General features: G+C 35.3%; 3 protein-coding genes across 3 annotated transcripts; all 3 read left to right on the top strand.

Moving 5' to 3' along the window:
- Positions 1 to 56: 56 nt before the first annotated feature.
- On the top strand, positions 57 to 1,007 carry kctd12b (potassium channel tetramerisation domain containing 12b). Its single transcript, XM_056472216.1, has one exon. The coding sequence runs from the start codon at positions 57 to 59 to the stop codon at positions 894 to 896; it is 840 nt and encodes a 279-aa protein (XP_056328191.1). The 3' UTR covers positions 897 to 1,007.
- Positions 1,008 to 27,624: 26,617 nt separating this feature from the next.
- On the top strand, positions 27,625 to 48,952 carry hspa9 (heat shock protein 9). Its single transcript, XM_056472482.1, has 17 exons — positions 27,625 to 27,877; positions 28,564 to 28,622; positions 28,709 to 28,796; positions 31,714 to 31,895; positions 33,275 to 33,399; positions 33,484 to 33,557; positions 35,811 to 35,917; positions 37,218 to 37,380; positions 39,111 to 39,203; positions 40,687 to 40,896; positions 40,983 to 41,210; positions 43,536 to 43,640; positions 43,748 to 43,865; positions 44,274 to 44,368; positions 44,527 to 44,619; positions 44,712 to 44,852; positions 47,801 to 48,952. Exons 1-17 carry the CDS (start codon positions 27,788 to 27,790, stop codon positions 47,876 to 47,878), a joined length of 2,049 nt encoding a protein of 682 aa, XP_056328457.1. The 5' UTR covers positions 27,625 to 27,787; the 3' UTR covers positions 47,879 to 48,952.
- A 4,807-nt stretch (positions 48,953 to 53,759) lies between these two features.
- On the top strand, positions 53,760 to 56,354 carry rhogd (ras homolog gene family, member Gd). Its single transcript, XM_056472029.1, has 2 exons — positions 53,760 to 53,812; positions 55,670 to 56,354. Exon 2 carries the CDS (start codon positions 55,695 to 55,697, stop codon positions 56,268 to 56,270), a length of 576 nt encoding a protein of 191 aa, XP_056328004.1. The 5' UTR covers positions 53,760 to 53,812; positions 55,670 to 55,694; the 3' UTR covers positions 56,271 to 56,354.
- The last annotated feature ends 1,827 nt before the right edge of the window (positions 56,355 to 58,181 follow it).

Genomic DNA, 58,181 nt, shown 5'->3' on the forward strand with positions numbered 1-58,181 from the left:
CATACATAGCTGTCAGTTCAGGACTGACCATTTTAAATCCCCACATATTTTCAACTATGGATTTTCCTGAAAATGCCAGCGGCATTCCTGTAGAGGAACTAGCCTTTCCAGAAATTATTGAACTAAACGTAGGGGGTCAGGTGTATATAACCCGCTACTCAACTTTAACAAGTGTGCCAGACTCACTACTGTGGAAGATGTTCAGCCAAAAGAGCAGCAAGAACTTGGCTCGTGACACCAAAGGTCGTTTTTTCATTGACAGAGATGGCTTCCTTTTTCGTTATATTCTGGACTACATGCGAGACCGGCAGCTCGTACTTCCAGAACATTTCCCAGAGCAAGGGCGGCTGCAGCGAGAGGCAGAATTCTTCAACCTCCCTGAACTTGTTCAATTGTTGGCACCAAAGATCAGTAAGCAGAACACTCTGGGTGATGATGGCTGTCAGACAGACCAAGATGAGTCCTCGCCTTGCGCTAACATTGCCTGCAATCTGTCCTCTTTGGGTGCTTATTCCAGCCTGGCAGCAGCTGATGGCCAGTGCTCCGGATTCATCACGATTGGCTGCAGGGGCTCCTATACTCTTGGCCGTGATTGTCAAACAGATGCTAAGTTTCGAAGAGTGGCACGCATTATGGTGTGTGGGAAGACTTCCCTTGCCAAAGAGGTGTTTGGGGAAACGTTGAATGAGAGTCATGACCCTGATCGCCAACCAGATCGCTACACATCACGCTATTACCTAAAGTTTACTTCCTTGGAGCAGGCATTTGACAGGCTAGCTGATGCCGGATTCCACATGGTAGCCTGCAACTCCACAGGGACTTGTGCTTTTGCCCATGTACAGACAGATGACAAAATCTGGACCAGCTACACTGAATATGTGTTCTACCGTGAGTGATCATAAACCTGTGTTCCTGAATCTTCTCCCTGCCTCCCAGACCAATGATAACCTATGAATATAGAAGTTTCTAGATCACATCTTCACCCCTTGACTAGACTTTCCCACAAAAGAGCCTGCTCAAGTGACCTTTCTTTCCTTCCAAATTAGAGACTACCTTTTCCTTTCAGGTTTTTGAATTTAGTAGCTAAGGCTGTGCAGGATGGTATAATGCCACATGACAGTGCTGTGGACCTACAGTTAAAGTCAGAATTATCAGCCCCCCTTAATATATTAGCCCCCTGTTTATTTTGTTCCCCATTTCTTTTATCTTTGCCATGATGACAGTAAATAATATTTGACTAGATATTTTTCAAGACACTTCTATACAGCTTAAAGTGACATTTAAAGGCTTAACTAGGTTAATTAGGTTAATTAGGCAAGTTATTGTATAACAATGGTTTGTTCTGTAGACAGTATTAATTAGCTTAAATTAGCTAATAATTTTGACCTTTAAATGGTTCATAAAAAAATTAAAACTGCTTTTATTCTTGCCAAAATAAAACACATAAGACTTTCTCCAGAAGAAAAAATATTATCAGACATACTGTGAAAATGTCCTTGCTTTGTTATAATTTGGGAAATATTTAAAAAAGAAAAAGTGCTTATAATTCTGACTTCAACTGTATATGTAAAAGGGTATATGATCTGAGCGGTTACATCATGCTCAAACTGTTTTTAGGCCTACCTGAGTGTCCAGTGCAGTTATGCATCTTGTTAAGATCTTGCCAAGTTCATTTCAGCTGCTTATCATTTGTGTAAATAAGTTTCTACATTGTCCTATACATTATTTGTTTAGCTCTATATTTAAATGGATTATTAAGATGCATTGTGTTATATTTAAAACTTTTTTTGATTTTGGAGGATAATAAGATATCATTTGTCTTTAAATGTTATTTAAACATTTTAATATGTTTTTACACAGTGAATAATTCCTACAGTATATTCACATTCATTGCAACCTCAGGACAGAATTGCCACAAACTGTTACAAAGCCACAAAATGTCCCAGTGGATGAGATGTCATTTGATATTACAAAAATCAATCAGTAATTTATTTTAGGATTAAATTTTAAACGTAATCCTTCATATTCATTTCCTGATAGTCTTTTAAAGGTTATGCTTTGGCTGTGCTTTAAGTGAAATGCTAGCATCAGGTGTCTTTATTAAAACATTAATCAATTGTAATAACAATAATTGTAAAACAAACATATGTATTATATAGCTGTGTGTGCGAGAGAGATCGCACATTAGCTAAACAGGCAAACATATACAAACACCTTTTTCACATCTTGTTTTATTTTCATTCAGATTCATAAACATTGTACATCTAAATTTATTAGATTTGCCTTGCTCAGAGTTAAAAAATAATAGAAACATTGCATCTGATTATTATGAAATATTCGCCACATCATTCAGTTATCAATCTTCTCCCCTGCATTGCTTTCATGTTGCTGTTTAATTCTGTCTGTGGAGATTTCAAAGCACAAACAGGCAAGGCCAGAAAGAAAACCAGGACAAACCTATAACCAGCTTAGTCAAAGCAGATTACTCAACCAGCCTTTGTGTTCCTATGACCAATTTATCTAATTAAGATAAATGTGTGCTGGCACGCTGAGCAGCTTACATTTTACTCAAGGAGGTAGGCAATAGATTATTAAAATACCTTTGGAAATCAATAAATATATACATTTCAAAAATGTAAATAACCTGATATCATCGACAGAGCCAAAATGTCAAATTTCCACACTCTATACCCTCATACGGTTGGGGTAAGGATTCAACACCTCATGTTTTTTTTCCTGGGAATAATATTTCCAAAGCAGCTGTTGGCATGAAATTGAAACTCAAACAATACAAACATTAAAATATAACAAAAAAAATGTTTTGTTTACAGTTTTTCTCATTTGGTTTGGCTCATTCTTGAAACAGATATTACATTCTCAACACTATAAGATTGTTTTGTAAAACAGTCTTACAGTTCAGCGCAACACTAGCTCACTTGCAAAAGCTCATATATTTCCCAAAACTGTTCACTCGTGTGTCAAAACTAAATTTCCTTCTCATTTAAATAGTCAGTGCCCCCAAAATCCTTTGTCCTTTTGGCATTGCGTAAGCACGGCAAGTCAAAATGTTTAGTTGTTTTGTCACTATCGCAAAGGACCATTGAAATATCCCTCATGTCCACCTTTCAGTCTTAGCCTTACTATTTTTTGTCTTTTGACAGAATGCAATTGTGTAAATAAAATAAATTTATAAGATTTATTTTAGTTTAAGAGTAGCCTCCAAAGTTTGACATCACACATTGCATTCATACTGACAAGGAAATTGTAATCATTGTCAATCACACACATAAAGTAATTTCCATGCATCAGAATAAAACAAAATATACTGTAATATAAACACACAAACAAAAAACAGTGAAAATTATATGCAGCCTACAGTGCTTGATTGGTCATCTGAGATGTGTGAAATTCCTCCTTTGTAAGTCAAGTTCTAGTTACACCTGATTGTCAATTGCTGTAATAAATGTATCAAATGTTCCACAAATTCATCTATGGTATTCATGGTATTATGTTCTTGACTAATTTTGACAATTGAACAGATTATTGTGCATGTGATGACTTATACAATGAAATGACGCTGACATATCTTGGAACGAACACCTATTGAACTGAGAATCAACAATCAGTTTAGATCAACTAGATCTATTCACTTGGAAATTGCTAAATGTCGGCTACATGCACTTAATCATTTGCAAAGATAATAATATCAATAATATACTCAAGTCTGTTGTGAACAGTTGCCAAGTGGTTTGGAGGTATGTCCATGTTGTTTTGAGAATGTAATCCCTGTTTCAAGAAATGAGCCAAACCAATAGAGAAAAACTGTAATAACAGTGTAAAAATCTTGATGGTTCTGTGGGTTTCGTCTATCCAAGCATTTTTATTTTGTATGCTCTATTGGATTTTAGTCAGGTAATTGGATGGGCCATTCTACAGCTTGAATATCTTTTTCTGAAAGCATTAGAGATTTTCATTGGCTGTGGTCTGGATCATTGTCTTGCTAAAATTTCCACTCTGGTTTCATCATCATCCTCTTGATCATGTAGATGTTGGACTGAAGCATCTAATATTCATTTACAATGACGAAGGGCAGAAGGTTGCTGAATAACTTTTGAGAGATTTCAGCTGCTGTCTGGGCTTTCACTGCCCTTTTAAATCTCCCTTTCTTCATGTGTTTAATACTTTTTCTGTGTTATTTTATTTTATTACACATAATTTGTAAACAAATTAGATTTGTTTTGTTTGCATATGGATTTCTTTGGTTGTTCCCAACATCTGGTAAAAAAAATCAAAATTCCAAGGGCAATAGAGCCTTTAGAAATATGTTTTCTGAGAAAAATGGTGATGTGTTGAATACTTATTTCCCCCACTGTATATTGGCCAATATTTTTGAATAAACACTGCTCCAAAAGTTTATAGATAAAGTAATGAACTCGATTCAGTTTCATTCATTCATTCTTTTTCATTTCGGCTTAGTCCCTTTATTAATCCGGGGTCACCACAGCGGAATGAACCACCAATTTATCCAGCATATGTTTTACGCAGCGGATGCCCTTCCAGCTGCAACCCATCTCTGGGAAACATCCATACACACTCATTAACACACATACACTACGGACAATTTAGCCTACCCAATTCACCTGTACTGCATGTCTTTGGACTGTGGGGGAAACCGGATCACCTGGAGGAAACCCACGCAGGGAAAACATACAAACTCCACACAGAAACACCAACTAACCCAGCCGAGACTCGAACCAGCAACCTTCTTGCTGTGAGGCGACAGCACTACCTACTGTGTCACTGCATTGCCCTCGATTCAATTTGTAACTTTTACATTTATTAGCTAATTTGCATTATTTTGTCATTTTAATTTGTTCATTTATACTCATTTGTACATTTTAGTAGGATCTGCAATTTTTTTCATGAGAAGAAGGTTTAGGGTATGGGTTTGGTGACATGTCCATTTTTTTTTTAATAAACAAAATAAGTATGTATTCATACAAATTATCCACTTTTCTAGAGAAAACAGTGAAAAGCAAAACATTTAATGTGGCCAATGCATTAAGTCAGACAGTTTATTAATGAAGACTGATTAAGGCAAACATGTAAAGCCAGAATAAATTCAGTGTGCAAGAAGTATATGTTAAGCATTTTCTCAATGGCTTGGATTACTGTGGTGAATATTTTTTGTAAATTTGCAAATTGCTTTTAATCTTTTATTTATCGAATAATCTTATATCATTTGTCAAACTGAAAGAATCAGATCGATTGTAAATGGCATGACAAACAGCGGAGAGCACAGAATACATAATCTGCATAATCTTATTTTACATGCCTAATCTCATACCTAAAACCCAAACTACTACCTCAATGACTATTATATGCAGAAAATGTTAGGATATGCAGGAGTTTATGCAGCAATTGTACTTTAAAATAAAGTGTGACCTAACAATCTGCAATTGCTTAAGAAATTGCTTAATTTTTCACTTTAATTACACTAATTGCACACTACCACTGGTCAAAGTTTATGTCATAAATCAAATATGACATTACAAAACAAATCATTTAAATAGTTCATTCATTTATTTTCCTTCAGCTTAGTCCCTTATTTATCAGGGGTCGCCACAGCGAAATAAACCACCAACTATGTTTTATGCAGCGGATGCCCTTTAAGCCACAACCCAGTACTGGAAAACATCCACACACTCTCGCATCACACACACTCATACACTACGGCCAATTTTTTTTTACCCAATTCACTTACACTTTATGTCTTTGGACTGTGAGGGAAACCGGACCATCTGGAGGAAACATGCAAACTCCACACAGAAACGTCTCCTGGCCTAGCCAGAATTCGAACAAGCAACCTTCTTACATTGAGGTGACAGTGCTAACCACTGGGCCAACATGCTTATTTAAATAGTTATGAAAATAAAACAGGCAACGCAGTGGCGCAGTAGCTAGTGCTGTTGCCTCACAGCAAGAAGGTTGCTGGTTCGAGCCTCAGCTGGGTCAGTTGGCATTTCTGTGTGGAATTTGCATGTTCTCCCTGCGTTCGCATAGGTTTTCGTCCGGGTGCTCTGGTTTCCCCCACAGTCCAAAGACATGTGGTACAGGTGAACTGGGTAGACTAAATTGTCTGTAGTGTATGTGTGTGAATGAGTGTGTATGGATGTTTCCCAGAGATGGGTTGCAGCTGGAAGGGCATCCGTTGCGTAAAACATGTGCTAGATAAGTTGGTGGTTCATTCCACTGTGGCGACAACAGATTAATAAAGGGACTAAGCCAAAAAGAAAATGAATGAATGAATGTAATAGATGTTATTCAAAATTACATTATTATTATTATTATAGAGAGAGCTTACATAAGGACTGTAATATGGGTACAAGAATGATAACCAATACAGTTTTAGATAAACATATAACTGCATGCTATATAGGTGGGGGTATTGTAAAACAAGTAGAGAACTCTTGGGCAGATTAGTTGTTTTAAAATGAATGAATTTCCATTTTCATTTGAGGAAGTAAGGGTGCTGATGGGTGTTCCCAATCATCAACATTTACATTGATGACGGGTGTGTTTGCTGTCCTGCTGAACATTTGTTCAGGGTGTACACACACTAGGCACAGTTGTCTTGAAATGTACCTGCGCAATATTGTGCCCCCTTCCCTCTCCCCTCTCTCCCTCAGCCTGCACTCACACTGTATTTTACCTTTCGAGCCTGAGCACACTTATGTCATCAATGATGCGACTGTTCAGTTAGGAAGAGAAGTGCTCTTGCTCAGTGCAAGGTTTCTTTAGTTATAATGTTTTGTATGATTTTAAGTGATTTGGCATACAGTGACACACACTCAAAATCTTTTGCTGAACAAATCCACCACTTTTGATGCTCGTAAGTGTTCATAAAAGTCATTGTGCTGCATGTATTAGGAGGTTTGCTGAAGGTGCAGCTGACTAGCAGCGAGAGGTTTGGAACTTTAATAAACTGTGACAACTGGCATTTATTGAAAAGTAAGATAATTAATAAGATCATATGAAACAATCCCTTAAAATTGACCTTGTATCTTCAGTTTCGCGCTTAGGCATGCTCTGCTTTTACAATACAAGTGTACCGCATCAAAGCCAAAGACTGTAAAAGATATGGACGTAGTATCCATGACGTCATCCATAGGTTGCTGAAGAACCCAAAAGAAGCTACCAGTAGGCGTGGCCAACCATCGCCATTTTGTTCACGCGTCATCGCACCAACCCCGGGATACCAAAGAAGGGCAAAGAGGCGGAGCGTGAGCTGAACTAAAGACGCCTGCTAGCATTTTTCTTAATACTTTATTACCTGCCGTTCTGACCACATGTGCTTGGTTGTATACTATATATATAAGATATAGTATAAGATATACAACTATATATGTGTTTAGACTTTTAAAAACACTGTTGTAGTACACTAAGCCACTAAAAATTGTTCTTATGATGTTTTTCTACTGGAGGAAATGCTAATTACTTCCAAATACTTCAAATATAGTCTGTGTTAGTAAATGCAATACTATTGATGAAATCCAGGCATAACACTGTATGACAACGTTTCAGATGACTGTTCTAGAGCCTACAGCTAATCAATCTGTCAGATTCTGGAGTGCATTACAGTTCTAAAAAATATATGAACAATAAATTATCTTAAATAAAATAAATACATTTATAGAGATTGTATAAGTATATAATTACACTCACCTGGGAAGCGGAGGCCACATGAATAGTTTGTGAGCACAATCAAGTGCACACAGCATGCTATATTATCTGATAATTGTAAGAAATAATTCCAAAAATCAACTGACTGTGTAAAGCCACATAAAACAAAATGAAAATATGATGTATATGCCGAGTTCAGTGGCTAATCAGCCGGAAGGTGAAGTGACAGCGACCAGCAAGACCTAGCTGTCACTCAAGTGGCCACGTCTTTAATTATGCAGACTTAATATAACCTAATATAAAGGAAACGGATAAGTTATAAAAAAAATTCACCCCTTTCACAGTTGTCATGAAGGGTAATATTAGCTATATGAAGCAAAATCATTCTTTGTACCAGGCTGTAAACACCTTTTTTCTGTTGTAAGGTTCCAACCACAGCCAGGTGCAATTCAGAGCACTCACACTTGTCAAACAAAATGGAAAATGGGGGTCAAACGTGCCCAGGCAGGGTTCAGATGGCTTAGTGTGAGTACACCCTTGGATAGGACTTTTTATTCTGACATAGTTTGTCAGAGTGCACAGCTCTTCTCTGTATGTTTACTGTTGTCGGTGTGCAGGGTTGTTTGACAATGACATTGGAGCTGGTGCTACATTGGAGCTATGTGGCTTGAGGCTGAACAAGGAACCCAGAGGAGCACAATGATTTGCTGTTAAGGGTCAGTGGGAAGGAGATAACAAATCCGATTGCCTGCAGGGGATCTACAGTAGTTGCTCTTTTTAGATCCAGAGCCCAGAGTCTCACCTCAAGCTTAAATGCACTATAAATTTGGTATCTGAGCTGTAGTCCACAAACAACATTGTCACATATGTTCTTTTTCTCCAGCTGGAACAGATAATTGCATCATTGTTGGAGAAGTTGTTGTGATGAGCAAACTCCAGTGGGTTGAATGATGCGGGTAGTACAGTGCAAATGTTTTCTCTGATGAGCTTCTCAAAACACTTGCTAATGATGGGGGTTACCAATCGATTTAATCATTCACCAAACATTCTAGCAGATTACTTTAGGTGTTTGCATGGGGTCAATAGGTTAAAATGTTTGGGAAAACTTCTGCTGATTGGTCTGCTGATTGCATGTTTTGAGGACAGGACCAGAGATGTCTTTGGGTTTTTTGTTTATATATATATCAGAGAGTTTGGATTACATAAACCAGGGAGACAGATTCATCCACAATCATCCATGGGTGCTGTCTCCATGGGGGAGGGGCTACTGGATTTGAGCATAAAAGTATTAGTCCTGCAGAGAGGCAGTGTTAATAGCAGAGTGATGTTTATCCTTAAAGTCCGCGATGTTATTAAATCCCTGCCACATGTCTCCAGCATTAGAGGTAGTAAACTGAACTTCTATTTTAACTCCACATTTGATGTTTATCTATGTAGGTTGCTTTACATGAGGTATAGCAGCTGGTCTGTTAATATTTCGATCCATCGCAATGGAGTTATTTATAGTTTCTGTATTTAATTTTCAAATCGTTTTAGTCAGCACAGAATCTTCAAATGCTTCTGATTAAACAACTGACAGTGAATTCTTCTCCCAAATGGTGTGATCATATTATATAGAGTCTGACTGGTTCAGTCTTAAGGGGAGATTTTTATTTTTTATTTTTTGTAAATCTTCTTATTGTTCAAATGTTACCTGGTAAAAGTTGAAACATTTTTTTTTGGTGTTATTGTGTGTGTGTGTGTGTGTGTGTGTGTGTGTGTGTGTTAACAGACTATGTTTCATCTGCTGTAATACATAAGCAGATATTGAGGCATACAGTAAGCGCTCTCAACTTTTAGCAATAGTTTGTAGTGAGATAATCATTCATTTATCATTCATTAATTTTCTTTTCGGTTAAGTCCTTTTATTAATTTGGGTTCTCCACTGCGGAATGAACCGTTAACTTATCCAGGATATGTTTTACGCAGTGGATGTCCTTCCAGCTACAACCCATCACTGGGAAACACCCATACACTTAGATTCACACAGTTTACCCAATTCACTTATACCACATGTCTTTAGGCATGTCTGTGAGCAAATCGGAGCACCCAGAGGAAACCCACGCCAACACGGTGGGAACATCCACACAGAAATGCCAACTAACCCAGCTGAGGCTCGAACCAGCGACCTTCTTGCTGTGAGGCAAAAGTGCTAACCACTGCGCCACCGTACTACCCCGTGAGATAATCATTTAAAATTAAACGTTTGGGGAGGAGACCCTCAGTCCCAAACAGTTTGCTCAAGTTTTGGCTAGTATTTAAATTTTACCTATTGTTCATTCCTTTATTCATTAATTTTCCTTCAGGTTAGTCCCTGATTATTAGCAGAATGAACCACCAACTATTCTGGGATACAGTATGTTTTACACAGTGGATGCCCTTCCAGCTGCAAAGCAGTAGTGGGAAACACCCATACACTCTCACATTCACACACACTCATACGTTACGGCCAGTTTAGCGCATTTAATTCATTTATAGCTCATGTCTTTGGAATGTAAGTGAAACTGGAACACCCAGAGAAACCCATATGAACACAGGGAGAACATGCAAACTCCACACAGAAATGCTAACTGGTCTAGCCGGGACTCGAACGAGAGAGCTAATTGCTGTGATGTGACAGTGCTAACCACTGAACCATTGTGCTGCCCTTATTGTTCCTTACTTAACAACATAAATAAAAAATAAAAAATCTTTAAAAAGTCAGGCAAAAAGTCATCCCCCAAAACATTTAATATATATCAAAATTCTAAGTATCAAAAATTGTTATAAATTTGATCTCAAACAGGCCTGAACAACTAAACAGCATTGCTTAATGTACATACTGTACACATACACTATGATTACAGAGCCTGCTGAACATGTAGGTCAAGCTGTGTGGGTGTGTGCGTGTATGTGTGTCTATGAGAGAGAGAGCTAAGTGGAAGCTTCTGGTTTTAAAGCATTTTGAGAGTTTTTGTCTGCATCAGTAATATTCAGTACAACCTAAACGCTTCCTATATTTGATCATAGGCAAGAGATTTTGTCCAGGAATCAAAAATTTTAAAAGCTAAAAAAAGAAGGGATTACTTGCCACGTTCACTGGATCATCTTCCCCACTGTGTGTGTGTGTGTGTGTGTGTGTGTGTGTGTGTGTGTGTGTGTGTGTGTGTGTGTGCACATATACATGTTGCCTAGTGATGAACATGCAGTGGGATAACATGAATTGCCAAGAATTAACAATTTCTAATATGTGTTTGTGTGGTAGGTGGCCTTTTACAGATTTAAATATTTCCATCATTCACTAATCAAAGGCAGACTTGAGTGTGTCTCACAAACCAAAGACAAGGACAGGAGTCAGAGTGATTCCAGTTTTATCTCCATTTTTGTTACATTAGCACAACTACTTTTAGACTTATTTGTTGGCCAAGACTTGTTATTTTAGACTTTAGACTAATTATTTGCCACCATTAATGACTCACCCTGCAACTTTGAATTATCTTTACCGTCGTTGAAAACATTCAAATATATATAATTACATCTCTATTCATATGTATCTACTTGTGTTGACCACATGTTTCCACTGTGTGATGGTCCATCCCAAATGCCTCAGAGCCCAGAGAAGTCGACTGCGCTTCTGGACACTGTTAACATAGGGCTTCTATTTGGCACAGTACAGTTGTAACTGCCATTTGTGGATGTATCTATGTATTGTGGTACTTGACAAAAGATTGCCAAAGTAGTCCTAAGCCTTTGTGGTCCGTCAACTATGCTTACATAGAAAATCAATGGAAATAGAAGATTCTCAGGCTTACACAAGTCCTTTTTCTAAACGTGCACAAGATTATTGTTGTCCAGCACACCCGCTGTTATGAATGGATCTCCGGTCAGTGCTAGCATTTTAATTAGTAATTACAGATTTGAATCTTACTGAACTGAATGTGTGGCAGCACGGTGGCACAGTGTGTAGCACAATTGCTTCACAGCAAGAAGATCGCTGGTTCGAGCCCCAGCTGGGTCAGTTGGCGTTTCTGTGCAGAGTTAGAATGTTCTCACCGTGTTTGGGTGCTCCGGTTTCCTCCACAGACTATAGACATATAGGTGAATTGGGTGAGCTAAAATTGTCTGTAGTGTATGTGTGTGAATGAGTGTGTATGGGTGTTAGTGATGGGCTGCCGCTGTGTGAAACATATGCTGGATAAATTGGCTGTGCATTCTGCTGTGGCAACCCTAGATTAATAAAGGGACTAAGCCGAAAAGAAAATAAATGAATGAACTGAAGTCTATAATTATACAGTTTTATTTTTGAATCCCAAGTAGCATTTTAGTTCTGTAGCTGATAATGACAAAAGCCTGTTCAAACTAAAGATAAAAAGCTAGCACTGGGGATTTGTTATTATTTCTGTTGTATTGTACACATATCAAACTGTGACCCCAAACCCAAGGTACAGTGTGTACTGAACCATGACCTCTGTGTACCATTACACCCCTAGTAGGCTGCCAGTTTCTGTCAGCTAAAAGTTTGTGACTTTTCAGCACCATCTTGTGACGGAATAATGTGCAAGTTAGTGTAGTAACTGTACTCGTTTTTGCGATTGTTTAAGAACTTCCGATTCAGTTGTCAGAGAAATGACTAGGAATAATAAACCACAGAAAACTCAAGAAGTGTTTGCATCACTAGACAAACAAAGTAGAATAATATAATAAGAAAATGTCCTATTTTTAACCTCTAAAAGTGAATGGAGGTTTATGAGACCGATTATCTCGAGCCAAAAAGATTGAAATGGCTGCGCCCGCTTGTACGTGGAGAAAAAGGTGAATACTCCATCAGGTGTTTTCATTTGTGTCAGATTTGTGCTTAATTTATAAACTATTATCAGTACAATGTTTTTTTGCTTATTGTTATATTTTGTGACAAGACTAACCATGTGATAAGCAGAAAAGGGTACATCTAGGGTGTTTGTCTTCGCAAAATGTCTGCGAAAGGCCTGTCAGGCTTTATAAACTGCATGTATATATATATATATATATATATATATATATATATATATATATATATATATATATATATATATATATATATATATACGTATATATATAGTTGAAGTCAGAATTAATAGCCCCCCTTTGATTTTTTTAACATTTTTTAAACATTTCCCAAATGATGTTTAACAGAGCAAGGAAATTGGAAATTTTCACAATATGTTTGATAATTTTTTTTTCTTCTGGAGAAAGTCTCATTTGTTTTTATTTAGATACATATTTAGATACATATTTATTTATTTAGACTAGATTAAAAGCAGTTTAAAAAATTTTTAAAAACATTTTAAGGTCAAAATGATTAGCCCCTTTAAGCTATATATATTTTTCGAAAGTCTGCAGAACAAACCATCATTATACAATAAGAGATTAGCGATTAGATTAGATAAAGAGATTTGCTTTTTGACATACGACCATTCTACACAATGTAATGTAAAGACTATTGAATTGAAATGACTACTGTGAATATAAACTTAATATCTTTAATATTGACAGAGTTAGGGAATGTCAAAGATTTGCTTCATTTCAGACTTTGAAAATCCTCTTTTTGAGAAAATCCGATTTAAAGAAAAGCTAATATTTAAAACACATCTGAACCATAATTATTCTGACTATGTGCTGTAAGCCACATTAAAGCATTCCTGACCTAGAAAAGATTTTTTGTGATATAAAAAATGTATGGGAAAATTCTAACAGTTTTGTAAAACAGGTCTGATTATTATGATGTGATGGTCCAAAAACTATTGGACGTGTAACAGCAGCTTTTTTGATTTGTAAAGAAAATCAAATAAAAAAAACATCTAATCATCTTGTTTAATACCGCTCCTTTTCACAGCACCATACGATGAATTTGGCATGCCCAAACTAGTGTGACCGTTGCATAACTTCTATCTCCTTGCTCCTCCATTTCAACAATATGACATTTACAACCCAGATGTATGAATTTAAACAACAGTTTGACTTATCAATTCAAGTTAAAATAAAATAAATTTGTTTCCAGCCTTTTGGTTTAAAATTTATTGTAAACATAAGTGAAAATATAGACAAGTGGTGGTGTTACAGGGTTTGAGTTAGAGACGGCAAATTTGACTGAAGCTCAAACTCTTTTATCAGTGTTTCAAATGTTATTCGTTAGATTAAAGCTGTGGAAAGCAAAAGCACATTTTAAGATTTGCGTTAACCATTACTTTTTAAATTGAAATGAATGTAATAATAATTCAATTTCTGTATGTTTGCTTCTCTGTTTACATGTAATAACTTATTTATTTCTTTTTTTGTGACAACAGGAGGCAAAGAATCCATGTTGCGCTGCTTCACTGATCCAGATGTTGATGACGAAGTAGAGGAGACCATGTATAACCCACATATGTACAATGCCTCTAGCCAGGATGACACAAACATTGCCCTAGACCTGCACAATGAATCTCCTTCAGACTCTCTTCCCCCACCCCCTCCATCCTTGGATACTCCTGATCCATGTCTTTCCCGGGAACCAAGCCCCCCTCTACTGGCCACTGTCAGTCCAGCACGACCCACAACTTTGCCTCTGAAAACACTTCCACGACCTTCAATAAGCAAAACCATTGCTTCCACCACCACCTCCATTACAAAGGATAATGGCAGAATGCTGAGCAAAGAACCTGAAGAAGAGGAAAGGAAGGTGATGGAGGAAGAGCTAAAAAAATGCATTGACGATTTTAGGAAAATTCGTATCCCAAAACTATTCCCAGACCGCAAGAGGAACTGGCAGAGTGATCTGCTCAGAAAATATAATGCATAAAATGGATAAACCACCCTGCTGAAAACATCAGCAAAGATTTGGGTTCTACACTGTCAAAAATATTACTAAATTAGCTATTTTGTTTACTATTTTTCCTCATTTATTTATGCTTTTGAATTACATTATGCCATGTAAAAAATCTTATGTGCTTTTTCCTTTTTAAAAAAATAGTGGTAACACTGTTGCACGTAATATTTTGAAGTAGTTTACAACACTTGATTTTTTTTAGCAAAAACTACTTAAATGAAATGTAAAAATTACTACATTTTTTGAGTGTTAGATGAGGATTTTAATATTATTAGTGGAATGTGCTTTTATAATTTAAGCAAATCCACTACAATTTACTGACATTTTTTTTTTTTTGTTGCAAAAACTACTTGAATGAATCGTGTGAAAATTACTAGTTTTTTTGAGTGGTAGAGGATGATTTCAATACTATTAGTGGAATGTGCTTTTATAATTTAAGCAAATAAACCACCATTTACCCATATTTATTAATGAAAATTACTTATTCATAATATATATATTGAAATACATACCCAATGCATTTTTGCCAAATATCGTTTTATATGTTCCACTGATACAAAAATGGTACATAATTTGTTAAACAAGTCTATTTAAAATTTACAGCAATGTTAAGCTCTGAAAAAAGTTCTTTATTCATGTAATGGAAAAAAATGTTCTGTTCTGTTCTGTCTTTCTTTTGTAGGAATAATCACATTTTAGCAAAATATGACAGAATTTGTGTATTGCATAACATATAAAACCAGTAAAATGCTGCATCTCAAAATATTAGCTACACAATCAATCAGCCAATCAATGCAGTGAAATTTCCCCAAAAGGTTGTAACAGTGAATTTGTGTCGGAAACATAATATAAGTTTGTTTGTGGGTGTTTTAATTTGGGGAAAACTTATATAAATCCAGTTCAGCAATTCTAGATTTTCCAAGCCAGCCATGACTCACTCATCCTCCAAGACAGTGCAGAAGTCATCTCTCTGGCATAGAGCAATTCTCTGTGCATTCCCACACTGTAAAATAATCATTAAGTTTATTATTATGAAATGCAATTGTAAATTTTAAATGTTTAAGGTTTACTAAACCACATTAAGGAAATACATAGGAAATAACCAATTTTTTTGTATCTCTGTGAACAGTAATTCAAAAATATAAAATGCAGTTTTCTGAAAGCTATAAATATCTGAAACTGTTTAAGAAACTTACATTGCACTACTGAATGAGCTCTTCCGCTTTTTCATATGAATAGAGCAGCAACAGAGGATGACTTCTCGTCTCATCCCTGATTTAATATGAGGTCTAATGCCTAATAATAATGATATTAATAATAAAAAAATACCTGCTGTTTGGCACCCATTCTCTTGATCAAAATCTGCCTGAGTAAACTGCTCCTCTTTTGTGGGAAAAATTAAGCAAACAAATATTAGTATTTTTATACAGTATTATATATAAACACAGTTTATTACATCATCAATGCTGTAAAAGGAACCTTATGAAATGGAAAAGCACTAGCTGTGCATAAACCCCATTGAAGAGCTATAGCTAACTTAGCTTAGCTTAGGCTTACGACTTTACAAGATCACTGTTCGTCCACCCCACTTAAAAGTTGCCTTATCACTGCTCTTAAATATTACAATGCAAATAATTTTTTTCAATTTCAAAATATGATCAGAGTAAACAGAAGCAAATCAATTTCAAGTATGGTTGGGTGGTTACAAATACCCGTATGCATCCATATATACATCATATGGCAAAAACAAAGCTCCTGAACCAGCTTGAACAGCATGTGTCTTCCCTGAAAGAGCTTATTTAAGACAATAGAAATGATAAACTGTTAATGCTTCTTAACAGGCTCACTATTGATCTGCTCTCTCAAAATGTCATCTAATCACTGCCGTTGTTGAGATTCAAATGCAAACATCTCAATCAAATCCACATAATTGAGTGAATTTATTTTCAAATAAACGTGAAGCCATCTTTCCTCAGTTTTATTAGCTTAATTGGTTTCTCAAATTAAGCCTAATAATTGCACTGGTTTGCTTAGAAAATTAAGTGAAATTTCTCTCTTGATTTTATTAGCAAAATGTTATCAATATTTTATAATAAATCCTGAATATCATTTTTTTTGAGAAAATATGCACATTATTTTTTAATGACCACATCAATTTTTTTAATGAAAATTACAAGCCTCAAGATTCATTTTTTACAGTGTGGGACCTTGATCTTTCACCCTTGAAAAGGTAAAAAAGTGACTTTTCTGAACATTTTTAATAGTTTAACCTTTGTGCACTGTTCAAATTTACTACACTTTTGTTATGTTAAGGATGAAAACATCCACTAAAAATGCATAAGATAAATATTTATTTTCAAAAAAAATTGTCACTTTGGTGCATTTCTCACAACACTATTTACATTTGCACAACAGTAAATGCATTTCTCAAAACAATTATTCATTTGTGCACATCATAGTAGCAGATTCTCATTCCTTCCAACAAATTGCAAATGCTTTTGGACATGCATCAATTTCTTTCATACAACTCTCTGCTGTTTTATAGCATTATCATTTGCTTACGCCATGTCAGTCAATATTAACTAAACTTGTGAATGCTGAACAGTCATTCCATATAAAACTGATAGTCCTCATTTCATTACTTGAGTCATTACATACAAAAATGTTCAACTAGTCAAAATCTGTCAAGCTTATTTTATTTTTAAAAAATTATCTTTTTTTTTTTGAAAATGTCTACTAAATTCAACAATTTCATAAATGATTTACAGACCTATATATGTTGTAGGTTCAGTTCCAATATGTACTTCAATATTGTTTACAGTTGTGCACAGCTCTACCCAAAGGAAGTTTATGTTTGTTGTAAATAAGGGTGTATTTATTCTTTTGCACAATGCTGTGAATAAATTAGAATTGCAAAGAGCATGTGCAGTAAAAATGTGAAACATACATATTCAGTGTGTTATACTCAGATACCTCACTAAATGCAATGATGTCTAACTTTACTGTAGTTTTCAAATGGTTGTGCAAATATTATATAGTGCTGTCTTGAGCATTTCAGGAAGTGTCAACAAAATCTGACTTTTTTTGCAATGGAAAAAAATGTACAGAGTAAACTCTTAATGAAAACATGACAAAGCCATATGACTATACTGTTCATAAACAATGGTGTCAGGACTTTTCATTTTGATGACACTGACTCTTTCATTGACATGAATACTTGCTTTTGAGGAATGAGCTATCCATTTTGAGCAAGTGACACGCTTTTGCAGGTTATCAGCTAGGTTTTGCTGTTTGTACTAATTGTTTTGAGAAATGCATTAACTGTTATGCAAATGTAAAAAGTGTTGTGAGAAATGAACCAATGCCACTGAGAAAAACTGTAATCAACCTCAGTTCTGATCAAAACTACTAAATGTCTTTAAAAATTAAAGGATTTAAAGGATTTTAAAAAGTTCACAAATGATGTCAAAAAACAACACAAAAAGTATGTATTTTAAATATAAAAAGTAATGGACTGGATTTTTTTCTTATATCACAGTCTTGGACATGTGAACGATTAGTAACAACAATGGCTTTGATGCATTGTTGATCTTTCGTTTTTTCTCGCTAATTTACTGTTGGTGCAGTGACTTCCATTATAAGCACATTTGATAAAAGGTAAAAAAAAAATAAATCTGGTCCACAATTACTTGTTATATTGAAAATACATCATTTTGTGTGTGTTTTTCACCAAATCAGTGACACCATTTGTGAATTTGGCAATCTTGTAATTCTGTAAATCCTGTAATTTTCTCAACAAGTTAGTAGTTTTGATCAGGACTGAAGTTGATTAACAGATTTATGCAAAAAAAAAAAAAATAATAATAATAATAATAATAATATATATATATATATATATATATATATATATATATATATATATATATATATATATATATATATATTAATCTGATGTTTTTTTTACAGCAGTTTAATATAGTGGATGTTTTCATTCCTAACTAGTAAATTTGCCCAAAGTGTATCATTGAGGGGTTTTTTTAAAATTCAAAGCATTTTCTCAAATTAAGTGTCAAAATAATATTTGGCACCAAAAATCATTCTGCTAGCTCATGGGTCGGTCTCAAACTCAATTCGAGTCTCGAACAACTTGATTAGTTGCATCAGCTGTGTTTACTTAGGGAGCAAAACCTTGCAGAGCTGCGGCCCTCCAGGAATTGAGTTTGAGACCTGAAACACCGAAAAAGTTATGGACAAATTAAGACAAAATCACCACAGAGTGGATGAAAACATCAACAACAGTACAAAAGGATTAAAATGATATATTGTCTGGGTTGCTGTTGTATACTATGATACAAAAGTCTTGTAATAATCTGCCAGTACATTTTCAGTTATTTTACACACTTATTTTCTATGTGTATTATTATATTATATGTGTATACATTATATTATTTCAAGGCTCAGCGGTTAGCACTGTCGCCTCACAGCAAGAAGGTTGCTGGTTTGAGCCCCGGCTGAGTCAGTTGGCATTTCTGAGTTTGCATGTTCTCTTTGTGTTCGCGTGGGATTTCTCCAGGTGCCCCGGTTTCCCCTATAGTCCAAAGACATGTGCTATAGGTGAATTGAATATGATAAATTGGCTGTAGTGTCATTCATTCATTCATTTTCTTTTCAGCTTAGTCCCTTTATTAATCTGGGGTCACCACTGCGGATTGAACCGTAAATTGGCTATAGTGTATTTGTTTGAATGCAAGAGTGTGTGGGTGTTTCCCAGTACTGGGTTATGATTGGAAGGGCATCCGTTTTGTAAAACATACTGGATAAGTTGGCAGTTCATTTTACTGTGGCGACACCTAATAAAGGGACTAAGCCGAAGGAAAATGAATAAATGAATATTATTTCAAACTACTAAAATGTTAACAAATGTCACTTTTTTAAACTGTACAGTTGAATTTTCAACATCAAAAGTTGAAAGAGTCAATATCAAGGTCCCATAATGCAATTCACAATCGTAAATAAATGGAAAACAAAACAAAACAAAATATGGAAACATAATTAACAGATAGTTTTTACAGTGTAGGTTAGGCATTCTCTACGTTACTTTGCCTGATTATGGCATAAAGATGCAAAATAGTTTTCACATTATGCGAATAAATTAAATTATCTTCAGAAAAAGCCTAAACTAAACATTACATCTCTCTGTAGTTTACTATGTTTTGTGCATGCTAAAAAACATCACATTATCAAATGAAAGTCAATAATTTTTAAATATTTATTAATTGCTTCTTAAAAATAAATGCTTAAAAGTATGTTTTAGTATACTTCAGTATTGTATTTTAGATTTCTAGATCATTTATATGGAACTGATATGGAAGACATGAAGGTAAATTATCTTTTTTTTTCCTTTAAGCACATTCCTTTAAGCACATCTAATTAAAGGCTGCAATACCCTACAATGGGATGGCCGTATCTCCAGTATACTTCATTAGCATGACTACTAAGGTTCTGCAGTTGCTGAGTACAATGTTGGTCATTCCAGATTGTTTAAACATTTTGGCTATTGTGGTCTGTCTGCTTAACAGAAACCAATCCATTTCTTTTGTATGTATTTTATTTTAGTCTAGATTATATTTGTTTAGCAACATGCAAGCTAAATTAACAATATAATCGAAACTAGTTAAAATATATCAAAACATCCTAAATTTGTGTTTTTCAAGCTTGCTTTTTGTACATGATAAACTACCTGTTTTAGGTTGAGAGAAATAATATGCATTATTAATAAATAATGCTAAAATTGACAATTTATTGTTGGTTAATTAGTCATTAGTAGTAGCAGTATTTATTAGTCAGTAGTTAATTAGTTATGTATTAGTTAATTTGAATTATGGACCTGACATATATGAAAATAGAGGCAGATGTCTGTTTTTTAGGAATAAAGCTTGTAATTTCTGACATATTTTGTATAATTCTTGGCAGGATACTCAAGGAAAGAGTATACAAAAAATACTTGGATGGGGTCATTGCTTTTATATATGTTTTTACAAGACATAATATGTATTAGATACAAAACTAAAAGGACAGCATTCCTGAAATGACGTAAGGCCTGTTGCACAAAGCCAGATTAAGTTTTTACCCAGATATGTTCATGTTTGAACACACTCTGAGTTTTTTAGCTCAAGAAGAGGATTTGGTTTTAAGTGAGTTTTCTGTGGTTTGATACCAAAATTGGGTAAGAATTGGGTAAGCTACATTGGCCATATTGTATGTGTGTGAATTAGTTTATGTGGATGTTTCCCAGTGATGGGTTGCAACTGAAAGGGCATCCGCTGCGTAAAACATATGCTGGATAAGTTCGCGGTTTATTCCGCTGTGGCGACCCCAGATTAATAAAGGGACTAAGCCGAAAATGAATGAATGAATGAATGAATGAATACTAACTTTAAATTTATATAAACATTTAAGCCTAATTTGCTTTAATATAGGCTTTTAAAAGGACTAAATGCATTTCTTTTAAGCTCATTGTGAACCTACATATATTATCACATTTGATAGTGTTTATGTTTTAATGTCATTATATTTGTGAAATCAATATCTTAATCTTCAACAAAGAAATCAATTGCACAAAGTGACACTCCTTATGTTTTGTGTTGCTGTTGGCTGCATTTTTTTTTTTGGCACATTTTATCTGGAATTAATGACAAGCTCTAAATTAAACCCTGAATTTAAAAAAAAAGTTTGTATTGAACATTATGAAACCACCCAAACTAATCTAGTTTGTGCGGTTTTGTGTACTTTAAGCATATTCTGCAACACTGAGTTTGTTAAACTAGCTTTAAGCAACAGGCAACTGAGATTGAATGTCTGAATGAATGTCAGTATTTATTGCTAAAGATTCTACATTTATTGCCATTGGCCACACATTTGCGTAACTACTAGAGTAATGTATTCTAACAATTAACATTAAGTGAAGAACTTTGCATGTGAGCAATTGTTTACATACAATTTCCTGCCAAAATCTAGCCATTTCTTTGATAAAATTGTTCTATTCTGTGTGTTTGATTTATGTTATACACATTTTGTTACTGTGATGCTAAATTAATTGGATTTTTAACTTTTGACGGTCTGTTTTTGGATATTGTGTGTAATAAAACTAAATTATTTGACATTGTACTTATATTGCATTTTTTAAAATATCAAATAGTTCACCTAAAGGTGCCATAAAAGTAAAAACTGGATGTACAGTGCATCCGGAAAGTATTCATAGCACTTCTCTTTTTCCACATTTTTTTATGTTACAGCCTTATTCCAAAATGGATCAAATTCATTTACTTCCTCAAAATTCTACACACAATACCCCATAATGACAATGTGAGAAAATAGTTTTTGAAATTGTTGCATATTTATTAAAAATAAAAAACCTGAAAAATCACATGTACATCAGTATTTACAACCTTTGCTCAATACTTTGCTGATGCACCTTTGGCACCAATTACAGCCTCAAGTCTTTTGGAATGTGATGCCACAAACTTGGCACACCTGTTTTTGGGAATTTTTGCCCATTCCTCTTTGCAGTACCTCTCAAGCTCTGTCAGGTTGGATGGGAAGTGACGGTGTACAGCCATTTTCAGATCTCTCCAGAGATGTTCAATAGGATTTAGGTCTGGGCTCTGGCTGGGTCACTCAAGGACATTCACAGAGTTGTCGTGAAGCCACTCCATTGATATTTTGGAGATGTGCTTTGGGTCATTGTTCTGCTGGAAGATGAACTGTCGCCCCAGTCTGAGGTCAAGAGCACTCTGAACTGAAGCAAGTTTTCATTCAGGATGTCTCTGTACATTACTGCATTCATATTTCCCTCTAACCTGACTAGTCTTCCAGTTCCTGCTGCTGAAAATCATCCCCACAGCATGATGCTGCCACCACCATGCTTCACTTTAGGGATGGTATTAACCTGGGGATGAGCGGTGCCTGGTTTTTTGCACATGTAATGCCTGGCATTCACTCCAAAGAGTTCAATTTTAGTCTGGTCAGACCAGAGAATTTTGTTTCTTATGGTCTGAGAGTCCTTCTGATGCTTTTTTGCAAATTCCAGGCAGGAAGTGGCTTCTGACTGGCCACTCTACCATACAGGCCTGATTGGTGGATTGCTGCACAGATGGTTGTCCTTCTGTAAGGTTCTCCTTTCTCCACAGAAGAACACTGGAGCTCAGACAGAGTGACCATCGGGTTATTGATCACCTCCCTGACAAAGGCCCTTCTCCCCCGATCACTCAGCTTAGATGGCCAGCCAGCCAGCTCTAGGAAGAGTCCTGGTGGTTCCAAACATCTTCCACTCAACTGTGCTGGAACTTTCAGAGAAGCAGAAATTTTTTTGTAACCTTCCCCAGACTTGTGCCTTGAGACAATACTGTCTCGGAGGTCTACAGATGATTCCTTTGTCTCCATACTTGGTTTGTGCTTTGACATGCACTGTCAACCCTGGGACCTTACATAGACAGGTGTATGCCTTTTCAAATCATGTCCAATCAACTGAATTTAGCACAGGTGAACTTCAATTAAGCTGCTGAAACATCTCAAGAAAGATCAGTGGAAACAGAATGTACCTGAGCTCAATTTAGAGCTTCATGGCAAAGGCTGTGAATACTTATGTACATGTGATTTGTCAGTTTTTTTATTTTTAATAAATTTGCAACAATTTCAAAAAATATTTTTTCACATAGTCATTATGGGGTATTGTGTGTAGAATTTTAAGGAAATACATGGATTTAATCCATTTTGGCATAAGGCTATAACATAAAAAAATTGGAAAAAGTGAAGCGTAATGAATACTTTCCGGATGCACTGTACCTATAGGCATAGCTGAATAATAAGTTCAGTACATGACAGTGACATACTGTGAGTCTCAAAAACCATTGTTTCTGTTATGATTTCTGTTCTGTCATTGTTGCCTATTTTCTATGCACAGTGTTTTTTTTGGTCACGCCCATGATCTTAGTTTTCATATGTTATCTTGTGCTGATCCGAAATTACCCCCTCTACCTTAATTCACGTTTCCTTACATCAGTCCACTAATATAGTCCACTTGAAAGAGTGAATGAAAACAAGTGAGTGCTTGAGATTTTATTTTGATGAACCCGTGATAGTCATTTAACACTTCTATTAGTAATGAAGCAAAGTATTTTGATGTTTGTCATGTATACAAACATTACCTTAATAAAGTAATCTTTCATTTTGAAACTTTCACCTTTAGATTCTGCTATATAGCCATCTTGTGGTCAAATTCATTCAGCGTGCAAACTCTCACAATGCATTTTGGGTATCTTCTAGCAGTTGAGTGTTCATGGGCTGTACACTCTTTATTAGAGTGCATTGTTTGATTGATTGAGTGAGTGCACTTCAGAACGTCCATTATGGTTTTGGACACCACTAGAAATGGCTGCTCCCTCAAATTGTGCACTGTTTAAGGGTATGGGGTGATTTCTGAGTTCTCGTTGGTCTGCATCTTTTTGTTAGCCAGTTGCATGTTAGCTTGATTGATTCTCACTCTTTATTTGCTCTTTTGTTCAAGTCTTAAGTTGTCAGTTAGTTTCATTGCTTACACGATGTATCTGTTTACATATTCTGTGACTTTGTTTTGAGTTTAGTTTTGTTCTTTGGAATTTTCATTAAAACTCCAGAAGAAACATTTGGATTCTCACTGCCTTATTTTCTAGCACCGACACACAGACATAATAAAACTAACTGACCATAAAATATCCAGCAGTTTTTTTAATTCATCGAGAGCTGCAGTATTCTTTAGGGGAGGCTGTATTGGTCAAGACTTGTTACCAGTGAGACCTGCACAACAATTCACCATAAGATTGTTGGACACAATTGTGATAAGCCCATGGCTCCTCTGGCTTGCTTACTTTACACGGCCGATTCAGTGGCTGCCCTAGTCGGTGCGCCGGCCTGTTCTCCTGCCACAGCTTTCATTTTGCCATGCTTCTCTCTCTACTCTGGCTATGCTCTGTCTGTTCCCGTCATAGTATGTTCCTCATTACCTGGCTGTCACTGGCTGAGCTTCCAGGGTGCTGCCTGAGTGGCCACCCATATTGCCTGAGTTCCCCAAGCGGCTGGTGTCACAACCTGACCCTGAACATCTTGATCCACTTCTGAGTTATGGTGTAGGAGGGAGAGTTTGGGGGTTCGTGATGTCTTGGATTTTCATTGTCTTCTCACTCCTCAGGCTTAGGCCCAATCCCAAATCTACCTCTTAGCCCTTTTCCTTTCCCTTTCCCTGTCTCAATTCTCTTTAGGTTGAAGGCGTAGGGCTAAGGGGAGGGGCTAGATAGCCCTCGAAAGAGAGACTTTTCAGGACCACACTCGAAACCAAGGGGTAAGAAAATTTCCCAGAATACACCAGCCACAACGGCAGGATTGCTGAACCCGGAAGTAAGGAGATCCACAAATTTGTATTTTTTGTCATTATTATGAATTTTTACAACAAACACATGTTTTAATATATTCATAACCACCTTTGTGTTTTACCGTCATGCTTTAAAAAAAACACTAAAATAAAAACCGCTAAATTTCGTTCCCTATAATCCATAATAACTGCTGTATAGCAGTCCCACAACATTCTCTCACTCGATGACACTCAAATACCCTTTCAGATAAGTCTAGTGGCTGGGAATGACCTTTTTACAGTGTCTGCTATAATGTTAATGTTGTTTTTGGTGTGTTTATATAGATGAATATGGCCACTGTGTAAATGCACAGTAATGTTACGATCTTATTGCCAAATTAGATCGTCATGATAACATAATATATGCCTTCAGTGATTTCCTGAAGATAAATACCAAAAATTAACGCAACTGGAATAAGCAGTCGCCATCGTCAATCTCATATGAAGCATGAGATCGCGATGACATATAATGACGTATGCAGGTGTTGAAGTGCTGTCCCAATTCTTATGGGTAAAATTTTAAGCCCTTCACACTCGGTTTTAAGGGCCAAGGGGAACGGGAAGGGGTACAAAAATAGAATTAGAATTGGGCCTTAGCTTCAGGCTATCTAGCCCTTCCCCTTAGCCCTACACATTTAAGCTAAAGAGAATATAGGTAGGGGTAAGGGTAAGGGCTAAGAGGTAAAATTGGGATTGGGCTTTAAGCATGTGCACATTTACATTTAGCAGCACTTTTTTCCCAAAGCGATTTATGCCGCAGTCACACTAGAGTCTGTGCTTGCAAAATTTGTCGTACGGTGCTGCGAAAAGGGGCGGGATTAAAGAAAATTATTAGACATTTAAAAAAACGAGCGACTGCTCCATTCAATAACAAAAGGCAATACACAAGAGAAGTGCTAATTATACAAAGGTACTGTTAGTGCTCAGAGAATTAATTGCCCGTTTCCATTGAGTAGTATGGTACAGGTATTTCTAAAACCATTTATAAAACCATTTTTTTCCTACACAACTTGGCCCACACAAAAAACCCAATATCGAGTCACTGAAACCAACATTTTTGAAAACTCTTGTCAGGGTCAATATTTTCAACAGCGCCAGGTTCTGTATTTTTGGAAAAAAAAGCTTACCTGTGTGGACTATAGCCTTAGATAAATAAAACACATAAAATTTCATGAAATCTCAGCTGATCAGGATCATTAAACAATCGACATCCACAGTTTCACTGTTTACATTAGGAAAGAATAAAAGTATATTTTCCACGTTATTTGTCTGCTGCTTATGACTCGTGCCCAGAAGATGCTGCTGCAATGCTGTGAAAAAACTCTGCGTACCGTGGCATTTTGTCTGTCAAAATCACATTATTTTGTATTGTTTATTATTATTGTTTCATCTAATTGATCATATTATTATTATGAACAATAATAGTAATATTATAAGTATAATTACAGTAATAAGGCAACGCAGTGGCGTAGTGGGTATCACTGTCGCCTCACAGCAAGAAGGTTACTGGTTCGATCCTCGGCTCGGTCAGTTGGCATTTCTGTGTGGAGTTTGCATGTTCTCGCCGTGTTTGTGTGGGTTTCCTCCGGGTGCTCCGGTTTCCCTCACAAGTCCAAAGTCATGCGGTACAGGTGAATTTTGTAAGCTAAATTGTCCATAGTGTATGTGTGTGAATGAGAATGTATGGATTTTTCCCAGTGATGGGTTGCAGCTGGAAGGGAATCCGCTGAGTGAAACATATGCTGGATAAGTTGGTGGTTCATTGCGCTGTGTCGACCCCAGATTAATAAAGGGACTAAGCCGAAAAGAAAATGAATGTATGAATGAATGATATGTTTCTATGAGAAGAGGGGCACATTACACACTCTTTACATGCCACTGATGCACACACACACACACACACACACACACACACAGACACACACACAGACACACACACAGAGTTGACCTACTGATATATTATATACTGACTGCATATCAATTGTGACAGGATTTGTAAATTTTCAAAATACAAATTTTATGAGATTTATGAGTAAAATATGCTGACATTTTTTAGGGCTATAAAAACATGTAACTTACACTCACCGACATATACACCGATATATACATGTTTCTGAGTACCATTATTATCACAAAACAACAACAATAACGGTCTTAATGATAAAACGGGTATTTTTATTTTTTAAGAGTGTAACTTACAGACAAACAAATGATAAATTAAAAATCTTAATATTGATCTTTTTTGCTTGTATATTAATAATGTTCTCCAAACTGGTGCACCAATACTTAGTCTCTTGAAGTAAATGAATGGATCCTGGCAGTTTTCTCCTAATACAGCATATATTTTCTTTTGTAGTTATGAGCGTAAAGCATGATGTAAGAACTACGAAATATTTTCGTTTGACCTTCAAGATTGCAGCAGTTGACGTCCACATACATGCCTTGTGTATTTTCTCATTTAATGATTATTTAAATATATATTTTCGCTCAGTTAACGTAATTTTGGAATAGCGATAGCATATGACACACAATGAAGAATCGCATTAAGCAAAAGTAGCATTTTAGTCCAAGACTGCATGTTGTATTCTGTTCAGGCATTCGATGACACTCTATGGGGTCCTTCTGGTCGCCATGTGGTGTTGGATAATTCTAGAAGAGCGCAAGAGAGACTTCATCCTACTGGTTGACCAGGAGCAGGGTTTGATCCATTACAGAACATCTAATTGACTTTCGGTTGACGAAAAAACCTAACCAGAGACTTTTCATCAACGTTCATTTAACAATTAAATAAGTCAAACATGTTGTCTGTGTCAAGAACGGCAAGGTTAGTGAGAAATGTGTCGTGCTCTCAGAAAACCTCCAGTGGTGTGTCAGATCTCATTAAAAAGGTAAGTTCTGCAATAATGTAACGAGCTGTCAGATTGATTCTTAAGTAGATTTATTTTATCAGCTAGACATATGTTTATCAACACGACATGTTAACGTGCAGTTATTGTATTTTAGTGCAGTAGGTTTGGTCATGGGATCTGCTGAATTCGTGTTTATGAAATTTAGCCTAAATCAATTATAACAAACTTGGTTTAATAATGTACTTTCTATAAATTGTCGAAATTACGAAACTGTGAAAAAATGTATTTTTTTGTCCTATGGTTCGTTGCGTTAGTAAGGCCCATGCGTTCATGTCGTTAGCTTGCATTGTGACAACGTTACAAAAGACAACGTTAGTTAAACTCAGTTTTAACCAATGCGGTTGTATCTGAAAACATTAAATTGAAATGCCAACAGAGCTATTCTTTTGGTGTTTTGTGAATTTAGAAGATGTGTGGGTTTGAATGACCTTGATAAAATGACACTGAATTATAGCAAGCGTAATAACGTTTTAGCTAATTTCAGTCGGTGTTTTTAGTGTAAACCGAGTCGTTTGTAAATGTGTAACGTTATTCACCAATTCACCGGATTAGTCGTTGCTTCCAAATGAATTTGATTTATGGTCTGTGGTTTTAAGTTTAATATAGCTATAAATATATATATATATATATAGTATACTTTTTTATTATTATCTGTTAATTTTCAGGCTTGTCTGAATGGATGGACACAGAAAACTCTCCAGACTGCAGCCAGACGTCATTATGCGTGTGTATATAAGCTATCTTTTTTTTTTTTTTTAATGTCAAAAGCCAATGAACGAATGTCTAAGGTTCTAGATGTCTTTTATTCAGGTCAGAGGCTATCAGAGGAGCTGTCATTGGCATTGACTTGGGAACCACAAACTCCTGTGTCGCTGTGATGGATGGTAAAAATGCAAAGGTAAGCTATTGTAATCCAATGGAGTTTTAAAAAATGTCTGCGTAACGTCATTCTACACTTGTTTGAAACCTGTAAAAGTTAAACAAAGAAATTGACATCTTGATAATCTAACCAATAGTAACCACAGGGTGTGTATTTTTTTCTTACTGTGTACTTGCAGTATGTGGTTACCTTCCAATATTTGGCTGGCTGTAAATAAGTCCAAAGAGTTTCTACTTAAAAGCTATCATCAAACAGCACGAACATCACCATACATAAAGGATATGCTTCTGTGTTCTCACATCTTTCTGAGTTACCTGACCAGACGAGAGCTGAAGATCTTTGCTGGGATCCGATGGGTTCGGGCTTAATTTCTGTTATTTTAGACTGGGTAGGGCCGGGCTTGGGCGGTAAATGAACATTTCGATTAGTGCGAGAAAGTAAATCGTTTGTTACAACATTAAAATCCATCCCTGCAAAGGTGAAACGAATGATAACTGAGAAGTCAAAAACAGTGAATTTTGACCGGTCAGGCCTGCCGCCAGTTCAAAAAAGGTCATTCTAGCCGCCAAGGTATTTCGCGGTCACTCACACACTGCATATTACGGTAGAGTGCTAAACAAATGTACTGCAAGCTGACAGGGAAGATGACAAGGTCACTCGCTACATTAAAACCGCTGTCATGGAAAATGAAATGGATGTTCTTGGCTGGTGGAAGATGAACAAACAATCCTACCCAGAACATGCTAAATTAGCTAGAACAGTATGCATCCCGGCCAGCAGCAGTGAAAGGGTGTTTAGTGCTGCTCAGTGAGTGCAGGACTGCGCTAAAGTCATTTAGAGTGGATTCAATAATGTTCCTTCACAAAAACACATAGCCTAATCTTTAAATTATAATTAAATATTAATTAAATCATAATGTAGACAGGATATAGACTAATGTTGGCATTATTCTTTTACTATTCAGCTTCACTGTCGCCTTAATGCCAGATTGTGGAGAGGAGTGGCAAAACAAATCCCTCAGAGCCTTTATCTTAATTTAGTTATTGCCAAATACCCGTCATAATTTATTATTTATTTTAATTCAGTTTGTTAAAAAAAAAAGACTTATTTTTATTGATGTGTTGGCAAATTTAAAGACTAAGTGTATGTACCTAGGCCTATTTAGAGTGCTGAGATGTTACAGAGGACTTCTTTTATTTCTTTGTTCCAACTTCCAAGTGGCCTATAGCCTACGTTTGTTATGAATAAATGTTAAAACGCATATAAACGACTCATTCATGAAAAAGGCAAAAGAGCTGTGTGCATGTGCACATTTGAGTAATGTCGGGCTATAAACTGGTTCGGACTTTTAAAAAGCTGTCAATCAAAATGTACTTGTCAGGCTCAGGCCGAATTCTGTCGGGCTCGTGCCCTATCGGGCCAAACTTTTATGGCCCAATTACAGCTCTAGACCAGACTGTTCTTCACTAGAGTTTGAATTAAATTTAAATATTAAAAATTAGACTAGGCTAATTAAAAAAATTGGAGGGTGAATTTCACCTGAATGGGCATAGAAAATTAATTATTCCTTTTTCTTTGCATAGCAAATTAACATGAAACTTTACTGTTGCATAAAAATAATAAACCATCATTTAATTAACAAACTAATTAAATAATAATAAATAAATAAATGAAAGAATTAAAACATTTAAAAACGAACAATTAAATTTTAATTTGCCATTTGAGGCACTTACTGACACCATCCTGCAAGATTCTCTCCTGCTTTACCAATAAAAAAAAATGCATCTTTCGTTTATATTGGTTATTAATGGCCTAAGTTTTGCTCAGTTGCCATCTGCTAAACCCTTGTGTAAATGTGTAGGTAGCATTTTTTTCAGTACAAGCATTGATTGCTTCTTCAAATACTTGGAATATTAAATTGTTTTGTTTTATTTAAATTGGATGATCAACATAAACATGATCAGGGCATTATTCATAACCTATTTGCAGCAAGTCAATGCAACGCGTAGGGCATTATGTGAGCCCAGAGGAGCGTGAGCGGATGTTAGTGAAAACTGATTTTCATTCAAACAAATGTGATATAAACTATACATTTAGGTTTACATTACTGATAAAATCGATTTATTGCCCAGCCCTAGAAGGAGTAGTTTTTGTGCCACAAGTAGCTATGCAGTTTAGCTCTAACCCTGATCAAACTTGTGCTAGATTCACACATCGGGTCCACATCTGCCATGATTGTCATGACCACAGCAAAAATTGTCATTTTACCACAACAGAAAAGCTGCATAATACAGCATTTGTAGCTGTAGTTATAAATTGCTTACTAACGTCTATTAATGTAGAGGTAATGCTTAAAGTAACTATTTGCTAGTGCTTATTAAAATATTTATAGTGTATTTATGTACATTACAGCTACTTTTTGTCTAGTTTTAGTAACGCATTTTCTGTCAACTTAAATGTTGTTTATCCTTTCACTCACAACATTTTTGTGTAGCAGAATTATGTAATTTTCATGTTTAAAAATAGAACACAATAAAAAAAGCTTTTATAATACTGCTTTGTGTGCAGTTTATCTAGAATATAAGGAAGTTTTTTTTTTATTGCAAAAATAAGAAGCTTTTCATGATATTTGTTTTTTGTGCCTGTAAAAGTTTATTGCAAAGCATTAGGGAGCTGCCATCAAAATGTAAATGTGTATAAAAAGAATTTAAATGCGTGCTTAAATTTCAAATTGAAGTATGTGGTGGTTTGTTCTTTACGTACGGAGTGCACATTTTACATTCTTGTATCAGGTTTGTCAGTGATAAGCTTGAGGTCTGTTGCACACTGTATTGTCTGTGGAAAGAATTCTTACATCCATTGTAGACCTTCACTAAATGGATCTTGTTTTCAAAAATAATGTTGATGTTTATATGTTTGTTTTATAACTCAACAGGTTCTGGAAAATGCAGAGGGTGCAAGGACAACCCCATCAGTGGTGGCTTTTACATCTGATGGAGAGCGGCTTGTGGGAATGCCAGCCAAACGTCAAGCTGTTACCAACCCCAACAATACTCTTTATGCTACTAAACGACTGATTGGACGCCGTTTTGACGACGCCGAAGTTCAAAAAGATTTGTAAGACATTTGATTTAAACATTCATCTGTCCATACATTAATCTATACAGCTTAAAGCTTGGTGTTATAAAAATATATATAGAAAATTTAGCTACATGATGTACAACATCTCAGTAATAATGTAGATTAAAACATGTTGTTTTCTAATGAAAGATGAAAATGATCATAAAATCACATGTATAATAAACAAAAAAATAATAATAATGATTAAAAAAAAATTTGTTAAAACAGTAAAAAAAGGAAAAAGACATGCATAGTGTTATCTGTCAGATGTAGCATAGTGCTTATCAAGGAAGTGCATGTCTTGGTTTAAATGTGCTTAATGTTTGAGCACATTTGATCATTTTGGAAACTGGTTTCAGCAGCAGGTGGCAAAGTAGCTGGAAGCAAATTTGCCCTGCTTTGAGGGAACTCTTGAACTTTCACTGGAAACAAAGCCTCTAACTCTTTCAGCGTTTTAGAGATGATCATTTGCTTTGACATGACTACTGAAACTAAGATTTGACAGAATTGCTCTTGAATTTTTTTTATTGTTTGAAGTCAGTTTGTTGATTCAACTGCTGTTTTCAAACATCAATATACAGTTCTTCATGAGTCGTGACATCCCACACCCAGCGAGGAGCCAGCCTCAAAGTAATAAGGGTCCATGTACATATCGCGTCTTTTGCAAGATCAAGTTCATTTCAAATGGAGATGTAAGGCTTTCACACGCGTTGTGACAGACTCTGGTTTTCTAGGCATACCTACAGTGCAGAGCATTAAAAATAACTTTTTTTGAATAATAAGAGATAAGGCCTTTAAAAAGAAGCTTACAGAATAATATCACGCTGCAAGCAGCAGTTTGTCGCCTTTTAACATTGGTTTTGGAAATGGTATGCTTGCTTAGTACTCGGTATACAGTACACATTGACTTCTAAACTTTAGAGAATAGTAAAGGCTAATTTATACTTCTGCATCGAGTGACTCATGCCTTCGCATAGTTGTGCATTTATACGTCTGCATTCTATTGGTGTTGCTCTGCAATAACACCACTTTTACATCACTCCTCCTTTAAGTAAATATAAGCGTGTACTTTATCAGAGTATTTTTTTAATTAAGGAAAATTTTACTTCTACATTACAAAACAAAATATTGTGCTTTTTGCTCCACTACATAATCTATAATAGCAGAGTTATCTTGTTTAATCAGCTTTTATTGTATTTCTATACATTTAAATTAACAAATCAAGTACTTTCGCAAATTAACTCAAGGAAAATTGGAAAGGAGTATTTTATTAGGGTAAACTTATTTTATGTTAGCAAAATATAATTCATCTGTTTTATTGCAATTTATTAATAAAAATGAAACGGAAAAAAGACTGATTTATTTGCCATTCACAGAAAGAATGTGCCATACAAGATCGTCCGTGCCTCTAATGGTGATGCCTGGCTAGAAGTCCACGGCAAAATGTACTCACCCAGTCAGGCTGGAGCATTTATACTCATTAAGATGAAGGAAACTGCAGGTGAGTGTCTAAACAAAAATGGGCTTTTGATTTTATTTATTTATTTATTTGAACCTGAATCAAAAAACTTTTTCTTATTTCCAGAGAGCTACTTGGGCCAGTCAGTGAAGAATGCAGTTATTACAGTTCCAGCTTACTTCAACGACTCCCAGAGACAGGTAAACAGTTTCATGATTCTTTTACTTATCACTTGCATATACATTGTCTTGTGATGTGCAGTTAAATTTTTGGGGATGTCTACATCAATGTACTGCAGTGTGGGTACACAACCATGTATAGGCTTTAACCTTTTGGGATGGCAACCAGTGGATCCTTTGCGGCCTCGAATATCCCATAATTCTTTGCATGCTAGTAATGGCAGGACATTTTTGAAAGAAAACGTTGGATTAAATGTTTGAATAAGGGTTTATTTTATTTTGATATCTAAACCTGTTTTAGTATGTAAAATGTTTCAGCCTACCAAAAAGGTTTTAGTATGGTTTGTGTTTATGCAAGTGAGACAAGTGTGGTGCTTATCGACAAGAGAAGGCACCAATAACGGTCCATACACCATACTAATCAAGCAAAACAACTGATTATTGCTGGTACACACAGCTGATATCAATTATCACAATAATAGTCAATAATCATGAATTATACTCATGAACATCATTAATCGAAATACAACAAAATTGCATAAAAGGCTTATAATGCGAAATAAAGATGAGTAATAAGGATTACACGAATAAAAGGCAGATAATGAAACCCCAAGCAATTTGATGCAAGTATATACAACCTCAGAGATGTGCCATCATTTTCATCTTCAAAAACTGGGGAGCCGGTTGGTCACATTGGAAAACCAACACATGTGTCCGAGACACAACAGGACAAAAGCAAAAAATAACCCATTTCTTACAAAACCCATCTTAAAAAATAAAGAGTATGGCATGTCTTACTATAATGTGATTTTTATAAATGGTTTACATTATGTTTGCATGTATGGATTAAAGGAAATATTTTTTCCAGCTTTTGTAAACCTTGCTTGGACTTCAGATCACTTAAAATAAGGTTTAAAATCACTTTGAAAAAAACATAATTACAAATTTTATTACAGCTTATTAACAGCAGCTGTTTCGGTTGCTAGGTGACAAGATCTGTCCTCTGAGGGCTTGATTGTGTTATTTCAAAATGCTCGGTTCGGCTTGTGTGGGCTTCGAAGGACTCACCTTTTGAAGTCAAGACTTCGGCTTAAATTCTTTGAATATGATTAGCACTGGAGTTGATTAGCACATAATGACAAAAGACACAACATCCAAAGGCTGGTTTTGACCGCTAGTAACTGACAGTACACGGGCATTACATTTCTGGCAATAGAGTAATGCAAGTGGTAATTTGTAATACACAAGATACTGCTTTTTTTTAAGGAAATGACCTAGCTAAAATGGATTTGGAAAGTTTGTTTATTTATTTTTTAAATTTTTTTATTAATCTTCTATAAAAGCTGAGAGATGTGGATCTATATGGCATTTAACCCTATGAGATCTTCTGTATTGCGATACAAACTCTTGTCTTTGTCATACAAAGGGTTTTTATTACATGTGCAACCATAATAAAGTTTATTTATTTATTTATTTTAAAACTATTTAAAAAGGTTGAGTTTCTGCTGTCACTATTTTTTATTGAAGATCAATCTGAAAATAAATTACATCTGCGAATACTCCACACAAACTTAACCTGACAATGTTAAACAATGTAAAGGGCACAACCTGGCCACGCAGCGCCATACATTTCAGAATTCTAAACCTAGGTTTCTATCAGGGTACACACACCAGCGCAACAAGTCTTTAGAAAAGTTATAATTTTCATGGTTTTATTTATAGTTTATATATTGTTATTTTGAAAAATTAGAGCAGAGTTCTTCAGTCCTGCTTCTGGATGCCTTTATCCAGCAGAAATCAACTATAATCAAACACACTGAAGAAGGAGCTAATCAAGCTTTTCAGGAACGTTTCAAATACACAAACAGATTTACTGAAGCAGTGTGTGTATGTGTGTGCGTGCTTTTTAGCATGTGAAAGCAGGGGGTGGACCGATGTTCAGCTAATTGTAAGGTAATTGGGGTTGAACGGAAACTTGTGCCTCTCCTTGCTTTCATACAGATTACTTAAACTGAGAATGTTTGTTTCACAATTGAGTTAAAATATTTAAAAGCAGACATTCTAAGCTTTCAGCAGACTTGTTACTAGTTGTGTGAGACGTATTCGCTGAGTTGGTTCATTTTCTGCCTCAATTCAGATTGAACTTTAATGAGAGTGACTGCATACGCACATCCTTTAGTTGATTATTTTTCTAAAAATAACCCACAACATTTTATTATTTGCTTTTATTTATCAAGTCACTTACGCAATACAAATCTGTTGTCTTTGTTACAGGCAACTAAGGATGCAGGACAGATTGCAGGTTTAAATGTACTTCGTGTCATTAATGAGCCAACTGCTGCTGCTTTAGCCTATGGACTAGATAAGACTCAAGACAAAATGTAAGTATTAGATTTTTATTTATTTATTTTTTTTCTGTATTACCAAAGCAAGTATAAATGCATCCACACCACTTATGGTTAATATAGAAAGAGATGCTCATGACAAATTGCTTTTTACATTGTTGCAACTCTATAAAATTAATAAAAGAAAAACATGCATAACTTTTGATGCATTTTTTTTCCTATTAACATATGTCATGATGATGTATAGTGGATGGTTTTCTTGTGATGCATCGATATATAGCAGAATCGCTGATATGAGCAATATCACACAAATAGCAGAGCAATATGGCTGTATATCAGCACTGGTGGGAGGCCTGCTTTGCCTCGAAGCTGCAGGCCAGTGGCCTCATGTACGAAGACTTGCGTTGAATTCATACTAAAACATTGCATTTACAGCTAAATGTGCATACGCAGTAAAAAATTCAGACGTATTAAACACTGCGCATGCAGAACCCCACACATATTCTTTTTATTCTTTGTACACGTGCACAAACCCTCCCTGCCTCCTCCCCCTAATAAATATGGTAATGACTCCACTTTGGCAAAACCAAATGAAAAAGCAATGGCAAAAGCAAGTAAAAAGAGAAACTTTGAACAGAATGTGAATTAAAGGTGGTCCTATCGGAGGTAGACCGGAGAAAAACTGTGTTATTGCAAGTTTGTCCTCCGGAATTAATAGCAAAAGAAAAAAAATAGAGTGGGAGAGTTTAGCCCATACCTGCCAACACACCTGTTTTTCCTGGGTGTCTACCGTATTTCAGACCCATCTCCATATTGTTCTGTCTCCCAGAATTCCACCGCCCCCCTGGTGCATGTTCTTGCACCAAACCCAACGCGCAACCATCCCCATACCCTCCCCCACTCTTTAGTTCGCACACCAACCCCCGGTTCAAAGATACTTTGTAGTGTGCTATTAACATGATTGCCTCTAGGAGTCGCCAATGGAAATAAAACAAACGCACACAAAAAATGCACATATGCCAGACATGAAGTTGGCGTGGACCAACGCACATTCTCACGCTAAATTTATCGTTAGTAAATCCAAACGAGAGCGTGAAATCTGTAATACGCAAAGTTTTCTGTGCGTACGCAGCACTGATACATGAGGCTGTGAATTTTAAGATGCTGTGTGGTTACATGTGAATAAAATAATGTTTAAAAGTAATGCATAGTACGTAATTAGTCATTTAATTTTGCACTCAGAAAAATGTGTTATATTGCAAAAGCTTTTCAGATTATGTTTTTAGGCTTTGACTTGTGTTTTACTAACTGAATAATCTCACTGTATTCATGACAGAATTGCTGTCTATGATCTTGGTGGTGGAACCTTTGACATCTCTGTTTTGGAGATCCAGAAGGGTGTTTTTGAAGTGAAGTCTACCAATGGAGATACCTTCTTGGGTGGAGAAGATTTCGATCAGCACCTTCTCAGGCACATAGTGAAAGAGTTCAAGAGAGAGGTTTGTAGTCATAATTTGATGCACTTTTGACAATACGTAAAATAGGACTTCTGGTAATGCAGGGTTCTTATGGGTTATGGCATTTTTGGAATATCAAGAAGGTCTATTTGACAAAAGAGAAAGGGTGTTGAGAGGTGCCCCCTGCTGACTACAAATGCCACCCCATGCAGGTTTTTGTATTAAGCCACTTCTGTTAGGTTAGGATAATGTATGTCCAGGAGGTTATCGCAGAATAAAGCTTATCAGCAGCCTGATGCAAAGCCTATTATTCGTTTACTGGACTGTGCCATTAAAATAATATTTGTTGTATTCTCGGCAATCCAGTACGAGTCAAAGTAAATTTGTGAAAGTAAATTTGTTATAAAGTAAATTTAAAGTAAATCAAAGTAAATTTGTTTTAGTTACATTTTCCATAGTGTCCCAAGTTTTTCTAATTTTGGGGTTATAGTAACTAAGGCTAACATATCAGGATAATATAAAATGTAAGAGTATTGGCTTCAAAAGTACCACGACAAAGTGGACAAATGTAGAGAACTGATTGTAAACTAAGGCCGCATTTACACTACACTGTTCAATTGACCCAATTCCGGGTTTTTTTTTTCCCTCTCCCATGTGGCACAGATCGGATATGGCCTATGTACGTGTAAGCAGGAGCAAATCACATGGATTCCGATTTACTCGAATCAGATTCAGGCCTTGTTCATATTTGAAAATTTATGTGATATGAATCGGATCTGTGTTCTCGTGTCTGCAGTGTAAGCAGGTAGATCGGATTTTCACCCGTTAATGCGAGTAGCGCGTCATTAAAAACGGTAACAAATGACGTCCAGTCTGACACCTTTTCAGAACAGACTTTATCCAAGTCACAAACCTTAAATCTCATACATGAGGACTTAAACAGCTTTCTTATTGTCATATAGCACAGATTTTTAAGCATGTTAACAAGAGCGAGAGAGCGCAATGTCTGCCACATAACCAATATAAACTAAAATAAAACTAGTGTATACATCACGTGCATAAATCATGCCAAGGACATTACATTAAGATGCCTAAAGGTTTAAAAAGCCTATATATATCAAAAGAAGAATGACAAATGAGAACCTTTCTGTCATAAACTATAGTAAAACAGCTTGTGAAAGCTGCGAACAGATTACATAAAGGAATGGAGAAAAGAGCACACTTTAATTATCAGCTGTTAGTCAGCGCCCGCTTTTTTTTTTTTCCTGGTCATTGCGCCTTTGCTGTGTGCAGATGATCGGATACGAGTCACTTTTAAAAGATGTAAGCAGGTCATCAAAAAAAATCAGATACAGTCACAAAAACTGAATTGACCATCAAGATCTGCAGTGTAAATGCAGCCTAAATGTAAAGTTTGTAAAGCTGCGATTGAGCCATCAAATATGGGATAGAGGGTGCATTTTGCAGCCATGCAAAAAGAATGTACCTCAGATTTCTGAGCCAAGTTATATCAATAGCCACTATGAAAACAAAGTTCTGCAGAAGTTTGTTCAAGCTAGAAACGTTTTAATATCATGCAAAACACTATTTTACAGTTCTTAGATGTCAGGATTTTGGTCTGTAATTTTTGGCTGAAGTCGGAACCCTTTTAAAGTGATTTTTAACTGTTAAGCTTAAACTTGAGATTTGCGTTCAAATAAAATGTAAGGTTGTCATTGGAGTTTGTTTTGCTATTGTGAGTTAGAGGGATCTAATGTGAAATTTCAATGCAGTCTGGAGTGGATTTGACCAAAGACAACATGGCACTGCAGAGGGTGAGAGAGGCAGCAGAGAAGGCAAAATGTGAACTGTCTTCCTCTTTGCAGGTGAGTGTCAGCATGTGATCAGCTAAAGACAAAAAGCCTTTCTTTAGTCCTTTATTGTAACAACTGTAACAATAGTGTAAATTGATTAAAAGTGCCATAGAATGAAAATCTGGATATTCAGGCATAAAAATAAGAGCATATTATGACTAATAAGAGTTCATTCAGTACATGGAAATGAGCCTCAAACACCATAGTTTACTCTAATCAAGTAAATCATATGAGTGTAAATTCCTGGTGGTAAAACATGCAGTATGGAACATCACACTGACTCGGACAATCTTCATGGGATCATTAATACGCATGTCTCCAGCAACATTTGAATAGGCACAAAATTTTCTAGTGAAATTAGAAAAAATAAACATGTTACATATGATCATTTCCCATGTACTGAACTTGTGAGCTTATTCGTCCCTGCATAGGTATATTTAAGGTTATATATATATATAGATAGATAGATAGATAGATAGATAGATAGATAGATAGATAGATAGATAGATAGATAGATAGATAGATATTGATAATGTTGATTTAGATTTTTACAGACATTTCCAGTCTTCCTATTTAATCCAATGATGTTCAGAGCACAGCTGTCAGACCAAGCAGTGATGTTAATTACAGACATACAGTCAGCCAGTGCTCAGCAGTAGGTTATAGTTCTGAAAGCGTTCACTGGAGCATTTGAAAGCAGCGTCAAGTTCATATACATACGCTCATAGACTGCTTTCAAAGGTCCCGTGTCCGTATGGACTTTTGATTGCATACTTGGATTAGAACGTTGTCCATGGCACACACACAAACTCATCGACAGGGTGCTTTTTTCATTACCAATTGTAAGTCTGTATTTTTACTTTTTGAATAGGAAGATGAGGTAATGAAACCTTAGCACCATCCCTATTACCAGCTGTGCCAAACACAGTATAACTTTGTTCGTTCGTTCGTTCAGCTCTGAATAGCTGAAACAGTCTGTTATTTTTAGTCTAAGAATAATCCGTCCGTTATATAGTTTTAAGGTTAAGTAAAGGTGAGTCTGAGTTTAGTGTTTATATGGTGGTTTATTACAAATAAACATTAAACTCACAGACTCTCACTTTCTTTACCTTTGCAAATGAAAGATTAACATTAATTTTTTATTCTGTTTTTATTTTTTAAGTAAGTTTTAGCAGCTTTTCTGGGGCTTCTTAAATATTACGTCCAAATGGAAATTGAAACATATCGACTGAAATTAAGATGTATATCATGATATAAGTTTTGACCATTGTTGTCCTGCCCTAGGTATATCCATATTTTCATTCTATTGAATCTTGAATGTAAAAACAGCTGAGAAGTTAAGTTTGATTTCCTTTTATTCAATTTCCAATTATTCAAATTGTGCTTGCTTTTCTAATTTATTAAAACAATAAATCCTAGGTTATTATTTTATTGATTGTTTAATAAGTTTTGAGTGTAAATAGTATGAATTACAATATCTTAATTTTGCACATAGACTGACATCAACCTGCCATACCTGACAATGGATGCTTCGGGTCCTAAACACTTGAACATGAAGCTTACGCGGTCTCAATTTGAAGGTATAGTGGCAGATCTCATACGCAGGACAGTCGCACCCTGTCAGAAGGCTATGCAAGATGCTGAAGTCTCCAAAAGTGACATTGGCGAGGTTTTACTAGTTGGCGGAATGACCCGAATGCCGAAGGTAAGCACTAAGAAAAGCTTTAGATTGTTTTTGATGAATTCTGTAAATTAACTTCTTGTTTTTTTTTTCTTTCTCTCTAATCTTAGGTCCAGCAGACAGTTCAGGATCTGTTTGGTCGTGCTCCCAGTAAGTCTGTTAACCCAGATGAAGCTGTGGCCATTGGGGCAGCCATCCAGGGAGGGGTTCTTGCAGGGGATGTGACCGATGTGCTCTTGTTGGATGTTACCCCACTGTCTCTTGGCATTGAGACTCTTGGAGGAGTCTTTACCAAACTCATCAACAGAAACACAACCATTCCTACCAAAAAAAGCCAGGTAGGTGATTTAAATTTTGCCAAAACATCTGCAGTGCTTTTTATCCGTTAATAATTGAGATCAATCTGCTATGAGAACTAGTAAACACAAATCCTGTCTGTTAAAATTGCAAAAGAACATCTTAACATAAATTCTGATTGTTTGCTAATAGGTCATAATATTAAAATTCAGTTACATGGAGAATGTTCTTTCTTTTTGGCTAAAGTTTTCTAAAGCTTGTTTCTTACTAATGTATAGTGGAAAGGATTTGTTTTTTTAATTTTGATTAAACCATGAAATCTGAATTGTGACGCAGATTCAGAGTTACAAAAATCAACACTAGGTGGTTTTCAATGACCAAACCGTTAAAAATATTACAGATGTAACCATTAGCTGAGCAACATGCATTTTAACACTGTTCTATCAACACGCAATCTAACAAGATTCCAGAGGCAATCAGTTTCACTGTCTCCACATGATGCAACATGACAGAAACATTTAAATACAGCCACTTAAAAACAGAGAATAGTGTGCTCACTGCACTTCATCGAAATGGTAAGGTTTAGAATCTTATTACATATTAAACCATTATTATTGAGTGACTGATATTTGTTGGTTTGCAGTCCGCGTTTGTAGTCACAGTTCTAACATTTTAAAATGTTTATATTCTCAAGATCTGAGGTAAACTATCTGCTGATGCTTTTAAAATGGCAGTAAATGTCACATAAATTGGCATTCAAACTCACATTGGTAGCATTTAACACATAAAATGTACATAATCAGTACCTAAGATGATGGTTATAGTAATTTATGCTGCTGTTCAGCCATGGCAAATGCTAGCGTTTCGTCTGTGTTTTGTTTACACTGCAAGATGTATCAGCGACAGGGTGGTTCACACTGCATGACTTTAAAATAAGAAGAATTGCTGACAACTTTGTCCAAACTACGTTTCACAACCAAACACGCGTAAGAAGAGATGGAAACAACGCAAGGTCACGTAATGCATATCTTATTATTAACTACATAATGGAAAATGTACTTACTTTGCTCACCTGGCTTTGAAGTGAGCAATTGCTCTTAAACTTTTTTTTATTTTTCAATCCAGTTGTGCGTATTTCTCAGACTGGTGCTCCTGCCAAATTTCCAGTAGTTTTTCCTCAATTTCTTGGGTCCAAATAAACTAAAAATGAGCGCTTTTAACGTCTCCCCATACCTCCAGCTGGCATGCAGGTACCTACAGTAGTGAATGCTGCGATCTCATTGGCTGTAGGGGATCGCCAATGTTATTTTCAATCAGAACACTTTTCACACTGCATGACTCTCTCAGATGGCGTCTTTGCCTGTTCATACTGTGTGATTGTTACTCGCGTGAACGAGCATCGATTTGCCTGTGATTTCAGGCATTTGTCTGCGATTTCTCAAAACCTGTCACAGAGTCGAAATCGGGGCTAAAATCATGCAGTCTGAACTAGGCTTAAAACCACCATTGCCGTAAAACTTGTCTTAGTGAAGCATTTTGGTTCTCTCTCGTTAACTGCAGGGAAAGTTAAACAAAATCACTTATCGATTTCATAAATCTCATAATACCAGCCATACGTGTAAAGCACAAATAATGTCTTCCAATTCGGTCAAGTCCAGCGGACGCCATGCTTGAACCAGACTCCATCATTGTAAGTTTCTTGCTGTTCTGTCTGTTCCGCTGCTACGTTTGTAGGTGTTTGCTCATGCTTTATTTTGCAGTCTGAAGCGCGTCAAACAAAACGTCCAATTTGCGCCACAGGATGTCTAATCGCATCCTTTTTTCTTTGACTTCACATGTAAATAACTCGTGCTTCATCCGCGTCTACTTACTGCACAGGCTGCACAGTGCTCCCATGTAATTTAATGCTTGTGAGATGTCATTTTCGAGAGACACTCCAATGCATCACGTGCGCTGCTGTGTATGCCATGTCTACAAGTCATGTAAAACATTTAATTGCAAATTGAAATAATCATATTTTGATTAAATGGTTTGGAATTTGATGTTTTATGAGGTTATTCACATTTTTTGCTATTATTTTGCGTTTAATCGAGAAATTTGCGACTTGTTTTTTTGCGTTGGATTCAGCGATCGCGAAAAACTAGGGGGTCTGGTGTATATATACATATGTATGTGCTAGAGCCACTACTTGATTTCACCTGCTGCTTTCTTAAATTATTCTGCCTCTCTAAATGGGGACAATAAGTTAGTGTTTAGGGATGTGATATGCAAAACTTTTTCAGCTGAATTCTTTACTTTTGTATTTAAAAGCTATGTGTTTGTTTTAATGGTCATTGTTAGCACTAATTCATGCTGCTGATTTTTAGGTGTTCTCTACTGCGGCTGATGGACAAACTCAAGTAGAGATTAAGGTTTGTCAGGGAGAGCGAGAGATGGCTACAGACAACAAGATTCTGGGACAGTTCACTCTGGTATGTATGTGCCTTAGAAGAAAATATTGACATAATAGTGTGGATTTAAATTTGATAATAATATTATGACCCAAAGTGCTGATTTGTTCAATTTGTGTACTGAACAGGTTGGAATCCCTCCTGCTCCTCGTGGAGTTCCACAGATCGAAGTTACCTTTGATATAGATGCTAATGGTATAGTACATGTCTCAGCTAAAGACAAGGGCACTGGCCGAGAACAACAAAGTAAGACCTAAATAAAATAAGATTCAGTAAAGACATGTCTTTTATCAATGTTCTGTATTTTAAATTGCTCAGTTTTGAAGTTTATTGTTATGGGATGCTATTGCTCAATTTTAACCAGTTGTCACACTGTTGGTTGCTGTTTTAAGACTTGGTTATATATAAGTAGTGGGGCTAGCAGTTCACAGTTTCATTAATGTAGAAAAGGGTACAGAACAAACACCAAAAACAGTAACTTTTTGAATTTTGTTTTTGAAATGTCAAATATTTCAGTCATGTTTGTTATTTTCACTTTTACAAATCCATTCAACTTTGTTTAAATATCCAGATTTACTTCCACACATTGTATAAGTGAAATTGTTTGTGAAAACCATTACAGGCTAAGTTTTTTCCTCCATTATCTTTATTCAGTTGTCATCCAGTCATCTGGTGGCTTAAGCAAAGATGACATTGAAAACATGGTCAAGAATGCTGAGAAGTATGCAGAGGAGGACAGGAGAAGGAAGGTGATGTCTGTTTTAATGTGTTAATTCAAGTCCTGTGCTTTTTTTTTAATTATTATTTAAAACTAGTTTTGTTTTTATTGGATTTATTTTTAATTTTTTTGCAAGTTGCAAGTATAAACACTTTTTTGCAAAGTGTAAATAATCATTTTCATTTAAAGGATCGTGTTGAAGCAGTCAACATGGCTGAGGGTATCGTCCATGACACAGAGTCAAAGATGGAGGAGTTTAAGGATCAGCTGCCAGCTGACGAGGTCAGTCATTCACTGGTTTGTTGTTATCCCTGTGAAGAAAATGTTGTTGTATAACACTGATAATTGTTTTTGTTTTTTTTTGTTTTTTGTAGTGTAACAAATTGAAGGAGGAGATCAGTAAAGTACGAGAGCTTCTCTCACGGAAGGATACTGAGACAGGAGAGAACATAAAACAGGCAGCCACAAACCTGCAGCAAGCCTCACTCAAACTGTTTGAGATGGCATATAAGAAGGTATATTCAAACTTTTTACTTCAAATCCTTTTATTTCAAATCTTTTTTAAATTTGATATTGTGAATATGAGGCTGCTGAAGCATGAAAACGCAAGTCTTAATTATTTAGTCACTGAATATATAAAGTAATATTAAATAGAATTTATCTTACCAAAAAAGACAAATTACAGACTTTATTTGTTGAACCTAAACCTTCTTAATCATCAGCACACGATGTGAGGACTGAGACGATATTATTGAATATTGAGATTAGGCGTGGTCCAGTATGAGATTCTGACGGTATTATAAACTTGGATTAAAGTATCACGGTATTGTGCTCACTGCTCCTCTTTTTAAAGGTCTGGGTTAAACACAAACTTTTTTGCCCTTTGTAAACAATATATTCTACTTTTTTTTTTGGAAAGATTTGATATTTTGGAGAAGTAAATTTGAATTTGAATTATAACACTATAATAATTCAAATGAATCATTGACTTCTGCTGTCTTCATTCGTTTCAAAAATACTGATTTATTTACAATTTAAAAACAAAACAAAAAAAAATCATTTTAAAGTAAAAAAAAAAACACTGATTTCATTACAATTTAAAACAACACCTTTGGATATTTTTTCTGCTGTAGATTCTGTTCTAAAAAATAATAAAAAATCTTACACATACTTTAGGAACGGTATTACAGAAAGTTTTGGTGGTTTTAAAACCTTGAATTTTCCAAACCGCGGTATACCTTGAAAACGGTTATCATCCCATGCCTAATTGAGATTTTCAAAAGTGATTATCAATAAACACCTATATATTTTTAATATATTGCTCAGCACTAATGCCTTCTAGCATTTCAGAAGTGTTGTTGTTAGAGCAACGTTAACAAAGTTTAAATGCATGCCTATGTTGAAGATATGAGCTGTCGGTTATGGTGATCACTAGATGTAGAAGTGTAAATCAGGCTTTATCAGCTTAACATGGCTTAATGCAAAAATAAAATCTTATTTAAAGTCCACATTTGGTATACATTTTACTAAATACATTTGCTTACGGGCAAGTGAATGAACCCAGGATGTGTGTGTGTGTGTGTTTCTGTGTACGTACTAGGAATACGTAGACGACTCAACGTATGTCAACAAACATTAATCATTTTGATCACATAACCTGCAAAGTCATGATTTGACCATAATTAGAGACAACCCTCCGGATTGCGGTTAAAGGAAACGAATATGCAGATTATGATGGAGTGCAAATGACGTTTCACAAAATGTAACACTTCATGTAGGCTAGTGATGCACTGATGGGTCATTACATTGAAAGACTGGTAGGTTTGGGAAACTCCGAAGCGATGCCTTGAGACTGGGATTCTTTAAGAACTTGCTGATTTTGCTGCAGTCATCCAAGTTTGACTAAGGCAGTGTTATGATGTATTTTATATACTTAAAGTAGCCAGTCCTTGAGCTTGAAGCCCTTAACAGTCCCAGGACTGACCCCTTAACAAAACCGTGAATGGCAATAATGAAACTACCCCCACTATGCACTTGTAGCAAAGACAACAACACTTGAAATTGTAATGTAGACTAAATTATTGATGTACTTGATAAAAAAGGTCAGACAGATGGTCACCTTAGAATTATAAGGTTCTATCTGACATTTTTGTCAAAATTGAGTTATTGACATTCTTATTAAATGACAACTTATTTACATTTGTGTTTTTATAAGTTGTTTACTTTTTATTTAATTAACAAATGTACACATACTGTTGGCTATATGGAATGCAAAAACTTTGAAGCTCAATGTCTCAATCATTCAGAACGCAGATAGAACCATATAGTTCCAAGGTTACGAGATGTATTTAGTGTTATATTTTGAAGCTTTAACATGCTGGCCACTGAATACATTTAGAAACTGCATATTGTGCTGTTTGCTTTGCCTGTGAACAGCTGAGCTCCTTGTTAAAGCCTATCGCACACCATTTTCTGTTAATTTTTTTCACATTGCTTAATGCATAAACAATGTAAAGTATTGCGACTTAAAAGTCCCAACAGTCACGCCTCTCCTGTTTCCAAAATAGGAGTCTCACATTTATAGAATGGACCCAAAAAATAAGGTGAAAAAAAAATCACATTGTTGTAATTTCACTGGGAAACGTGGCCAATCAAAAGCAGTCTGGTACATGCATAATGTTAGACTCATAGAATTTACATGAATGGGGAAAGATGGTGTTTGAAGATCATAGCATTGCCATTTGCATCTGCTCTTATTCAACTAAGTATATTCAGATTTCCATTCTATGGCACCTTTAATGTGAAGTTAGATGAAAATGTTGTACAGCATATGTCATGTTACACATCGCAAATGATATTTTTGATATCATGATAAATCCATATGACCTGCTCTTTAAATGCACTGTGTATTTTTTCCAGTGTTAAGCTGAATTTGTGGAGTTGATGGAAGATGATGCTTTTGAGCAGGGGTGCCCAAACTCAGTCCTGGAGGGCCGGTATCCTGCAAAGTTTAGTTCCAACCCCAATCAGACACACCTGGGCTAGCTAATCAAGCTCTTACTAGGCTTTCTAGAAACATCCGTGCAGTTGTGTTGAGGCAAGTTTTAGCTAAAATCTGCAGGACACCAGTCATCCAGGAACGAGTTTGGCCACCCTAGCCCTTAAGTCTTGCTTGTTGTAGTTATTGCACTCTATTTATTTATTTATTTTTTTAAATAGTTTTGTTTGAAATTCATGTCGAATAAGCACTTTCTAAAGTTAAAGGACTAATTAAAAAAACTGCTATTAGAAAAACATAATAATAAAAAAATTAATATCTGCAGCCCTAATAACAACTGTGATTGTTTTATGAATCTATTTGAAATGTTAATTTTGTTACCCATTTATTTTATGCTTCATATGTATTTTTGTGCATGTATGTGTAATATTTCCTTTACCTCATGAATTGGTTTGTGGTTCACAGATGGCCTCTGAAAGGGAAGGTAGCAGTGGCTCCAGTTCATCAGGAGAAGCAGGAGAGAAGAAGGAGGGTCAGCAGTAAAGCCTCTGACTGTTGAGATTGTTTGTGGAACTGAATGGCTTGGGAGCGTGAATGGGTTTTCCTGAGCAGCGTATGCAAAATATTCTCAAACATACTGTGTTTTTGGCAGTAATTTCTACAAAAGAAATTGTCCCTTCTCCACATTTACCTCCCTTACATTGTTTTACATTCATTTATGTTTGCTGTAAATCTGTATCAGTCTTGGAAAATAAATGTGCAGCATGTTCGATTTGCCACCGTGGCTTAAAATCAGTGCAATACATGTTAGCTTGACAAAATACATGCTCACCGCAGGCACGATCCTATAGCCATTTAGATATACATTCCAGCCATTTGGCCTCAGTGTTGTATTGAGTGATGTTTTTGAGTTTATTTTTATTATTACTGAAAATTTGTGTGTTTTGACCTGATGAGGTGGAATGCATGTCTGAATGGCTTTGGGATGTATTTACAGTGAGTTTATAATACTAGGGCTTAAGTGTTTCAAGAAAACAAAGTTTTATTATTATTATGGTATCTGTTCTATCAATTCTCCTTGAAAATGCATCAATTTCAAGCTTGTGCCAGTCAGTTTGGAGTTGAAATTGAATTAACTGAAACTGAATTAAACTAGGTAGTGTGGAATTGATAGTCTAATTGTCGATTTTTTTCATACAGATACTAGTGCACATAGTACATTAGTATGTGCGTCAGCTTGACATGTATCTCCAGACTAGATGATATTTAAAATGGATGTTCAAGCAAACAGAGGTTTAATTTTATATTAATCTATGTATTGCTGTTATGGACAATAGTGATTTATTACAAGTCAGGCTGTCTTAAGTGAAGGATCAACTACTTATTGTCATTTCCTTGCTGCAAAATATAACACAATCCCATATTCTCTGCTTTTTCTATATGACTTTCTGGTTCATTAAAGAAAAATAAAAACTAACCACGGTTGCTCTGTACAAAAGCTGTTGTCTGTTTAAAAAAAATTGTAAAATGTTCAAAATGGAATTCAATGAATAGATGGGCCTAAAGTAAACTTCCAATTCTGTCTTTTTATAATAAAATGTGTATTTATCAGCTGAACTATGTTTATAGTAGTGTGTCCTGTTCCCACAGCACTAAACATTTTGAATGCTTTTTTAAAATTAGGGTACCTAATTTGTGTCTTGGAATTGTATGGATTACGATCAAAATACCCAAGTGTACCCTACTCAAATGTCTTAACTTGCATGGATTAATTATTCACCGAACTGCATGTCTAAAATTCTTCACAAAAGTTTGGAAATGTGAGTGTGGAAATAATGGGATACAGTGCATCCAGAAAGTATTCATAGAGCTTCTATTTTTCCACATTTTTTTTTGTTAGACAGCCTTATTCCAAAATGGAATAAATTCCTTTTATTTCCTCAAAATTCTGCACACAATACCCCATAATGATGATGTGAAAAATGATTTTTTTGAAATTGTTGCAAATTGAAAAAAAATAAAATAAATAAAAAACCTGAAAAATCACATTAACACAAGTATTCACAGCCTTTGCTCAATGCTTTGTTGATGCACCTTTGGCAGCAATTACAGCCTCAAGTCTTGAATATGATGAGACAAGGTTGGCACACCTGTCCTTGGGAATTTTTGCCCATTCTTCTTTCGTTCATCTTTCCCTTTATCCTGACTAGTCTTCCAGTTCCTGCTGCTGAAAAGCATCCCCACAGCATGATGCTGCCACCACTATGCTTCACTGTAGGGATGGTACTGTATTAGCCTGGTGATGAGCGATGCCTGCTTTTCTCTAAACGTAACGCCTGACATTTACTCCAAAGAGTTCAATTTTAGTCTGGTCAGACCAGAGAATTTGGTTTCTTATGGTCTGAAAGTCATTCAGATGCCTTTTTGGCAAATTCCAGGTGGGTGGTGGCTTCCTTCTGGCCACTCTACCATGCAGGCCTGATTGGTGGATTGCTGCACAGATGGTTGTCCTTCTGTAAGGTTCTCCTTTCTTCACAGAAGAACACTGGAGCTCAGACAGAGTGACATTGGGTTTTTGATCACCTCCCTGACTAAGACTCTTCCCCCCCGATCACTCGGCTTAGATGGCTGGCCATTTCTAGGAAGAATCCTGGTGGTTCTAAACCTCTTCCACTTACGGATGATGAAGGTCACTGCTCATTGGAACTTTCAGAGCAGCAGAAATTTTTCTGAAACCTTCCCCAGACTTGTACCTGACTCGGAGGTCTACAGACGATTCCTTTGGCTCCATGCTTGGTTTGTGCTTTGACATGCACTGTCAACTCTGGGACCTTACATAGACAGGTGTATGCCTTTTCAAATCATGTCCAGTCAACTGAATTTACCACAGGTGAACTCCAATTAAGCTGCTGAAACGATTAGTGGAAACAGAATGTACCTGAGCTCAATTTAAAGCTTCATGGCAAAGGTTGTGAATACTGATGTACATGTGATTTTTCAGGTTTTTTATTTTTAATAAATTTGCAGCAATTTCAAAAAAACATTTTTCAAATTGTCATTATGGGGTATTGTGTGTAGAATTTTGAGGAAATAAATTAATTAATTTTGGAATAAGGCTGTAACATAAAATAAATGTGGAAAAAGCGAAGCGTTATGAATACTTTCCAGATGCACTGTACTTACGACAGCAAATCTATGCCAAAAACAATCAAGCTTACTGGTGTTTATGCGCAAGGTGAAGAGAGACTTACATGATCTGAACTAATCCACCAGGAGGATATTAGTATTAATATTAGTATTATCTATACTCTATAGGTACACACATACTATATTATATTATATTTGCTAGTATTAATCTTTTCAAATATAATCTATTTTATTTTATATTATTGTATGGAATTTGTTATCTTATACTGCAATAATGTGTGATTCATTCCTTTTTATTAACGTTTTTAATTCACTGTTCTATATTTGCTATTGTTTATGGTCGCATCTCTCTTTAAGAGGTAAAATCTTGAGCAACTCTACCACGCCACAATGTGCATGGAAACAAAACTGTGTAAGAATTAACAGGATTCCAGCACTACTTGTGATTAAGGAGATACATTTATTGATAATACGTGTTTTTGTACCATAAAATATTCATGATACCGTTCAGCTTTCTTTTAAGTACCACACCATAAAATTATAACAAGTCCAAAAATAAAAACTTTTTTAATTGCAGTTAGGCTGAAAAAAACACCTTAATTTTCCTTTTTTCCAAATTTTTCCTCTTTTTTTTTTTTTTCGTTATTTTTACATTTTTAGCTCAATTTCGTTTGCAAAACTCAAAACAGTGCTGCATGTCAGAAACACTTGTGTAATTAACTACTAACTAGCACATTTTATACTTAAAGTCCTCATGAAACGGAAGTTGTGATCGTTATTTTTGTTTGTATTGTGATGTAAAAAGGGGTTTTAGAAGAGTTATTACAACCTAACAGACTCCTACTCATCATTTCTATTTGTTGTCAAAACTGACAGTTGAACCAGCGACAGAGACGTTTATAGATAAAAATTTGTTTTTATAATAAAAAATTGGATCTGTTTTTAATAGAAAAGGTTGTCACATTGTCCCCTGTAATCTCTTATTGGAATAATATATTTAGAGATTTGAAATGGGAAAAAATATGGTCTTTGCAACACAAATATTTCTTTTTTTAAATTAATCATCAAATTTTATCCTATTAAATTATTTTTGAAAAAGTTTAATTCTAACATTAATGTAAAATATTCATTTGGTCAATTTCATTCTGAAACTTTTTATTTATTTTGGGATTGTAATTATTCTGCACAATTTTGGAAACATTGGCTCATTTATTGATGATAATATACATCAAGATGTTTCTGTTAATTTTAAAGAAATAATTTTTGGTTATTATGAATCTGCCTATACTAAAAGAAATGCTTGTTTTGCTATAAATTTAATTTCCATAAATGCAAATTTGCCATATTTTCCTGTTTTTTTTGCAAGAATTTAGTCATTATTTACATTTAATTTTATTATCTGAAAATAAGAACAGAACTATTTCATTTTGTAAAAACTTTAATTTATATACTGTAATTGATTCTTAAATGTCTTACCCTTAAGTTTATATCATATTCTTTATTTTTGTTTTATTTTTCTCTCTTGTCTTTTTTCATACTCTGTATTGTAAACAAATATTGCTACAATCTTGTCAACTGTATTTTTGCAAAAAAAAAAAAAACAGTTGAACCAGCATGGTTAGGTATGTAGGCCACTTATGTGGACCAACAGCCAAAGACAAGTGATGATGTTTTATTTATTGGTGATATTAACATTGTTAAGATAAATATAGTAATAGATATATTCGAAATGTATTTCAAAAGAATCATATACCATTTTCAACAGTCTTCTGGTCATCAAAATTTGGAAACTTTGAGTGGAAGAAAGTATGGTTACTATCAAATAATTTTTTTATAAGTAATAAAGTAAGACAGGTATCTTTTATATTTTTACACATAATTTATCCTGTAAATGAGTTATTTGAACAGTTTGAAGTGGATAGAGCAAATGCTTGCGATCTATTGTTCAAGAATCTGTTACTCATCTGTTTTTTCAATGTATATACTCAAGATTATTATGGATTGATGTTTTTAACTTTTTTCAAGGACATTTGGTACACTAATACAAATTGGATTATATGATGTCATGTTTGCTTCAGTACAAGATGGAATTGATTCTAAAAGTACAACCTATTTTCTTATACAACTAATAATGTTACTTGGAAAATGCCATATTCATGTAAAGAAATGGGCCAAAGCTAAGACAAATTGTGAACATTTTATAAAGGAGATTTAACAATATGGTACTACACTATGTAACGATAGAAACAGAAAAGCTAAAAAAAAAAAAACATGAAGCTTTATGTAAATTTAAATTGATTTAATAAATGTTTTATCTTACATATTTATTTTTTTTACCCCTGGTATTTGTTTATACTTTGTATAACTAAGATAATATCTCTCATTTTATTTTATTTATTTTGTTCATAATTTTTGTGAGATGTATTCTCTTTATTATTGCATATTTACAATTTAAAAAATATGTTAGCCACGCCCATTACCTCAAAATCAAGTAATCTTATAATTTAACTGAAAACAAATAGGAAGTGCATTTTCAGGTTTCAATCAAAGATTAGAAGGGCAAACTGTTTGTTTTCATAATGAAACGCACAGATGAAATGGTCACAGATGAATTGTTTTATTGTACAGCTCATTGAAGAGCTGGCGGCAGCTATACATTAAATATAAATAGGAAATATATAGCATATATTTATTTACAGCCAAGTAGCCTATCCCACTGTCCCAGTTGCCTTTAACATACACATTGTAGACTTTTTTCATAACCTCATTATCCTTAGAATGTGAAACTCCGTCCGGGACTGTTGCTTGCTTTCGCTTTTGTTTCAGGAAGACATGACACATCATCTTCTTCACTGATCTGAAGAGCAGGAGGGCTGGGTAAGTTTGCTTGGTTTTGATGTATATGGTAGGCTATATGTTTTACATAGTAATTTTGTCATTGAAACAAATACATACATTAGGACGCAATAGGTTTATCAACACCCCAGTGTAAAAAAATTAATAAACGGGCAACTTTGTTCAGCTAAGCTTTTGCCGCTTTGATATAACGTTATCGTTGTAACGTTAACTTACGTTAGGCAAGGCTTAATTACTTTAATGCATCTTAAGTCGGGCTTTAAAAGTTGCTTATCCCATTACTTTTTTGACCAAAAACTGATTATAATTACAACATTACATATATGAACTTAAAGTTGGCGTTTAAAAAAATATATGCTAATAACTACTGGACTTTTACTTTGAAATTGTGTTTACAGTGACTTTCTTAAGGTCACAGCGTTTTAGTTCACTTGAACGCGATTTTGAACTCCAGTCGCAAGGCTTTCAGAGGCGGTGAGAACTACTTGGAACTTATTTGTTAAGTTGTGTCATCGCAATAGAGCTTAAACCACTTGTTTTTTTATCCTTCTGTTGTTTAGTTGCTTTTTAAAGTAAGTTAAGCACGAGTAAAATACAGAAAATACTTGATGGATTGGCGCGCAGGAACTCCCAAACCCACGCGTCAAAACGTCACGATACAGCCATGTTCGACATTATCGTCATCATGATCATTTTCAGTTTTGAAAAAGTTACAATGTGCATTTGTGTGGTCTGTTTATTTTACAGTGTCAAATTCATCCTTGCACTAACTTACAGCAGTGAAACAGAAAGCAATTAGTTTTAACCTACATTTAACGATTACCAATTATAAGTATCGAAAGCGTAACGTATACTTTAGCGTAGTTTGAATTTTATTTGTTGGGTGTATGGGGTGTTGAGGTAACTTGCCAGCTGAGTCTTAAAGCTCACTTCCGTATCAGTAACTTCGTCTACATGTTTAGTACATTTAAAAATGACTAAGAATAGACACTTAAACAAAATAATAATATTTAAAATGCCACCTTAGAATTAAATTGATGATCTAAATTTAGTTATCATATTTCCACAATATTTAGTCTGTTTTTAAACTTTACCAATACATTTAACATGAGTCTATTTTTAATATTTAGTCTATTTAAAATATTTAGAATATGTAGTGTTAAACTTTTTAAATTTTTTTGAAATTTAATCGTGTCACGTCTATTTGACTTGTCCAAATTAATGTTATATATATATATATATATATATATATATATATATATATATATATATATATATATATATATATATATATACGACTTCACAGAAAAGGTAGCATTCAAAGACTTAAAAGCACAAATTGTTTCTCGATTCTAGGACTGCATTTGAACGCAACTGATAAATAGTCTCAGGTAAATAAAAATTTTGTGCAGTCAAATGCAGTCTTAGAATCGAGAAACAATTTGTGCTTTTATTTATATATATATATATATATATATAGATAGATAGATAGATAGATAGATGGATGAGCAATTCCACCGTTATGGATGTGACATTTGCAGTAAAAACTCAAAACATAAATTCACAGAGAAAGTGTATGTTAACGTTATATTGAAACATCTGTTTATTTTCTGAAACAACTCACCACAAAGTTATGAGATCAGAAAAATATTAATCTGTAAACAAGTTTTGTACTTTAAATGAGCAAAATAAACATGTGTTATGGATGTGACCAAAAAAGTCTGCGAGTTTACAGTATAGAACTCTGTAGAAATTCTGTGTATTAAACTGCCCAAAAGAAATAATGATAATCAAAAGAATAAGAGTTGGCTTTTTATAGAACAAACATGATTGATTTTTAAAAAAAATATTTTTGCATCTAAGAGGTAAAAGCGTCGTTATGAATGTGAAACTGCTACTTGTGTGACTTTGGTAAAATAGGTATAATAGTTCGAAAACATTGACAGAGACACTTTTGAGTATTTCTAAAGTACTGTAAAATACAAACCTACACAAAGAACTTAGAAACGGTTTCTGTATTTTGGTTGAAAACTTAATTTTTTTTTCATGGCAAGGTTGACATTTGCATGGAATTGCTCAGATATATATATATATATATATATATATATATATATATATATATATATATATATATATATATACATATACACACACACACACACACACACACACACACAATGTATATGGATTTCAGCCTTCAAAAAAATGTCTCTCATAATTTTTTTTTTTTTTTTTGCAGAGTGAACTGGGGTGCTGATACCAAGTTACCACGGTTTTACTGTAGTAGAAACTATTTTGGTTAAAAAAAAATCTGTTTTGATTTGATTTTAGGTGCCACTGCCTGTTTGGATGCAGAATGCAGACGATTAAGTGTGTGGTGGTGGGAGACGGTGCGGTAGGCAAGACATGCCTCCTTATTTCTTATACGACAAATGCCTTTCCAGAGGAGTACATTCCCACAGTGTTTGACAACTACAGTGCTCAGATGAGTGTAGATGGGCGTACTGTCAGCCTCAACCTCTGGGACACGGCAGGGCAGGAGGAGTATGACCGTCTGCGCACGCTCTCTTACCCGCAAACTAATGTTTTCATCATTTGCTTTTCCATCGGAAGCCCTTCATCACTAGCTAATGTTCGCCACAAGTGGCACCCGGAGGTGTCTCACCACTGTCCCAGCGTGCCTATTCTTCTGGTAGGCACCAAGAAGGATCTGCGTTCAGATACAGAGACAATTAAGAAGTTGAAGGAGCAAGGGCTTGCACCCTCTACTCAACAACAGGGTGGCACCCTGTGCAAGCAGATCAATGCTGTGAGGTATCTGGAGTGCTCGGCGCTCCGCCAGGAAGGCGTGCGAGATGTGTTTGTAGATGCTGTTCGTGCTGTGCTCTACCCCATGACCAAAAAGAATACCAAGAAGTGTGTTCTCTTATAGTCGGCTGTACATCAGGGACTGCTGAGGAGTATAAGCTTATTAACAAGCTGACCCTTTATTTGTGTACATCATTTATTTTCTTTCTGTGTCTCACTTACTTTCTCCTGCTAACAATCACCTATTGTTTTTTATTACTTGTAGATCAATCTGCCAAAGTTATTCACCTATTTTTATTATAATAGAAAACAGATTATTTCCGGTATGCTCAATGAAAGATATTTTTTATATACAGATTAGCGGTGACCATGTTTATGATTAACAAGTGTGTAGAGCGGGATTGTTGCTTGATAATGACCTTAACTGTGCATTCTGATAAATGTGCAATATAATGAAGACTGAATGAGACTGACACTTTAGGTTTCCCTTCCAATTCCTTGATAAACCCTTAAAATAGTATTTTTTTCTGTACCTGTTATATTCCCATAAAAGCTATATTTCAGCCAGTTGTAAAAGGATACATTTTCTTTCCAAAATCCAAAAGGTCTTTTTTCGAAAAGGTTTATCAAAAGAAAAAGTTGTTTAGAGATAAAACACCTTTTAATAAGCATTCTCATATCTATTATTCACAATCCCCAGCTGTTAAAAACTTATTTCCATAATGCAAGAACGAAACAGTGATTTTTATTCATTTATGATTATTTTTAGTGTCGTGCTGTCGTACGTTTTTTTTTTTTTCTTTCAGATCTGTTTCTTTTTACAAATAAAAAAACATCTTAATGGTCTTGCATATTTTAGGGATTAAATATAACTCCAATATGTAGTGAGATTTATCTGTCATTTTAAGAGCTGTTTCTTATGTGCTTTTTTTTTGAAAAAGCTGTAATGTATTACTACTTTTGTTAGATTTGGGCCACATCACATTTTCTAGTTAGATTTTTTTTTATGAAGCAATTACTCCCAAAGCTTCCTGAAGTTAAACTTTTAGTTAGAGTTGTCTTATCTGCGACCCTGTCAGTCTGATTCTTAGGATTCACCCTGTATTTTAATGCTCCACAAGAGTTTGTCAGTTGTTTTTATTAGATCCCTCATTCCTATGACCAAGTGAATGTCTCACACTGGCTGCACTGTGTGATACATGAACAGTGATTTGTCTTTCAAACCCAAAGAAGACTGAGCTGCAGGCATGCGTGGCTTGTCATTTTAACCCGCTGGGTCCAAAGTATAAACCTGCACTGAGATGAGTGCTATTTGCTTCTGTTTGCTTTGGAGAAAGAAGGACTCCTAACTACAGGGTATATATACCGGCCACTTCATTAGCGGCCACTTTACACCATTCTAGTTGGACCCCCTTTTGCCTTCAAAACTGCCTTAATCCATTGTGGCATAGATTCAACAAATACTGCAAATATTCCTCAGAGATTTTGATCCATGTTGACATGACAGCATCACGTAGTTGTTACAGATTTGTTGGCTGCACATCCCTGATGCGAATCTCTCGTTCCACCACATTCCAAAGGTGCTCTATTGGATAGAAATCTTGTGACTATGGAGGCCATTTGAATACAGTGAACTCATTGTCATATTAAAAAAAAAAACAGTCTGAGATGATTCACGCTTTATGATAAGGCTGGATGTAGCCATCAGAAGATGGGTACACTGGTCATAAAGGGATGGACATGGTCAGCTACAATACTCGGGTAGGCTGTGGTGTTGACACGATGCTTAATTGGTACTAATGGGCCCAAAGTGTGCCAAGAAAATATCCCCCACACTATTACACCACCACCACCACCAGCCTAAACTGTTGATTTAAGGCAGGATGGATTCTTGCTTTCATGTTGTTGACGCCAAATTTTGACCCTACCAATGCAAATGTCGCGGCATAAATCGAGACGTTTTTCCAATTTTCTATTGTCCAATTTAGTGAGCCTGTGTGAATTGTAGCCTCAGTTTCCTGTTCTTAGCTGACAG

Source organism: Danio aesculapii, chromosome 14, assembly GCF_903798145.1.
Source record: "Danio aesculapii chromosome 14, fDanAes4.1, whole genome shotgun sequence".
Classification (NCBI taxonomy): Eukaryota; Metazoa; Chordata; class Actinopteri; order Cypriniformes; family Danionidae; genus Danio; species Danio aesculapii.

What these genes read in the sequence shown, in the direction of transcription:
- kctd12b (XM_056472216.1), top strand. Translation starts at nt 57, where the DNA reads ATGGATTTTCCTGAAAATGCCAGCGGCATTCCTGTAGAGGAACTAGCC.
- rhogd (XM_056472029.1), top strand. Translation starts at nt 55,695, where the DNA reads ATGCAGACGATTAAGTGTGTGGTGGTGGGAGACGGTGCGGTAGGCAAG.
- hspa9 (XM_056472482.1), top strand. Translation starts at nt 27,788, where the DNA reads ATGTTGTCTGTGTCAAGAACGGCAAGGTTAGTGAGAAATGTGTCGTGC. An exon ending in TCAACGACTCCCAGAGACAG is followed by an intron (nt 33,558 to 35,810) that starts GTAAACAGTTTC and finishes TCTTTGTTACAG; the next exon opens with GCAACTAAGGATGCAGGACA. An exon ending in TTCTGGGACAGTTCACTCTG is followed by an intron (nt 43,641 to 43,747) that starts GTATGTATGTGC and finishes TGTACTGAACAG; the next exon opens with GTTGGAATCCCTCCTGCTCC.